General features: G+C 42.8%; 1 protein-coding gene across 1 annotated transcript; it reads right to left on the bottom strand.

Annotated features, from left to right (window-relative positions):
* Window positions 1-6,188: 6,188 nt before the first annotated feature.
* Window positions 6,189-53,776, bottom strand: CBX6 (chromobox 6). The gene is made up of 5 exons (XM_082266179.1): window positions 53,652-53,776; window positions 15,325-15,368; window positions 10,969-11,034; window positions 10,581-10,647; window positions 6,189-7,362 (listed from the first exon to the last, which is right to left on the bottom strand). Exons 1-5 carry the CDS (start codon window positions 53,718-53,720, stop codon window positions 6,517-6,519), a joined length of 1,092 nt encoding a protein of 363 aa, XP_082122305.1. The 5' UTR covers window positions 53,721-53,776; the 3' UTR covers window positions 6,189-6,516.
* Between the last annotated feature and the right edge of the window lie 18,313 nt (window positions 53,777-72,089).

The following is a 72,089-nucleotide window of genomic DNA, read 5'->3' on the forward strand; positions in this document are numbered from 1 at the left end:
TTAAATTTAGAAAGCAAGAAAACCTTTTGTATGCATGTATTCGGTGCAGTTCAGCTCAACCCTACCAAGTATATTTCACAAATATAAAACACAAAAGTAGAATAAGAACTACATGTGAACATTAAAGGCTTCAAACTTGCAGCTTAGTTAACAGACTGGACATCTCCTGATACCTACAAATAAAACAATATTCAGCGCAGACAAATCAAATAAATAGATGCGTGTAAAATTCCAGCTGAACACTAGGTCAATACCATAAACACTCAAAAGACATGTAATACAGTGAAGTGCAGCACAATGAGAATTGATGCAGCGTTATAATAAAGGGACACCTTTATAAATAATGAAGTATAAAAAAGGAATACACATTTAAAATCAGTCCACATGCAGCCAGAGAATATCAAGAGGACAGCCACTGTCTCCATATAACATGCAGGTGTTAAGCGTGAACCTCAGCCCATCCACCACAGACAAATACTGCCTCTCACCTCCTGAATTCAACCTATAAAAGGTAACACAGGGCATGAGATGGTAACTCCTGTATACAGCTCTTGGCATGGATTGGAACATCTCTGTGTAACACGGTGTATAGATATGAGCACAAAACACACAATCTAGTGCTCTCTGCATCTTCTGCAGTTTACTGAATAAAAATAAAAATCCACTTACATATAAAGCACTAACAAGTGCATGTAGTCAGTGTCTGTAATGAAACCACAAAGATGGCAGCTGGTGACGTCAGACGTTGCCCCTCTCTTATGCATTGTCAGTGGGCAGGACTTCGTCAGCGGGATCCCGCTGATGAAGTTCCACCCACAGACGTAACACGTATGGGAGGAGCAGCAACATAAGACGTCCCCCACGGGGATTTAATTGTTTTCCTTTTTTATGCTGCATTATTAAGGTGTCCCTTTATTAGAACGCTGCATCAATTCTCATTGCGCTGCACTTTGTTTTATCTGTTGATACCTGCTTGATAGATGCCAATGTCACTATAATTATTATTTATAGAAGGAAAGTGTCCAATGCACAAGTGCATATTTAATAGAGATCTTCGGCCTCAAATTTTTCTGTACACATTTTAAAACTAACTATGAAAGTGCACAAAAATGTTTCCTACTCGTTAGACTGACAAAAGCTTGAAGTCAGTAAAACTGCTACACTTTCCATCAGAGGAGGGAGGGAGGAAGGGGGGAGGGAGATGGGGAAAGGGGGAGAGAGTGGGAGGAAGGGAGAGAGGAGCAGAGTCAGACAAGAATCTCTTTTATAGTGGACGGAAAAGTGCAATAATTTATGGAGGATAATTATTTAGAACTAATTTCTTTCTAGGTCACAAACATTGAAAGCTTTCACTGAAAAACATACTGGTAAAATTATTTCAGTTATCTGACAATAAACAGAAAAGCAGCAAATGAAAGTCAAGTTGATAAAAAAGTGCAAGTTGCTTTTCTTTTGTGTTTTAGTTTATCTTGAACTAAAGAAGGGGCTTTTAGCTATCTGTAATAATGCAAATTATTTACATAGAAAATTCAGCCATCATACATTTAAAATGCCCTTGCTGAGTTTCAGACAGTAAAATATAGGACCTCAGATTTAACATCCAAGGATAAATATGCGACAGTGTAATCTGAAAATTTGCTAGTGAACTAAAAGGACCGAAAATCTATATATTTTGACCCAATCAAGTGTAAGCTTTTTACTGGCACAAAAAGGAGAAAAAATAAAAAAATAAAAATGTTTTGTTGTTGTAGCAAACTAGATTAACATTCTTATTGGGGTTGAGGAGATCTTTATAATATCCGAAGGTTTGATTGGGTCAGTTAAAAAAAAACAAAAAAACAAAAAACAAAATAAACACTATCATTCTGTGCTTAACACATCTCTACCAATGCTAGTCAGGTTTACACTCAGGGTAATTGTGTAAAAGATGTAAAACTTAACTTAGCAGAATAGAAAACAGGTCACCATGTCCCACTTATTAGCTAGCCATTTCATTCAACTCCTAAATTCTTCAAAACCTGTTGATAAAATAAAACAAAAACACACTAAAAAGGAAAAAAAAAAAAGATATACTCTCACTTTAGCACCAAAAAAGCCAAGGGTTTTCAGTGATTTCCCTTGCTAAACCATTTCATATATTTCAGACCCTTAATTAAAAACAGAAGAATAACCTTAAGCATTCAAATAAAATGTGTGCCCATTTGAAAAGAACATTAACACTACTGTATTCTTTATCACTCTCTGCATACACAACAAATGCGATGTGGAAATCAATTTTTCCTTCAATGTCTATCAATGCAAAAGTATACTGGGATATTAGCACCAGGTGTCGTTCCAACTTCCTATTGCTGAAAAATCGCAGGAAGCATTGCAGAGCAATGTCAGTTTACGGCTAGAAGCAAGCTAACCACTTTACCCATGCAGTTTACAATCACCCATTACATATATTTAAAAAAAAAAAAGGACATAAATCGGTGTTAGCACCAGTAATTCTATAACACCATAGACCTTGAATTCATTGCAGAGATCACATTGTATGAGATTCTCCATTCTCCAACGTTAAATAGTTAAAAGATGCATTCACTCAAAAGCTTGTTTTCAAGTTTTGTCTTAAAAGAGAAGAATAGGTCTCCTTAATACAATACAGAATAAATTCTGAATTTCAACAGGCGGCCATGAGCTACAGAAACATTCTAAAATGTTTCATTTTAAACACAGCACCAGTAAAGTGCTTGTGCTTGTTATTGAAACTTTGGAATTTGATGCATTCATGAACAATATATTTAGATATAAAATGTGATGGAACAAACTATCACTTGGCCAAGGCTATGCCATATTATTTGTCTTCATAGCCCGGTCTGTTAGCCTAGTACAGTGGGTCAGAGACAGGAGGCAGGCTTAATCATGAGAAGGGAGGCACATGAGATTTGGTGGGCTGAATTTGAGAGCTGAAAATGGACCGTTCTCTAACTTTACAAGTCGGTGTAAATACATTTCTGAAGTGTTGCAATACACTGCAACAATTTAACAAAATCTGTACCTAATATTTCTAAAAAGCTGTCCTTGAAGCTCCAGGCAAGTGACTTTGCCTAGGCTGAGATGTCATCAGTCTGATCCAGGAGAGAGGAAGCATTTCCTAAGTTTTCTCTCCCCCAGTGATCACACTGCAAATTTGTTGTAGGGTCACAAGCTCAGAGGCTCATCTATGTGAAATCGTTATGAACACCGCACAGAACTGCACAGGTACCAGGATTTAAAGGGATTGTGCCAATTCTGAGCCGGTATCCGTTCAGAAAATAGATGCTGACCCTAGATGACGACAGGACAAATATTGCACTGTCCTGGAAAGAAGAGCAGATGAAGGCATTGTCAGAAGGAGTGCTGTAATCTCTGCGAGATGTAACAATTACCCAAAGCATTCAATTGCACATATATTCAGTTAAAGAGTTGCGCTAAAACCAAAAAAAGGAAAGATGTAAAATACAATAAAAAAATGAAAAAAGGAAGAAAGTCCAAATGTGGTAAAACAGAGTCCTTCAGAAATGGACACGCGTGATCCTTCGTGAATGCCTCCACCTTACAAAGTGTTTGCTTACCAGCTTAAGTTGATCTCCTATTATGGAAGGTCAATATCGCTTGTGACTCAAAACCCAGCCAGGGCCTCTATCCATCCGGGGGGACTTAAGATAAAGTAAGGAAATCTGCCACTTGGGGAGACTCAGTCGTACAAAATGCAAAAAATGATAAAAAAAAAACTTGCCATAGCATAAAATCCTTTTAACATTTATGTAAATAAAAAAAGTTGCACTTACAACAGAACACTTTAAAACTCGCGTTGAAAACTATACGTCGGCCGACTACCTGTGTAGCAGCCTGTCCTGGAAGACAGTCTCCCCAAGTGACGGATTTCCTTACTTCATTTTAAGTCCTCCTGGATGGATAGAGGCCCTAGCTGGGTTTTGAGCCACAAATGATATTGACCTTCCGTAATAGGAGGTTAACTTAAGCTAGTAAGCAAGCATTTTGTAAGGTTGAGGCACTGACTAAGGATCATCATTGTGTTCACATTAGCCCGACCCTTTATCACTTTTTTGCACAGCAGATAATTATATTGTGAAAAAGGCTGGATGCATATATTATCCCTTATTTCTAAAATGCCATATATGCAACTATTTTATTATCAAAATCCAATATTGATTTAATGGAGAAACTCATCTTTCTACAACACTGTTTTGGCTTTTTGCTTCATTCTGCCTACCTGTAGTCATGGTTTGTTTACTTCCATGAACTACTGATCAGCTAATTTCTCTACTTTGGTATTGGAAAGTCACCAATGACTTCTGTATGTCTCATTTCAAGTCAAACCAAGGTTTAAACTAGGGAGTTAATGAAGTGCATCAATAGGGGCCTTTAAATAGTGCTTTGAATGCTACTCCCCCAATTAGTTCTGCAATCCTGAAGACTTTCAGCAAGTAGGCTATAATACAGGTGGAGGGTGGGTGTGTGTGTATACACACACACAGTATCTCACAAAAGTGAGTACACCCCTCACAATTCTGTAAATATTTTATTGTATCTTCATGTGGCAACACGGAGGAAATTACACTTTGCTAAAATGTAAAGTAGCGAGTATACAGCTTGTATAACCGTGTAAATTTACTGTCCCCTCAAAATAACTCAACCCACAGCCATTAATGTCTAAACCGCTGGCAACAAAAGTGAGTACAGGCGGTCCCCAGGTTACAAACAGGATAGGGACTGTAGGTTTGTTCTTAAGTTGAATTTGTTTGTAAGTCGGAACAGCTACAATTTTTAAGCGCAGCCCCAGCCAAAAGAATCATTTTTTAAGTTTTTTGGATAGTATAGGGAAGGGTTAACACCCCTGTACCATTTGTTTTGCTAACTGTACCCCTGTTCAGAAGATTTCACCTCACTTTCTGTCCCTATGACAACTGGATTTTGAAAATTTTGGGTTGTTGTGGAAACAAGGATTAGTGATAAAACTTCAGTGGAGACACCTTTTCCCATGAGAATTCTTACAGGAGTGAATTTCCCTTCCTAGGGGTAGATTTCTCCCCACTTCCTGTTGTCTCCCTTCATTTGTAAGTAGGAGTCGTTTGTAAGTTGGATGTTTGTAACCCGGGGACCGCCTGTACACCCCTAAGTTTCCCAGCACTGCCTTAACCCTCTTGGGCATGGAGTTAACCAGAGCTTCACAGGTTGCCACTGGAGTCCTCTTCCACTCCTCCATGACGACATCACGGAGCTGGTGGATATTAGAGACTTTGCGCTTCTCCACCTTCCGTTTGAGGATGCCCCACAGATGCTAAATAGGGTTTAGGTCTGGAGACATGCTTGGCCAGTCCATCACTTTTATCCTTAGAATCTTTAGCAAGGCAGTGGTCGTCTTGGAGGTGTGTTTGAGGTCATTATGTTGGAACCCTGCCCTGTGGCCCAGTCTCCGTCCGAAGGGAGGGGATTGTGCTCTGCTTCACTATGTCATAGTACACATTTGCATTCATGGTTCCCTCGAACTGTAGCTCCCCAGTGCCGGCAGTACTCGTGCAGCCACAGACCATGACACTCCCATCACCATGCTTGACTGTAGGCAGGACACACTTGTCTTTGTACTGTTCACCTGGTTGCTGCCGCATACGCTTGACACCATCTGAACCAAATAAGTTTATCTTGGTCTCATCAGACCACAGTACATGGTTCCAGTAATCCATGTCATTAGCCTGCTTGTCTTCAGCAAACTGTTTTTCTGGCTTTCTTGTGCATCATCTTTAGAAGAGGCTTCCTTCTGGGATGACAGCTATGCAGACCAATTTGATGCAGTGTATGGTCTGAGCACTGGCAGGCTGATCCCCCACCCCTTCAACCTCTGCAGCAATGCTGACAGCACTCATACGTCTATTTCCCAAAGACAACCTCTGGATAGGACGCTGGGCTAATTGGGCCTAATTTGGACATTTTGACCTAGGGGTGTAGTAACTTTTGTTGCCTGCAGTTTAGACATGGCTGTGTGCCAAATTATTTTGAGGGGACAGAAAATTTACACTGTTATTCAAGCTGTACACACAGTAATTTACATTGTAGCAAAGTCATATCTTCTCACTTTTGTGAGATACTGTATATAATATATATATTTTCTTGCAAGCTATAGCTCTTACATAGTGTACATGCACAATTCATCTCTGTGCTTAGCAGCCATGACAATATAAGCAAAAATAGCAAATACAGTAATTTAGTTTCCTTTGTGCTATGCTATGAAATGTTAAACTAAATATGGCGTTGAGGGGACATATATTCGATCCTCACACTAAGTGCCATCACATTCTACATTTAATCTTGCCACACTGGGCAATAAGTATAGGTTGTATTATTGTTTACTACATTCTTATACATGATCATAAGGATGTAGGAAGAGGATATAGAGTGGTGCATTACAAGCTTTAGAGTGAAACAATCTTTAAATTGTTGTACATTTTTCCTATTACATGCCCTTCTCCTATTCTATTTGCCTACTGCTGCTACTTTCTCGAAGTCTTGTGCATTGCAAAACTCTTTGATGGTGACTGTCAACAGGTTACTGGTAACATCAGTCACCACCACATTGGAACATGGTGACATGTCTGGACGCCAATCTCCAGCTTCCTCTTCTGGTTCAGATTCTTCAGGCTCCCCTTGCCCACGTTTGCTTGCAGAGGATTCTGGTGGTATAGAAAGATCCAATGCCTCAGATTCCCTCCAGTCAGGAACAGCGGGGCTAAGAGACTCAGGCAGCAATTTAGGGGGTCGATCATCTGATGGAGCTGGAGAAGGACACCCAGATGTAACAGAGCTTTCATCCTCCAAGCCTTGGTGAGTGCTTTCAATATGTGCTTTTTCTTCACCTGGGCCTCGAAGGGCTGGCTTGTTGTACAGTGAAAATGACCCATATTTTATGTGACGAATCTGATTGCGCAACATGCTCTCACTGTACTTTTTACTTTTACCAATCACTCTATTTCGGGAAGGAATTTTGGGGCGTCCTAGAGGAGGCTTTGCAGCTTTATCAATGACCTTTAGATTAAGAATGATTCGATTACGCTTTGGCTCTCTGGGTTTTGCCTTGCGATTGATGATCCGCACAGTTTCTGAAAATGGCGACACAGGGGGGCGTAGACCAGAACTAGTACCAGAAGGTGCAGAAGGGTCTGGACGGGGAAGAGGGCGACGGGACATGCTATGGCAGCGTCGAATGTCCTTTTTTAATCGATGCACAGCAGCACTTGAGTGCAATTTAGGGGAACCACTGGAGCCCGGTTTAACTCCAAAGTGGACTTCATTTATACGAAGGGCTTCAGCCTGGGCTCTGGCCTGTTAATGACAAAAAACATTAGTTACAAGTAACCTACTTTTTTCTCCTGAGCCAATAATATTGCTAAAAACTTTCAGATTCTTACTACGGTTTATTACAGATTCTGTAGACCTGCTTTACATTTCCCAAATGGCAAACCTTTTTTTTTTTTTTCTTAACAAAATCACAACCCATACATAAAATGTACGTTTTCTAGCTGAACATAATTGAGACTACATTTCCTTTTATACGTAATACTGGGGGGGGGGGCCCTGAAGATGTGCCTTGGAAATTAATCTACTAACTAGTATTCTGCATATATTGCTGCCAACTAAGACGACTGAAGGAGTACACAAAATAGGATTCTCAATTATTTCCTTGCACCCATTACAGTTATCTAAAATCTTAATACCCAAAACTGTATAAACTTTTTCTGCAGTTATATTGGTGTGGCCTGTCTACATAACATCTCCCTTCTTTAAGAATTATTTTGCCTAAAGGGATTGTAAAGGCAGAAGTTTTTTTTTTTTTTTAACTTAATGCATTCTATGCATTAAAGGCGTTGTAAAGTCACAAGGTTTTTTTATCTTAATGCATTCTATAAATGAAGATAAAAAGACTGTGTGCAGCAGCCCCCCCTTAGCATCCCCTAACACTTACCTGAGCTCCCTCTATGCCCAGCGATGTCCACAAGTGTCTCAGCCATCCAAAATTCTCCTTCCTGATTGGCTGAGACACAGCAGCGGTGCCATTAGCTCCCACTGCTGTAAATCAAAGTCAGCTAGCCAATCAGGGGAGAGAGGGGCGGGGTCGAGTTCAATGTCTGAATTGACACAGGGCGCTGTCACTCAGCTTGGGTGCCCCCATAGCAAGCTGCTTGCTGTGGGGCCACTGAACAGGAGGGAGGGACAAGGATCACAGAAGAGGGACCGAGAAGAGGAGGATCTGGGCTGCTCTGTGCAAATACACTGCAACAGAGCAGGTAAATATAACGTTTGTTATTTTTATAGGAAAAAAATTTGACTTTACAATCACTTGAAGATAAAAAAAAAAAAAAAACACTTGTGTGCAGCAGCCCCTCAGCCCCCCCCCCCCTAATACTTATCCGAGCCCATACCTATCCATCGATGTTGCAGGAGTGTCTCAGCTGCCCTGGACTCCCCTCCTCATGGGCTGAGGCAGCAGCGTGGCGCGATTGGCTCCTGCTGCTATCAAAGTATGTCAGTCAGCCAGCCAATCAGGAGATAATGGGGCGGGCTGGGTCGCCGCTTCGTGTCTGAATGGACCCTGGGAGCTGTGACTCAGCTCGAGTGCCCCCACAGCAAGCTGCTTGCTGTGGGAGCACTCATCAGGAGGGAGGTGCCAGGAGCACAGAAGAGGGACCCGAGAAGAGGAGGATCGGGCCAAATACGGAAAGGTTTCTTTGCCGTAAGAGCTGTGAAAATGTGGAATAGACTCCATCCAGAGGTAGATCTGGCCAGCTCACTAGATTGCTTTAAAAAAGGCCTGGATTCTTTCCTGGGTGTACATAATATAAATGGGTACTAATATTTATAGGTAAAGTTGATCCAGGGAATATCCGATTGCCTCGCTGGGTTTTTGTTTTGCCTTCCTCTGGATCAACTGCAGGTATAGGATTGTGTATATGGGATTGTATGGTTGGGTTTTCTTTACTGTTTTTTGTTAGTTGAGCCAGATGGATTTCTGTCTTTTTTCAACCTGATTTGTGCAAAACCAACTGCACAGAGTAGGCAAGTATAACTGGTTTGTTATTATAAAGAAAAAAAAAACTAAGGGTCCTTTCACACGGCCGCTCCGTGTGTCCGCAAATCATCCAATCCGTTTGCGGATGATTTGCGGACATAATGTAAGTGAATGGCACTGCGGGTGTCAGCGGAATACCATCCGCTGACACCCGATTTTCCTCCTGTCAGTTCTGTTCCGTTTTTACGAATGGAACAGAACCCCATTTTTCCTTCCGTGTAAAAAACGGAAAGGAAGGAAAATCAGATGTCAGCGGTGTCATCCGCTGACATCCGCAGTGCCATATACTTACATTAGGTCCGCATATCATCCGCAAACGGATGGGATGATATGCGGGCACACGGAGCGGATGACAGAAATGTCATCCGCTCCGTGGAAAAAAAAAAAAAAAAGTCCCGCAGCGGACCTTTCACACGGAGCAGCCGTGTGAAAGGAGCCTAAGACTTTACAATCACTTTAAATGCTGCTTCATGCAAAATTAACAAGCCTGTTCTAGTTTTAGTTGCTTATTTATGGCTACTTTACCCAGCATTCACCATACAGTCCCTATTAAAAAGTTTGCCTAAATGGTAAGGCACATCTAAAGCTGTCTTAGGTCTTCAAATCAAGATTAACTATTTTTGCTTAAAAAAACAAAAAAAACGAAAAAAAAAAAACATTTGCTGAAAAGATTCCCCTAGACATACTTCTTACCCAGAGAAAGAATCAAATTACCGTATTTTAAATTAGTAAAAGCACTGCTGATTGGCATTCATACTTGCTGCAAATTCACCCAATACCTTGATTTAGCTTCTCTCTCTGGAGCATTACCTGCCAACATTTACATAAATATCTGGGAATGTAATGCCGGCCATAGATGGAGCTATTTTCTTTCCTGCCACCACGGATTGCAGGAAAGAAAAAAAAAAAAAAAAAAAAACGGTCAATTCCATCAACACAGTCAATGTTGATTGGGAAATCCCTAGCAAGGAGCCATCCCTGCTGGGAGTACACAGTGATTACGGCTACCAGCTATAAAAGACCCTAGCAATAACCACATGTAAAAGTCTGATCGATCAACTTAGGTACATTCAGAGTGCCCATACATGGTTCGAATCTCGGCCAGTCCCTGCTGAACCCTGCGAAGATTCAAACCGACCATGGCCGACTTTAGTGAATGCTGGAGAATTCAGACAGGTAAAGGTGTCTGGATTCCCTCAATATTTGTTAATATTGCTTCATGAAATGACAAATTAGTTGCAACTTGTGAGTACATTAAAGGCCAAGGCCACCTTTTGCAAAAAATAATTTTTTTTTTTTTTTTTTTTTAAATGCACCCATATTTGCAGCAACAGCTTGAAACCATCTTACACGCCAAACATTGGTGTAACATGTAATATGGTCTAAAGGATGGAGTTAACCTATAAGTAAAAAAAACACATATAATTTTTTTTTTTTTTTTTTAATATATTTTACGAACAGCTTTTTTTTTTACCTTTAATAAGAACGTTTTTGGTTTTGGACCCCTTTTCTTCGGTCCATAGATCTCCTGTTCCCTCTCTCTGTGCAAACGGAAAACACGATTAGGCAGAGATAAAAAGGAAGTAATGGTAACGATAACCAAAAGAATCTAAATAAACAATAAAAGTTCAAATAACGCATTCCAAACTCGCAGACATGCTTTTAAACATTCAGAACAATGTGCTGCTTTCCTGATCAGTTTATAGAAATGTCTTTAAATAGACCTTGCCCATGTTAAAAATCAGGTACAAAAACAAAGTGGCCATTGTAAGTCATTCACAATGCTCAAATCATTGGTGAAGAGCCAAGGAATGTGTGTTAAGGATTTTAATTTGGTCACAGATGAGAAGTGACAAACTCACTTTTGCTCAAATGCCACAATAAGGCGAGAATCCAGAATGTTCTCTTCCGGTTCCCAAGTGCTGTACCTGCAAAATGTTACACATATCAAAATGTTATTAACAGTATTTGGTCTCTTCTGAACATATGACTTTAAAAACAGTCAGGTATTTAAGGGTATGTTCAAGCCAAAAAAATAATAAAAAACATCTCTTTAATATATGCACATTTGCCTGTATATTATCTCTGGGAAGTACAGAAAAATAACCCGTTGACTTTTTAAAAAAGCATTCAGCCTCTAATTCTCAATTATGGGCTGGCAACACAGCAATTCCATGGCCTGAGTGGTGTCAGCCCTGCCTATTATATTTTGGTAAACTACTCAGCCACTGCCATCATTTTGAATCTATAGCATAGGTAAAAAATTATTTTTTAGTCTCTGATAAGAACAGGGAAGTTTACAAAGCCTGCCAGCAATAAGGCAAGCAAAAACCACAGGACAGCTTTGAAGTTTAGACAAGTTCAGCAGGTATTTTATTTGTACTTCTAAGAGCCGGTTCACACTGAGGCGACACGACTCCTTACTACTTCGGGGACGACTAGTGCATTACCATGCACCACGACTTCGGAGCGACTTGCATAGACTTCCATTATGTGAAGTCCCTGCAAGTCGCTCCGAGGTCGCCCCGAAATAGTACAGGACCCTTTTTCTAAGTCGGAGCGACTTGTGTCGCTCCTATTAGAACGGGTCCTGTAGCGGTCAATGGACCGCGAGGGAGCGCGACTTGTCAGGCTGACAAGTCGCGTTAGTGTGAACCGGCTCTAAAACGGATTCTTTCAATGCTTTATTTACCAAACAAAAAAGGGAGTAAATAAGTTTGTGAGATCCTCCTTCAAGCTTCTTGAATCCTTGGGAATCCCGGAACCTATAAGGCAAGTGCATCTGCAGGGTACATAGGGACAGAAGAATAAAAGCCAATAGGATAAGTGGTGCTTATGTGCATGGGTATATGACAGATGCTCAATGGACCAAAAAAGCAGCTTCATGGAGCTCTGTTCTGCTTTCTTCAGAAGTGCTGTTAGACCAACTAAAATCCGCTCTACTCAAAAGTAAAAATAAAAAAAAAAAAAATCAAAAAAAAAAAAAAAAAAAATCACACACCGATTAGCTGGCCACTCGTGTATACATTTCTGTTACATAGTCTAGGCTGGACTAAAGGCAATGAACAGATTCCTCCATCCATGCTAAACAGCATGGATGAAAGTCTCCTGCTGAGGGCTGACTGGATGCACGGGCTGTTGAAAAATTAACCTATATCAATTTGAGTGTCGCAGTCAGGGTCACCCATGGACAACTCCGTAGGAATCAAGTTTAAATTCAATGCGTTTATGGCTAGATTGCACTCATATGATCCACAGAAGAAGTACAGCCAAACAAGCCAGTTTGCTCTGCACTCCTGTGACCAATTTTCAGCTGACAGCTGACGTCACAGAGCCAGTCCAGGCTGGGGCCAATGGCTGACCATCACCATTCTCTGATCAGAGTGGCAGGAAGAACTGAGAGATCAGTGGTGTTTGATCGCTCAGTTTTCTTCTCAGACTTATAGCCAGTGGGCGGACAATCCAATGCTTCATCCACCTAGATAAGCAGGATTTTAAAAAAAATTCCAATACTTTTCTTTTAAAGCACTTGCTGCTTTCTGTAGCAGACTTAAAAAAAAGTCCACCTATGGTAACATTTTCAATTTGTTGACCTTAAAAATCGTAGCCAGAACAGCAGCTGATCCAGAAATTTCCCTTGTCTGCCCACAGACACAAGTCTAAGGGGGTTTCCAAGATGGTCTCAGGCCAACATGAAGATATACTGTACCTCTTCCCAGTTGGATATAAAGTTTCAAAGAGCGCTTGCAGGAGCAACTTTGAAAGAAGTCCAAACTATCTCAACATGAAATAGTTCTCTAGAAGACATCCGTGATAGGATTTAAAAAGTACTATTGAAAAAACGTAATCTGTCAGCTAGATGCACCATCTTTATTACTTACATGCAGGTAAAACAATTTCATAGAATGTTATACCTGTAAACAGCTAGAACATTCCCTGTAAGCAGTGTCCAGCCAAGACTATCTTCAAGTTAACTAATGCTTTTGCTAAGCATCCAGCTTTTTAAGTAAAATAAATAAATAAATAAAGTGTCTGTGTGTGTGTGTCTCTGTGTCTGTGTCTGTGTGTGTCTGTGTCTGTGTCTGTGTGTGTGTGTGTCTGTGTCTGTGTCTGTCTGTGTCTGTGTGTGTGTGTGTCTGTGTGTGTGTGTGTGTCTGTGTGTGTCTGTGTGTGTCTGTGTGTGTCTGTGTGTGTCTGTGTGTGCGTTGAGCATCCAGCTTTTTAAGTAAAAAAAAATAAATAAATAAAGTGTGTGTGTGTCTGTGTGTCTGTGTGTGTGTGTCTGTGTCTGTGTGTGTGTGTCTGTGTGTGTGTGTCTGTGTGTGTGTGTCTGTGTGTGTGTGTCTGTTGCTGCTTAAAAACCAATAAAACAAACCGATTTTTCCACCAGGCTCTCCTTATGTGCTTTTCAATGTTTTTAGTGTTACAAGCTGGAATTTCCAATTAATACATTACCTGCATTAAAATAAAAAACCTTCCACTTGGTGTTCCTTCCCCCTTCCTCCCTACATACTTACCTGAGCCCTATCTCAATCTATCGTTGTGCCTGTCTGCAGCAGTGCTGGCATCTCCCTGATCTCAGGACAGATTGGTAGCAGTGGTAGCCATTGGCTCCTGCTGCTGTCAGTCAAAGCCAGTGACGAGAGGGCAGGTGTTGTGTGTGTCGATGCGTGCACACGGTCCAGCTAGGGAGAAAAGCCACTCAACTGGACACATAGCACTACGCTGGTTGGTGTGAAAGAGGACGTTAGATCGTCCATAAGCCCCATACAAAATATTTCGCCAGAATTGACATCAGGAGAACTGAAGAAACGCAGCGGATGAGGCTCATCGATCTGCCCTTATTGTGCATGCTGACTGGCATGGCGCCATCCTGTCCCCCATTGTAAGCTTCTCTTGTGAGTACATAGAAGTTTTTTTTTTTATATACCATCTGAATTTTTTGGAACATGCTAAGTAAAGCCTTTCCTTCTTCATGATACCATTAAAAATACATGATCCTGGACCAGGATGATGGGGTGGTGAGAACGGTTACCGGGATTGGCCATCAGTCTTCTACCCATTTTTGGGGAACAGCGCTTTTCAACCTCCTGTAGTTAAAGCGGTCTTAAAATTTGGTGGGAGGCGTGTTGATGGTGGTGGGAGAGAAAGACTAATATTATCAGGGCGGTCATAGTTTCAGTTGAATCACAATGTTAACCTATTCATTTTATTTTTTTACACTGGACACAATTTCAAATAGTATTAAACCCAACACCAAAAAATTTAATATTTTGCAGCTTACCAATTAAATATGGCAGCTGCATTCGTCTTTTTTTTTTTTTTTAGGCTCCCACTCCTCTGTTTACACACGAAATATAGATATATCAATTATTTTATTTAGAAAGGACATGGCAATTATTTATGACATACAGTGAACAGAGCAAATGGTATACAGTTATGCTGGCCATTCACTAGCCGAAAAATCTTTCAAACTCCTTTTCGAATAACGAACACTGGGCCGTGAGAGCAAACTATTTGCCATCATGTATTTACTGAACTTTGATCGATAAATCGTTCAATGGACATTAATGAATCAATTTTTTGTTCATTTTGTAACATATGCCTCATGCAAACAGTTTGGGTGAGAAACACATTAACCTTTCAATTTATCGTTCATTCGGCAGAAATTTTTCCAAACTATTTTTTTTAGCTCTGAAAAGTCAAAACTGATTTTTTATTTTCTGCCCATTAACTGGACGACAAAAAAAAAAAAAAACTAACGAACAGACCAAATGACAGATTTTCGAATGATTTTTCAGCTAGTGTATGGCCAGCATAAGGGTTAACACCTATTTTTAAAAAACTGACATCTCAATTTTTCAAAATTTGAACAGACATAATCTGTAGAAGTTGTGCATGACAACCAATCAGCTTCTCCCTTTCATTTTCAAAGCTTAACTGAACAAAGATAGAATCTGACTGGTTGCCCTGCACAACCGCTCCAGTTTTAATATATGTCCCCCATTGTGGTTTATGACCTTATACTTTAAGATAAATGTTAATTAGATTGTAGAAAATACTTTATTAAGTAACCTCTGAATCCTACAGAAACCGGAAAACATTTAACAGCTTTTATGCTTTAACTGCCAAATTTTCCAATCGATCATAGAAATAAAAGTACAGTTTATCCACAAAGGTGAAATATGATCAGAATAAGAAATAAAATAAGTTCTTACTTGATAGCCCAACCTTTCCACTTCACAAGGTATTCAATACGACCCTGGGAAAAAAAAACAACTCAGTAAAAATGTGGTGCGCTGATTTTCCTGAAGGCCTCATACATAAAAAAATATGCAGAATCTCATTAGCAAACTATCAAGCTTCCAAATCTGTTTGAACGATCACGATCAAAAACTTCACAAGCCTTGCAAGTTAAAGCAGGCCTTTCCAAAGTGAAATATTGGGGCTACCATTTCTAAAACTCACTCCTAGTTGCCTAGCTATTAGTTAGATCCTCTGAAAGACATTCCAACTCAGTCCTCATATCCGAAAAGTTAGTTAAGCTGGAAGCTCCTCTCTGTACATTGTTCTGGCTTAATGACTCCGAAGGATGGATGCCAGCATTTTTAGAATGAAAATTCACCAATATTTCCTTTGACACAAACCTGTACTTTGCCCAAAAGTGGTGCATAAAAAGGCACCTTAGATAGGGTGTACTTTATTTACCGATACCCCCCCCCATCAAGGCCCCAAGCCATACCCAGCACTTCCGGCTAAAGAACAGATGATTTAACCCCCCCCCCCCCCAATCATATACTTTCCAAAATGTATTCCCTGGTGTTAATTATAGTCAAACAACCAGCTTGACTACCATTACATGTACTACCCTTTAAAGCTTACACGGCACATTTTACACCAGCTGGCAGGAGATTTGGGTGAAAGGGGAGCACAGAAGGAGGAACAGCCTGCCTATTGATGCCTCCTTTTGCCTTGTAAAAGCAGTCATAGTACGTTGAATGTATAATCTCACAGTGAATGTATATATGCCACCAACCAATGCCAATTATCCATGCCACTCACTGGATGTATTCTACGGAATGGTAATGTGTTATTCTTCTGCTGTTCTGTTTGTTGCACAAATATGAATTTAAAATGTCCCAGACCAGTTCGTATTTAAAAATATGAAAATAACATTGCAAATGCTGCTCTAAGGTGCCCATTTTATTGCCAATATGCTTTTCTTTTTTTTCCCACCAAAACAGCACTTTAGAGCTGCGCGATTAATCATTAAAAAAAAAAAAATCACGTTCGATTCACCCCCCCCCCCCCCCATGATTTAAAATGAAAAAAGTCCTCGATTCCTACAGAGCTGTTTTCCGCTCACTCACAGCTGTCAGAAAAAAAAAAAAAAAGTGCCCCCAGCAAATGTTTCTCAACATTGTTAGGGCTCTTTCACACGGGCGTTCCGTATGTCCGTTTTTCATCCCATCCGTTTGCGGATGAAAAACGGACATAATGTATCTCTATGTAAATACGGATGTCATCGGATGATCATCCTCTGACATCCGTTTTTTGTCAGTTCAGTTCAGTTCAGTTTTTTTGAACGGAGGAGAACCCTATTTTTTCTTCCTTTCAAAAAACGGAACTGAAGCAAAAACGGATGTCAGTGGTGTCATCCGCAGACATCCGTATTTACATAGACATGCATTATGTCAGTTTTTCATCCGCAAACGGATGGGATGAAAAACGGACATACGGACCGGATGACACAAGTGTCATCCGTGTCCGTTACAAAAAAAAAAAAAGGACCTGATCGGGCAAAAATAAAAGAAACGCCCGTGTGAAAGAGCCCTTAAGGCTGCTAAGATAAGTATAAACAAAATGCTTTACAATGTATCTTTTCCTTCTTTTAGATCAAAGAAATTAACTTCCATCTGTAAGCGAGGGCAGTTTAACCACTTAAAAGACTAAGCCTTTTTCGGACACGTGTTGCTTACAAGGTAAAATCAGTATTTTTTGCTAGAAAATTACTTGGAGCGCCCAAACATTTTATTTATATATTTTTTTCAGCAGAGACCCTAGAGAATAAAATGGCGATCGTTGCAATCTTTTGTCACACTGTATTTGCGCAGAAGTTTTTCAAACGCATTTTTTGGGGGGGAAATACACTTTAATGAATTTTAAAAAACTAAACAGTAAAGTTATCCCAATTTTTTTGTATAATGTAAAAGATGATCTTACGCCGAGAATCGTGTTCTTTATTCTATGCAAAAAAATTGTGATTCTCATTTTAGCCAGAATCGTGCAGCTCTACAGCACATACTCATGAATAAAAACGACACTCAAGGGCTAAACATATCCCTCAGACTACTCAAAGCAGCCATTGGGGGCCAAAAAATGGCCCTTAGGGCCAGAACTGCCCTCAGAGTACTTAGGGGACAGAACAGCCCTTTGGGGCCCAAAAATGGCCCTTGAGGGCCGTGGGCTGATGGGTGCAGTGCTTGGGGCCCAAAAATGGCCCTTGAAGGCCGTGTGCTGATGGGTGCAGTGCTAGTTTTGGTGCGGCAGGGGATGAGCAGCTGCATCTGTGGCAGGCACTCGAAAGTGCAAACTATGTACACCTATTCCCACCTCATGCTCTATTCATAAAAGCCATACTATCAGTTCCCACAATAAAAAGTGTTCTATTAATGGAGGAGGTGGGCCTTTCATTAATTTCCCCGTCCTCCATTCATAAAGTGCTTTATATTGTGGTAAGCAATAATACAGCTTCTATGAATGGAGTGTGGGTGGAAAGGGAAGGCATAGTCGACACTTGATGATCACCTATCACAGCTGCATCCACTCATATTAACCTGTTCAGCACTGGAATATCACCATTGTGAGTGTATGTGGGGGCAGAAGGGCGAGGATTTTAACCTAACAGCAGCCACATGTTATGTACCATCCCACTTTTTTTCCTTTTGAGATGAAGGATTTACATGAATAACTAAAAGCTAATAATTTTAAGACCCTCATTTAGTGTTTAAATGGTTTGTCTCATCCCTGTAAACTGATACTGGAAGAGAGCTTGTTCTTTTGAAATACAGACTTATTGGCAGGATCACCAGATGAAAATAGAAGAAAGCCTAAAAAAAGAAAAAAATGTATGTAACTATCACATCTCTAAGAACTGGCAAGCCACAATTTAATAAAGGTTTGCTTTTGGGTTTAATACTGCTTTAAGCATTGGTGACTTTCATTTAGTTAGCATGCTTATGAATTTAAAGTGGAGTTCCACCCTAATTTGCATTTAAATATGAATGTCCTGCTCATCACTCCGCCATTCCCTTTTGGATAGCGTCTTTTTTTTTTTTTTATAACTACTTCCGGTCCGCGCTATAGCCGAAGTACGGCTACAGCATGGACTCGAATTTCCGGGAGGCCGCCTTTAAAAATGGCCTCCCAGTAACAGGCTCCCCGCACGCTCCCGTGAGCGCGCATCGGGGAAAATCTGTGTTGGCCGTGTCCCTTGGACGCAGCCAATCACAGATCGTGGTAAATGGCCAATCACAGCGGCCATTTACCACGTGATCGGGCCGTGCAATGAGAGATGATCTCATATGTAAACATATGAGATCATCTCTCATCGCCAGCTCTCTTCCTCACACGGAGACTGCAGTGTGAGGAAGAGGAGAGACCGATCAGCGGTAAGGGGAACACAAAGGAATGTAATCAGGGCACTGATCACCAGTGCCCTGATTACAGAAGAGGGGAAAAAATGCCACAACTGCCCACAGTGCCCGCCATCAGTGCCCCACCATCAGTGCCCACAGTGCTGCCAGTCAGTGCCCATCAGTGCCTGCTCATCTAGGCACTGATGGGCACTGACTAGCAGCACTATGGGCACTGAGTGTGGGCACTGATGGTGTTGCCCATCAGTGCTGATCAGTGCCACCCATCAGTATCCATCAGTGCCACCCATCAGTGTCACCCATCAGTGCCGCCTCTCAGTGCCCCTCAGTGCCGCCTCTCAGTGCCCATCAGTGCCGTCTCTCAGTGCCGCCTCTCAGTGCCCAGCAGTGCCACCTCTCAGTGCCAGCAGTGCCACCTCTCAGTGCCAGCAGTGCCACCTCTCAGTGCCCAGCAGTGCCACCTCTCAGTGCCCAGCAGTGCCACCTCTCAGTGCGGCATATTAGTACCTCCTCATCAGTGCCACCTCAGTGCCCATAAGTGCCACCTCATCAGTGCAGCCTATCAGTGCCCATCAGTGCCGCCTCATCAGCGCACATCAGTGAAGGAGAAAAATTTATTTATTTTCAAAATGTACTCACAGAAAATAAGAAAAACTTTTCTTTTTTTTTGTAAGAAATAAAAAAGCCAGAGGTGATTAAATACCACCAAAAGAAAGCTCTATTTGTGTGAAAAAAATGATAAAAATTTCATATGGGTAAAGTGTAGCATGACCGCGCAATTTTCATTCAAAGCGTGACAGCGCTGAAAGCTGAAAATTGGCCTGGATAGGAAGGGGGTATAAGTGCCCAGTAGGCAAGTGGTTAATATAAAGTACCTTTTTTTACCTTTTCTTCTAAAAAAGATGCACTTCCGTTCAAACCCGGCCGCGGCGCAGTACGCAATATTCTCTTCGCAATGGCTCCTGGGATACCAGTGTAAGCAATCCCAGGAGCCAATGGGCATCCTCCGCGACTAGCATTGCGTTACTTCTAAAGTAGAAATGACGCGATGCTAGGCTAGGCTACGGCTGTGAAAAAGTGCGCGAGATCGGGAGTTGCTTGCTGGGTAGCCAGCAGCACCTTATCCCGGAAGAGACTCCTAGTGGGCTTCAGATGCCCACACTCTTACTGGAACAGAAGGGTACAGTGAGTACCAATACTTTTAATAACACAGAAAACGTTGTCAGATGTGGCATATGCCATTTTCTAATACATAATTGGCGACTATCACGGGGGTGATTTAAAAAAAAAAAAAAAGCTGGAACTCCACTTTAAAGCAAAAACAGTCATCAGCAAAAACTAAAAAAGTTTAAAAAAAAAAAATTAGGGAAAAGCCAAGTAGAACAAAGCGCCGAAAAAAAAAAAATCAGTTGTCTGCACTTCTTTCTGCTTGCTGGAAAGTTTACCGATAACTTAATTACCGGTTCTGTCAAGGATTATTATTTATCTCATTCCTTGGGCTATAAAGACGTATGAGCCAAACAATTCTGGTTTTAACATAACAATAAAACGCAGAGGGAAAAAAAAAAGGTAATCTAATAATCCTAGAAGACAACCTATCTCCTATCTAACCTTTAGGTTACAAAATATGCTTGTTAATTACTGCAAGCTCATCATTTGAAACATGTCTTGAATTGCAAACATTCCTAAACTAAAATACAGTATGTTTTACCCCCCCCCCCCCCCTTTTAGAATAGAGAGATTCCAAAAACTTTGTAAATCTATCAGTTCTTCTACAAGTTTATTCTCATTCATATCAATGTATGAATATACTAACAGTGCAAATAAGCACAGGATGAAATGAGAATGTTGGACGAGGTCAGGAGAACACGGAGGAGGTTTTATTAGAAATGTAAAAGTAAACAGAAAAGTGATGGCTCTTGGGTTAATTAAGAAGAATGCAAAATGCTGAGGCTTGAGGGAAAATCTCAAGCATATTAAATGAATAAACTTGCAGAGGTAGATGTATGCGTTTGCAGGGAGATCTGTCAGTGCAAGACCAATGGACTTGGGGGAATAGGATATAAACGCATTTCAAAATGACTACATAATCCGACTCAGGGATTTATTCAGAATTTTGGGCTTGTTCATGACTCATGTGCTGTTGCTTCTGTACTTTACAGAATAAACTAGGGAATCCCCTCTGCATTCAATGCTGCATTGCCAATTTGTCCCCTTTACGAATCATTAAACCCCCAATACAAGTTATATCTAAAAAAAAATACATGACAAACGTGCAGCACGCATGATTTTGCAGAATAAATTATGATTATTATAATGATTTCTGTCTGGCAGATTACTTGTCAGCCATGTAGATCATTTATTAATTTTAAACTGTAGGCAGATGAAAAGCAACATTTACCCCCCTTTTACACCAGTGCGACTTGTCATTCGATTTAACGGGTTCAAAACGGCAATGGAACTGTTCAAAATCGGTGCGACGCTGACTTTGCGGTGTCGACCCAATTTGAAAAAGATTTGGTGAATTCAGGTGTGACTTGCATAGACATCTGTGCATAAAGTTGCACAGATATCAGCCAAGTCGCACTGACATGCAGCTTTAAATTTGTGCTATTTCAAGTAAAGTCACACAATTTCAATGTTGGATTCTGTGTGAACAGGGGCTGAGGCTAGGTTCACACCTTGTGCGACCCATGTTATTTGAATGGGCGGTCCCACCCAAAGAAGCAGGAAAAGAAGTCCTCAATCCCACCTTTTTTAACTGTGCCAAACAGAATCAAAGAGTGCTATGGCGCCAAGTGGTTTTACATGTGCAAAAATGTGTGGGATGTGGGTGTTGTTCTTAATGGCACCCCACACGACTGCTAAAGAGCAGCACAGTGTGTCTGCAAGCTGGAAACATGCACGATTTTGCAAGCGTTCCTGCCTAATGCCTCGTACACACGCAACGATTATCGGCCGACCGATCGTCCGTCTTTTGTCCAAGTTGTGTTTTGTTGGTTGGAATGTGCCTAGACTGCACACAAATTTTCTCGGCCAACAAAATTCTACTTCAGAAGTGATGTCATGTGTTGGTTTACTTTCCGTGTGTTTTTTCTTCTCTGAGCATGCCCAGTCTTGCTCATCAGATTTTTGTCTGCCGAAATCTGTACTGACTGACGGAAAATCGGCCGTTGTGTTGACGGCCAACAAAAATTGTATAGCCTGCACACAAGATTTTTTTTCGGCCGAAAAGTCGGAGTCGGTTGTCGGAAGCATCATACTAACAAGCCGAAAATCGGCCGATCGGACGTTGGCCGAAAATTCCCAGTCAATTATCAATGCGTGTGTACGGGGCTTAAGGCTGGGTTCATATATGTGTGGTGCATTTGTATGCACACATCACAGGTAAAGCAGCCCATTTATTTTAATGGGCTGCTGTACCAGCGAAAAACAAAACCCTTAACTTTTTAAAACGGGTGCCACCCCATGAGATTTGGCACGAGCAAACATGCTCCATGTTTGCCAATGTGTGAGGGTACCCCACAGATCTGCTAAAGGGGGCGCATTTTGCCTTCAGGGTGGGAACATGCGCAACTTTGTTGGCATTCCTGACCCACACAAGTGTAAACCTAGCTTAGAAGTCTAAATTCAGCCAAAGTTGTATTGTGTTCATGAATTTTCACCCTGCGAGATATAAAGCCTAAAACTAAACAGCAATTACAAAAGTTGAAATACACTCGTAACATATGCAAAAGGATCCGTCAGTCTTTCCAAGCACTTTTGTGAGTATAAATCACAAACGTGGATGATAATAATAAACCTCTGCCATAGAGAACAGGACACCACTTACAGTAATGGAATATAGTTCTCTTCTTTACCCCATTCCAAGCAGTCTGCTGATTTCATAATGAATGAGCAACACCACATTTTGTATTCTGCTCACTCTGTTCTCTCCTTCTGTCCACATATCTTCATGTGTATGCAGCTGAGCCTGATTATTTCTTTCAGGTATTATAAAGCCATTGATTTATGCAACGCTCCACAATCTATTCATTTACATTAGTTCCCGCCTTTAAATAGGTCCCTATCTTATATACACACACCTACTAAGGGCAACTTAGTTAGGGCAAATGTACACAGGGCAGTTGAAAACCTTTTTTGAACGCTGGAAACGGATAGTGAAAAATGTCCATCTTTGAGCTTTTACATACAGAGTTTATGTGAGTTTAGCAGCATTTGAGGTTAGAAGCGTTAAACTAGTTGCCCCCTTATTGATCAGGCCATTTTTTGCGATTCGGCACTGCGTTACTTTAACTGACAACTGGATGGACTGAGGTCTTTTTTCAACCTCACAAACCATGTAACTGCACGGTCGTGCGACGCTGTACCCAAATACGTTGACATCCTTTTCCACAAACAGGGCTTTCTTTTGGTGCGGTTTTTTGATTATGCGCTATAAACAAAAAAATAAGACAATTTTGAAAAAAAAAGCAGTATTTTTCAATTTAAAAAAAAATAAATAAAAATCAAATGTTTTCATCATTTTTGGCCAATTTGTATTTTGCTACATATTTTTGGTAAAAAAAAAAAATCCCAATAAGTGTATTTTGATTGGTTTGCGCAAAAGTTATCGCGTTTACAAACTAGGGGAAAGATTTAGGTCATTTTATTTATTTTTCTTACTAGTAATGGCTGCGATTTTTAGCGGGACTGCGACATTGCGGCGGCCAGATCAGACCCCTAACTGACATTATTGACACTTTTTGGGGGCACCAGTGACATTACTACAGTAATCAGTGCTAAAAATATGCACGGTTACTGTAATAATGACACTGGCAGGGAAGGGGTTAAATGTGCACCTAGGGGGTGATTCTAACTGTGTGGGGGCCAGACTTGGTGGATGAAAACAGGGCTCCTGTGTTCCCGAAATGACAGGAACACAGGAGCCCTGTTTCAATCAGTGACAGATGAGCAGCGTGCCATGTTTACAAGGGCACACCGCCTTCTGTCAGTCCCTGCAGCAATTGCCGGGTTCCCTGTGGCCAACGCACCCGTTGCTTAGCTGCAGGGCTAGACAGCGTGCGACCGAGACCCGCCGTACAGGTACGGTGGTTTGCGCAGGAGAGCCAGCCTGTCGCAGGAAAATATCTGCGGTGGCTGGTCTTTAAGTGGGAAAAGATAACCTCAGGAGACCCTCCTAAATGCCGACAATGCATGAACAACAAGTCAATTATTACCCATTTCAGCCTGTGAGAGAAGAGAGAGCAGTGCAATTGTAGGTAGCGGTCTTATTTTTTGTGTTTTCAATATGGATCCCATCATGAGAATGTGCGAGGAAATGCTCCTGATGTTGCGGAGGCTCAGAAGACGTAGAAAATTGCGTGACAGGACCAGAGTTCGTCGCTACTGGACTCATTCATGGATGCAGGCAACAGCCATGTGGTCAACTTTACGGGGTTTTTTCAACTTGTAAATGTTACATAGTTACATAGTAGGTGAGGTTGAATAAAGACAATAGTCCATCCAGTTCAACCTGTGTAGGTGTGTGAAAGTGTATCAATGTGCTTTACTGAAATATTATATTTCATAATACATTATGAGCTCGTGCCCACTCTACAATGGAATGTGGCCACTTGCAATTATATTAAACACACCTCATTCATACACCCTGGACACTTGGCAGTTGGATTTTTGCATATAGATGACAAACATTGATAGGTGTTTACATATTAAACACGTTTCATTCATTCATTTGGACACTTAACAAGTTAGGCTTCGCATAGAGATTACAGACAACACCTGAACACAATTGACAATTGCTTACATTAACACATCAGACAGCTGAACACAGACGGAACGGCCCTTTCCACAAACGAACTTTCAGACACGAGACACCCCACATTGACAGAGATGTATAGGGAAAACAGAAGCCTTTTTATGTATTGTTTTAGTGGAGATATGTTCTATTGTTAAGCTGACCCATGAATTGTAACTAGTTCAAACTGGTTTTTGCCGCTCAAAATGTCTCATAAATATGGAAGCCGAACTGAAATAAATCAGATGTATCTACGCTAAGCTTAAGTTGCTGTGTGTTGTTGCATCTCCTGGCCAGTGAGGGGGAATTCACTACACAGGGGGAGTTAGGACTGAAGGGCCGTAAATCATCTTGCAATTGCCTCCTGACGAGATTGAGCTAACAGTGTGTGTGGCTGTAATCATCTCACATAGCCCTGAATGTTCTGATCCTTGAGAAGTACATCTAAGAGTCTTTTGAAAGCCACCATACTTCCCGCAGAAACCACCTCTTGTGGTAGAGAATTCCACAATCTTGTAGCCCTAACAGTAAGTAACCCCCCCACGTTGCCTGAGGTTAAAACGTTTCTCCTCTAATCGCAATGTATGCCCTCGAGTCCTTATGCATTCCCTTCGACTGAACAGCTTTTTTTCTAATCTTAGATCCCCATTGAGATATTTATAAATTTCTATCATGTCCCCCTCAGGCGTCTCTTCTCCAGGGAGAATAAATCAAAAAGTATATAAAATGTTTTTCTTTTTAAAAAGGCTTATAAACGAAAAACGCACATAAAACAGAGTTTACTGCGGTCGCAAGCATTTGGCGTTTGAAATGCCGGTATACTACAGTCTTGAACGCTATTTTTCTATTTCAAATAAATGCCTGTAAACTCAACTGCCTTTTAAACTACAATAAACTGAGTGTACATGTACACATCAGGGGCTGCTGAAAAAACGCCCAAATCCTCCAAAATGTCAGTTTAGCAGCTGTAGTGTACATGAGGCTTTCGAGGCAATTGACCTAATAGCTTGTCTTCAGAATGCGAGTAGAAACCCACGCAAATACAGGGAGAATATTCAAATTCCATGCAGGTTGTGACGTGGCCAGGATTAGAACCAAGGGACAACAATATATCTACTGCTGCTGTTCCCTCTCCCAGTCTGAGTACTGCTGTGCAGGAGATGACAGCAGGCTGATATCAAGACAGATTCAGGTACTAATCTTCACTATCTTAAATGCACCTCATTTTTAAAGCAGTACACAACTGCAATAAATGGTGTATTTTAAATAATGCAGCTTTAAGGAAGCACTGCTCCACATGCTTTTTCACCTTGTTGGGAAAGAAGTAAAGGAAGCATCAGAAAAATATTTTTTCCCTGGCTTATTCAAAATTGCATATATTTATATCAGGGTGGAATTGATTTAAGAAAAGAAAATTGTGATGCTGAGCACCCTGCTCCTGCGCTCAGAATCAGGTCCTCAGGCTGCCTCTATCCTGGAACTCACGCTTGGCTTCCACTATGGCTAAGCTTTGCTGCCCTCTACGACCGGGGTGCTCAACAAAACACTGCAAATAAAAACAAAGAAAAGGGCGCACCAGCCTAGCGCATTATCCTCAGTGGGCTTTTAATGAAACAAGTCTTAAAATCAGCTACTCTGGCTCTGAGGAAGAGGCACGGCCTCGAAACACGTTAGCCCTTCATCTTCACGAGACATTGGACCTTTAACAAGGATGTTGCTCTATGGAATTGATATGCTGGAATATTTTGCATGTTTGGGAGTAGCTGATTCTAAAACTTGTTTCATTAAAAGCCCACTGAGGATAATGCTCTAGGCTGGTGCGCCCTTTTCTTTGTTTTTAATTGCAGTGGATTTGATTTAAATCATGAGTTAAATCACTAGTAAAAAAGCTAGTAAAAAAGGATCGGCAATTCTGAAAAAAAAAAAAAAGCAAAAAACAATAACAAACAAAACAAACAAAAAATTAACCACTTCCCGCCTGCCCTATAGCAGATTGACGGCGGGAATGTGGTCGTATTATCCTGACCGGACGTCATATGACGGCGGCAGGATAATACAGCTCTGAGCGCCCCCCGGGTGTCAGCCTGACACCCTGCATCTCTGATCTCGGTAAAGAGCCTACTGACGTAGCTCTTTACCATGTGACCAGCCGTGTCCAATCACGGCTGGTCACATAGTAAACAGGAAGAGCCGTTGATCGGCTTTCCTTAGTTCGTGCCTGACAGGCACGAGAAAAGGAGCGCCGATCGGCGGCTCCCCTGACAGGGGGGGGGGGGTCGGCACTGGTAATCAGATCATTGATTACCAGTGCAGACCCTCGTGGGGGGGGGTGCCACTAGAACCGCCAGGGATGCCCACCCATGACCCCAGGGATGCCCACTATGGCCACCAGGGATGGCAATCAGGGCTCAGGGAGCCCCCCATTGCCCTCCCCATCAGTGCCCTCCCTATCAGTGCTGCCCACCAGTGCCCATCATTGCCATCTGTCAGTGTCGCCCACCAGTGCCCATTATTGCCCACCAGTGCCGCCTATCAGTGCCCATCAGTGCCGCCCGTCAGTGCCGCCTATCAGTGCCCATCAGTGCCGCCCGTCAGTGCCCATCAGTGCCCATCAGTGCCGCCCGTCAGTGCCCATCAGTGCCGCCCATCAGTGCCCATTAGTGCCACCTATCAGTGCCCGTCAGTGCCACCTATCAGTGCCCATCAATGCTGCATATCTGTGCTACCTATCAGTGCCACATATCAGTGCCTATCAGTGCCGCCTATCAGTGCCACCCTATCAGTGCCACCCCATCAGTGCAGGAAAAAAGCTTATTTATTTACAAAACTGTATAACATAAACATTTTTTGTTCAAACTTTTCGGTCTTTTTTTATTTGTTAAGCAAAAAGGAAAAAACCCAGAGGTGATCAAATACCACCAAAAGAAAGCTCTATTTGTGGGGGGAAAATGACATAAATTTGGTTTAGGTACAGTGTTGCATGACCGCGCAATTGTCATTCAAAATGCAACAGCGCTAAAAGGGAAAAATTGGCCTGGGCAGGAAGGGGGTGAAAGTGCCCAGTATTGAAGTGGTTAAACAAAACAATTTTTTTTTTTTTACTTTCTGCTATATAACATTCCCAATAAAATAATAATATAATTATAAAAAATATAATATAATAAAAAAATGTAAAAATCTAATTATTTCATCAACTTAGGCCAATATGTATTCTGCTACATATTTTTTGAAAAAAAGAAAAATAAAAATCCCAAAAGGTGTATATTGATTGGTTTGCACAAAAGTTATCGCGTCTACAAACTAGGGGAAAGATTTATATCATTTTTATTTTTAAATTTTTTTAGTAATGGTGGCGAGCTGCGATTTTTTGTGACATTGTGGCGGACAGATCAGACACCTACCTGACATTTTTTGGGGGGACCAGTGACATTACTACAGTAATTAGTGCTAAAAATATGCACTGTGACTGTACTGACACTGGCAGGGAAGGGGTTAACACCAGGGGTGATCAAAGGGTTAAATGTGTCCCTATGGTGTGCTTTCTAACTGTGTGGGGGTAGGCTTGCTGAATGAACACAGAGACCTGTGTTCCTAAATAGGGTTCCATGGGGAGCGATTGCAGGTGCCTGGGAGACATCGCTGTACCAGACCCGCTTATTGGCTCTCCTTGTAGCCAATCAGTGCGCACGCGCCCCCACTAGCGGCCCCGCGAAGCAACATACAGGTACATCGTTTCGCAGGCCAGAGCCGATCTGCTGCAGTAAAAACTACGGCCGCTGGTCGGCAAGTCGTTAATAATGGATCTTAAAACTAAAACTAATCTTTAGATAGATTTTTACTCTAAAAGCATTTTTTTAATAAATAAAATAAAAAAAAATTTCAAAAAAAATAATTGATTTTTTAGCCACCCTGATCTTTATTTATTATGTATTTTAAGTATTAGACACTGTAGAACTAATAGTAATTGCAAGAGAAAACTACTTCATGTTTAGACCTCATGTACTAAACTCTTCTGGACACCGGTCTACTTTCAGGAGAAAATTTGTATCAAAAACGCGCCTAAAACCACGTGTTTTAAAACGCATCAAGCGTTTGGTTGGTCATTTCATTGGCTAGAGGCCAAATTAATTTACAGTGCCTTAAAGTATTCATACCCCTTGGAATTTTCCACATTACAACCAAAACCTTAAATGTATTTCATTGGGATTTTCTGTGGTTGACCAACACAAAGTGCACTCCACAAATCTGACATTTCTGGAGGAGTGACAAGAAGAAAGCAATTGTTGAAAGAAAGCCATAAGAAATCCCGTTTCCAGTTTGCGAGAAGCCATGTGGAAGAAGGTGCTCTGGTCAGATGAGACCAAAATTGAACTTTATGGCCTAAAAGCAAAATGCTACATGTGGTGGAAAACTAACACTGCTCAACACCAGCAGGGACAGGGAAGCTGGTCAGAGTTGATGGGAAGATGGATGGAGCCAAATACAGGGCAATCCTTAAAGAAAACCTTTGAGAGTCTGCAAGAGACTTGAGCTTGGGGTGGAGGTTCACCTTTTAGCAGGACAACAACCCTAAGAGCTACAATGGAATGGTTTAGACCAGTGGTCCTCAACTCCGGTCCTCAGGGCCCACTAACAGGCCAGATTTTAAGTATTACCTTGGGGAGATGCAGACTAGAGTACTGCAATCACTAAGGAGCAAATTATATCACCTGGGATGTATTTCAGTTATCTTGCAAACCTGGCCTGTTAGTGGGCCCTGAGGACCAGGGTTGAGGACCACTGGTTTAGATCACAGGTGTCAAACAAGGCCCGCAGGTCGAATGTGGCCCTCGCACCTCCTGCAGCACCCCCTTGTCTCTGCCCCCACCTTGTCTCTGTAGTGGGCAGCAGAGAGGACAGAACTCCTTTGCCAGATTCTGCACTCCTCTGTGAAGCTGCAGAAAGGCTCATCTTTGCCCCCCTTTCTCAGCAGTCTGCAGCAGAGAGGAGGGGAGAACTCCTCCTACAGATCCTGGACCTCTCTGTGCAGCCACACCACCTTGCCTCTGCCTCCCCTGGTCTCAGTATGCAGCAGACTCAGGAAGCTGACCCCAGCCCTCCTCTGGTTCTCCTCCAGACCCTGCACTTCCCAGATCCACCCACATCTTTTTCCTGGCAGCAGCACAAGGTAAGGGGGTGCATTGTGATATAATGAAGGGTGGGTGACACTTGACTTCTGATGGTGGGGGGGCTCTTGACATCTCATGTAAGGGTGTAAGGGGGCATGGGGTGCTCTAGACATCTAATCTTACAGATATAGCCAGCCCTTTGAGGGCAACCATAATAATGATGCGGGCCGCGATGAAATGGAGTTTGACACCCCTGGTTTAGATCAAAGCATATTCATGTGTAAGAATGGCCCAGTCGAAGTCCAGACCTAAATCCAATCGGGACTCTGTGGCAAGACTTGAAAATTGCTGTTCACAGACGCTCTCCATTCAATCGGACAGAGCTTGAGCTATTTTGCAAAGAGTAAAGCCCCGTACACATGTAGCGATCGTCGGCCGAACGATCGGCCGTCTTTTGTCCGGTGCTGTCCTGTCGGTTGAAAACTGCAAAAGACTGCACACAAATTTTGTCGGCCAACAACAGCCGACTGCAGAAGTGATGTCATGTGATGGTTAACTTTCCGTGTGTTTTTTCTTTTCTGAGCATGCCCAGTCTTGCAAATCTGCTGATTGTCATCCGAATTCTGTACTGACTGGCGAACAATCGGCCGTTCTGGTGACGGCCAACAAAAATTTTAAAGTCTGCACAACAGATTCTGTTCGGCCGAAAATGCGCTGTCGGCTGTCGGAAGCATCATACTAACAAGTCCGAATATTTGCGGCCGACGATTGGTACGTGTGTATGGGGCTTAATGGGCAAAAATGTCACTCTAGATGTGCAAAGCTGGTAAAGACATCCCCAAAAAGACTTGCAGTTGTAATTGCAGCGAAAGATGGATCTACAAAATACTGACTTGGGGGGGCTGAATACAAATTCACGCCACACTTTTCACATATAACTATAACTTGTCCTTCCACTTCACAATTATGTGCCACTATGTGTTGGTCTATAACATAAAATACCAATACATTTGTTTTTGGTTGTAACATGACAAAATGTGGAAAATTTCAAGGGGTATGAATACTTTTTCAAGGCACTGTATTCTGGTCACTAAAATGAACGAATGCTGTGTTTAGGAGTATTTCCAGTCATGGCAAAATGTTTTGTGAATGACATTTTCACAAAATCTGCTGCTTCAGTGTTTTTAGATCCTTTTGTCAGATGTTACTATGGCACACTGAAGTATTTCCTAAGTGTCAAAGGCTTCTATTGACAATTACATTAAGTTTATGCAAAGAGTCAATATTTGCAGTGTTGACCGTTCTTTTTCAAGACCTCTGCAATTTGCCCTGGCATGCTGTCATACAACTTCTAGGCCACATCCTGACTGATGGCAGCCCATTCTTGCATAATCAACGCTTGAGAGTTTGTCAGAATTTGTGGGGTTTTTGTTCACCTGCCTCAAGGATTGACCACGAGTTCTCAATGGGATTAAAGTCTGGGAAGCTTCCTGGCCATGGACCCAAAATTTCAATGTTTTGCTCCCCAAGCCACTTTGTTATTATTTTTGCCTTATGCCAAGGTGCTCCATCTTGCTGGACAAGGCATTGTTCCTCACCAAAATGTTCTTGGATGGTTGGGAGAAGTTGCTCTCGAAGGATTAGGTTTTTGTACCATTCTTTATTCATGTGTATTAGGCAATTCTGAGTGAGCCCACGTCCCTTGGCTTAGAAGCAAACCCATACATGAATGGTCTCAGGATGCTTTACTGTTGGCATGACACAGGACTGATAGTAGCACTCACCTTTTCTTCTCCGGATGCCCCAATCAGAAAGGGGATTCATCAGAGGAAATTACTTTACCCCAGTCCTCAGCAGTCCAATCCTTTTGCAGAATATCAGTCTGTCCCTGATGTTTTTCCTGGAGAGAAAAGTGGCTTCTTTGCTGACCTTCCTGACACCACACCAGCCTCCAAAAGTCTTTGCCTCACTGTGCCTGCCCGCTGCCATTCCTGAGCAAGTTCTGCACTGGTGCTGTCCGATCCCGCAGCCGAATTAACTGTAGGAGACGGTCCTGGCGCTTACTGGACTTTCGTGGGCACCCTGAAGCCTTCTTCAAAAATGCAGAGGAAATGTTTTTTAAGGGATTAAGTTCATTCAAATGGCAAATAGGGACTTTGCAATTAATTGCAATTCATTGGATCTTCATACCATTCTGGGGTATATGCAAATGCCATCATAAAAACGGAAGCCGCAGACTTTGTGAAAAGAATATTTGTGTCATTCCCAAAACTTGGCCATGGCTGTACACAAATTCTCCTCTTCTACGATTTTGGTGCATTCGGATTTCTGCCCCTAAATGCCTGCCAATGCCTTTGCATGGACACCGTCAGCCCGCGTGCGCACGGACACCGTCAGCCCGCGTGCGCACGGACACCGTCAGCCCGCGTGCGCACGGACACATAGGCTAACAGGAGGTATTTAGGGGCAGGGAAAAAAAAAAAAAAAAAAAACACAACATCAAACTCCTATAAAACGGGCATTTGATAGCTGAAGTGTGCACTTTTGCATCAAAAACTTGGCAAAACTTACATCAGTATTCTCTAATGTGGACTTTTTTGCTACTTTACAAACCTGCGAGAATAAAATTCCTGACATGTTATAGTATCATTTTTCAGAAAAGCTGAACATTTTATCATAAAAAGCCAATCTTGGGCACCAGTCAGTGACTTTGCTTAAAGGGCAACAAGTTTCTTTAGTCTCCTCTCCCCAGTGATCAGAAAAACTTGTAACTTTGTAGGAGGTCGCAAGGCGAGAAGCTGCTCTCTGCCAGACATTTGTGAATACTGTGAATAACTGTACAGGCACCAGTATTTACATGGCTGTGTCATCTCTGAGCCAGCATCCTCCATTATTTTGGAGGAAAAAGCAGACGGCGCCATGGTCAGGGGGGAGTACTGTGAACTTTGGAAGAGTTAAAAGAAAATGTATTGCTGGCACCTACATTAGACCACTGAAGGTAGGTAGTAGAGACTGGTTTTTCCAGCACATCCCACAGATGCGATTGAAATCTGGAGAATTTGGAGGCCAAGTCAAGCCTTCAATTCACATTTTCTTCCATTGCTATGTTTTCCAGTTTTGAAGCTCATTTTGGCTGAAGACATGGGTCAGTATCGGCACCCTGATCAGTCTATGGCTATGCAGCCCTATACACAAACTACAATAAAATAGTGAATTAACACTCGCGCCAACAAATAAATTATGTATAAAATAATTAAATATGTGACCAAAGGATTGCTGCTGCGAACAACCCACAGGGGTGTGCAATGAGAATGAATGCAATACAAGTATTACCCACAGCGCATGTCCTGAGAGAGAAATAATTAAATTCCTGTGGTGGGTGGTGTGTTAAAATCAAAGTATTTGATGCTGAAAAAAATGTGTTGTAGAGAAAACAATTGCTCTTAAAGCTGTGCTGGATAGCCTCTCAGCTACCTATCCCTATTGGCTAAATTGCATATACCATTACAGCATATACCCATAAAAAGTGCTTAAACAGTGCATGTAGTAACTGTGCAATCAATAGCAAAATTAATTATATATTAAATTAGCATCAATAGTAAATTTGAAAAAAAAAAAAAATATTGTGAAAAAAATGGACACAAAAACTTCTAAATTTTCTTAAAGTTCATAGGATAGACAAGTGAAAAAAGATTGGTGAAATAAAGTGATGAGTGTCCAAAAAATCCAAAGCAAATGGCTGCAGTGATAGTGTCCAAAAAAACGGTCAGTGCAGTGATGGTGTCACCCTCCGTGCTGCTGCAATATAGTGTAGGTAGTTCAAACTCACCAGAAGGTGTTGACCCCCAATGCCTTACGACAAGTGGGTCAGTAGAGCTTAAATATTGGATGTCCAGCGGGGTCCCATCTGTCCCTGCCCAGGTGGTCCTGGTTGCTCCTAGCAGTAGATGTAGTGGGGCAAAAAAAAACGCACTCCTCCTAGTGTAGTATGAATTAAAATTGGTGTTTATTTAAAAAAAATCATATAACAAAATATGGCAAATAGGTTAAAATAATACAAAAACGTTGGTGGTACAGCTATACAAGCTAATATGGTGGGAATCGCTCAAAAAGCACTACTGGGGAGGCCGGCTGTGGACGTCAGACAATCCGCTCGCCTATATCGCGGAGCTTCTGGGTAGTATGCGGTTTGCGTTCCAGGTACCACTAGAAGGAGGCTACGTGCGTCTCAGCTTGACGCGTTTCGTCATCAATGTGTGACGTCTTTGGAAGCTGGGCGCACGTCTCCTCAATGCAAGTATTAATAGTATAGAAATCTCCTCCCGCCTTTCCCCATTCACTGAATTACTCCAATCAGGAGTATCTACCTCCCGGCTCCCTTTTCTTATTGGTCAAAGGGGAGGGGACAGTCTAGGATATTCCTAAACCCTAAACCTGTATCCTTCTTTTAATTATTTACGGGACTGCAGGCGATTTTTGTTGATTTATTATATGGCGGCTGAAATATATAATAGGCATCTGTCAGTATGGGCCGCTGATGTTATTTATTGGTGCCGTGCTGCACAGCTATTACATATCTACAGAGGGTATTGTTTATTGCTGGATATATTATTTATAATTACATAATTAAATATTCTAATAGATATAATTTTTACAGGCTATTGCCATTCCCTATACATATTGCTTAGAATTATAATCCCAACCAACATGCAGAGGATATTATTTTAGCAGACTAGTATGCTTCACTCTTTTCATTGGGGTAGATACATTTGTGCTGGGACTTGTTCCAATTGATCTTATGATTGAGATATTATAGCTACTGTAAGGCTATGGTTGTTGAGTAGTTATAGATGAGAGAGAGAGAGAGAGAGAGAGAGACCGACCGAACAGCAGCTCCGTGCCTAAATGGACACACAGAGCTGCAGCTTGGCTTGCATGCCCCTATAGCAATCTGCTTGCTGTGGGCAGAGTTGTATAAAGTACTCGAAACCCATACTTGAGTAAAAGTGGAAGTGCTCGATCAAAAAGTGACTTGAGTAGAAGTACTAAAGTATTCAACATTTTTTGTACTTAAGTATTGCAAGTAGTTTTTTTTTTTTACATTTTGCTACTTAAGTACTGAAAGTAAAAGTACCAGTAGTTTTGAAAAAAAAATTGGTACTCAAGTACTGAAAGTAAAAGTACTGTGTTATGTAGTTATTAAAGAAAGAAGTCAAAAGGTTGAACATCATATTGTTATTTCAAATGCAGCTTTTATTTTATACAGTAGCTTTTATTTTCGTATGCGCTGATAATACACGTTTTGAGCTTCATGAAACCTGTCATCTACTGTTCTGGCAGTGGTAATTTTTATAATAGTAACGAGTAACTATGCAGCACAAAAAAAAATATTGGAGTAGAAGTATTAAAATCATCGAAAAAATGTAGTGAAGTAAAAGTAGAAGTAGGAGAAAAAAATTCTACTCTAGGAAAGTACAGATACCGCCTTACGGTACTTAAGTCCAGTAGTGAAGTAGTTCTACTTAGTTACTATACATCTCTGGCTGTGGGGGCACTCATCAGGAGGGAAGGGCCAATCCAATAGGAGGATCTGGGCTGCTCTGTGCGTTTTGCACAGAGAAGGTATATTTGACATTTTTTTTTTTTTTTTTTAATAAAAAAACACAAGAGACTTTACAAATCACTTTAACCACTTTCCGACCACCCGCTGCCTTTTTACTGCAGCAAGGTGGCTCTCCTGCGCAAACCGAAGTATACCTTCGTCGGTCACGTGCGGGAAGCCTCGGCAACAGGGAGGCCGATGCATGGGTCAGGCGGCTCTGATTGCCACCTGACACCCGCGATCGATTCCCGCTGAGAGAGAAGAACGGTCGGCTGTTGTAAACACAGCCAACCGTCCTTCTCCCTGGAATGATCGCAGAGCTTATGTGATCCTGCTATATAGGACTAGGGCTGAACGATATTCGATGTAACATCGAATATCGTGCTGCGGCCGTGGGCGATAGTCACATCGCCGGATCATGCGATATTGGGGACTCACAGTGAAGGTAGAAGAATACAGCCCGACATCCGTCCCACATGTTAAGTCCGTCCTGCAGCTCTCCTGACCCAGCGGTGAGCAGCGCGCTGTGAGCAGCCTGCACACCTGATTGGTTCACTGTGCTGCTACTCACGACGTGATTGGTTCGCTGTGCTGTGGGGCGGAAGCGTATTGTGGGGACTGGGAGTGTGATTCCGGTGCAAAGGAGCTGCCTGGTGGAGGACTACAACTCCCAGCATTACCCCCACTTCCCGCATTTCCGTCTGCCCCCAGCCAGAGAGATTCCTCCTCCCTCTGGGAGAACCGACTTCACAGCCCGATCATGAGGGACAAACAGAAGAGGCGGAGGGACCGCATGTGGGCCGAGGCTGCCAAGATGGTACCAAATACGGAGGGGAGGAGACTGTACCATGTACACCAGGAAGAGGCGGGTATAAATAAATCGCAATATATATGGTTGGGGAAAAAATATCGCAATGTGATTTTTTTCCCCAATATCGTGCAGCCCTATATAGGACCACAGGTTTCTGTGGTTATCTGAGAAGCCACGCCCCCCCCCCCCCCACCACAGTTAGAATCACTCCCCTAGGCTCACATTTAACCCATTGATCACCTATAGGGTTAACCCCTTCCCTGCCAGTGTCATTAATACAGTAACAGTGCATATTTTTAGCACTGATTACTGTAGTAATGTCACTGATACCCCCAAAAGTGTCAAAAATGTCAGTTAGGGGTCCGATCTGTCCGCCGCAATGTTGCAGTCCCGGAAAAAAACAAAAAAAACAAACAAACAATGAAAATGACAAATCTTTCCCATAGTTAGTACACGCAATAACTTTTGCGCAAACCAATCAAAATACGCTTATTGCGATTTTTTTTACCAAAAATATGTAGCAGAAAACAAATCGGCCTTAAATGTTAAAAAATTTTGATTTTAAATTTTTTTTTTTTCTTTTTGAGAATGTCATAGCAGAATGTGAAAAATATTTTTTTTTTCCAAAACTGTCGCTCTTTTTTTGTTTACAGCGCAAAAAAAAAAAAAAAAAAAAAATCGCAGAGGTGATCAAAAGAAAGCTCTATTTGTGAGAAAAAAAGGACATCAATTCTATTTACGTACAGCGTCGCACGGCCGTGCAATTGTCTGTTCAAGTAACGCAGTGCCGAATTGCAAATAGGGCCTGGTCATTAAGGGGGCAAATCCTCCGGTCTGAAAGTGGTTAAGTTTTCTACTTGCAACAAATCAACTTCAGGGACAACATGTTTACTTGCTCTCCAATCCACCTTCACATGCTACTGTAGTGAGATAATCAATGTTATTCACTTTATCAGTCAATAGTCAAAATGTTATGGCTGCCCAGTGTATATCTAATAAGTCCACTTTAAAACAATGCTCAATCATGCCACAAATCTAAACCAACCAATAAAACAAATATTTACATCGGTTACAGACAAAAATCTGACAAGCCTTGGTGTATAGAAGTGATAAATAGAAAAATGCCTAATATAAACGGATGGAAGTCATGTGGGGAATCATTTACTATTTTATACTTAGAATAAGCAGCTAGCCTAGAAGGAATAGTATAGAGAGCTCTCAGAATGGAACCATACATTTTTTTGGAGGGGGGGGGGGATGGGAAATGAGTGCTTTTAGCCGTCATACTTCTCAGCTCTGACAATGAACAGACATTACATCTCACCCACACTCACAATCTACAGATCACAATTTATGGCACGTCACCAACCTACAACTTCCATTTAGGGATGTGCACAAATCTAAACACAAACTATAGAACAGATTTATTTTCACAAATAATTGCGACATTCTAAAAGATCCAAGTAACAGCAGCTGGTGTCTGGATTGCTGTATGTCTGCCGCAAGCGCATAGTCCAACAATAAAGATCCATACGCTTAAGGCCCGTACACACGTACCGATCGTCGGCATACAAACGTCGGTGGACGAAGGATCTGCCGATTGTACGCGTGTTAGTATGGTGCCTCCGACAGATGTCTGCGCACAATCCGCGGACAAAAGTCTTTCTTGCAAACATGAAAATTTTTGTATGCCGACACCAGAACGGACGATTGTTCGCCTGTCAGTACACAATTCGGCCGACAGACCGCAGATTTGCAAGACTGGGCATGCTCAGAAAATAGAAAACACAGGGAAAGTTAACCATTACATGACATCACTTCTGCAGTCGGCGGACAAAATTCTTGTGCTGTCCTTGTGCTGTCTTTGCACTTTTCAGCAGACACCGACATCCCGGGGAGAAAAGAGGAACATTTGTATGCCGACCATCGGTACGTGTGTACGGGGCTTTACCCTATGCACTTTATACACCAAATAAGTGTCATTAAAGCCGGCCATACGTGCGTCAAATTCCCAAATCATTTTTATTTCAAAAACTGGAATTAAGAATTTTCAAACTTCGCACCATTAGTGGGCTGCACTGCCGCTGATTTTCATGCGGCTATTACATTTTAGTGATCGGGTGTGTTGGAAATTCTTTGATAAACAAATTTCTAATCAATGATGGCAGAATTGTGCTAGAAATATAAATCAAAAAAGCAGAGAGGGGAGGCAGATGATAGGATCTCTCCTTCTCCATTCACAAAGTGCGATCCCTTCACTGTCACAGCGGCTGCTCTTAAAGTGGAACAAAACTTCCGAATCCTATATATTATATTCAAGAAAACTGCCATCTTAGCACGTTTGATCTGCTGTTCATGTAATCAGTTATGACAACAGCTTTGACAAGCCTTGATGGCTTGACAGTTCAATTGGGAACACAATCAACTGACAGTTCTTACTGACAGCATGCTTGGAATGTAAATGTTTGGGAAAACGTTGCAGTGGAAAGCTGCAAAGGTCTGACGCATGCAAGGTTCCTTGCCAGCATCTTCTTCCAGATGCCAGTCTGCAGCCATGCCATTTTTGCCAGTGTGGGATGACTTCACCCCTGCACAGGAGTACAGTCATCCCATCACACAGGCACTGCACAACAATGTAACATACGCAGGAGTACAGTCATCCCAGCACAACAATGTAACATACGCAGGAGTACAGTCATCCCAGCACAACAATGTAACATACGCAGGAGTACAGTCATCCCATCACACAGGCACTGTACCACAACGTAACATGCACAGGAGTACAGTCATCCCATCACACAGGCACTGCACCACAATGTAACATGCACAGGAGTACAGTCATCCCAGCACAACAATGTAACATACGCAGGAGTACAGTCACCTCAGCACACAGGCACTGCACCACAATGTATCATGCACAGGAGTACAGTCATCCCATCACACAGGCACTGTACCACAATGTAACATGTGCAGGAGTACAGTCATCCCAGCACACAGGCACTGCACCACAATGTAACATGTGCAGGAGTACAGTCATCCCAGCACACAGGCACTGCACCACAATGTAACATGCACAGGAGTACAGTCATCCCATCACACAGGCACTGCACCACAATGTAACATGCACAGCTCAGTGCACATGCTGCAGAAGGCTAAACTGGCAGATAGGTTTATTTTACTGAAGAATAGGCATTGAATGTTTATCTGCAATGAAGTGTCTGCCGTGTACAGTTTTTAAATATTAGAATTTAGTTCCACTTTAGAGCTGTAAAATCATTGCTGTACTGATTCACTACAGAGCTGCAATATCACTACTGTACTATAACTATCACTACTGTAATATCACTACTGTACTATAACTATCACTACTGTACTATCATTACAGAGCTGTACTATCACTAATGTACTATCACTACATTGCTGTAATATCACTACTGTACTATCACTACTGTTATATCACTACAGAGCTGTACTGTCACTACTGATATTTGAGGAGGACTTAGATTTTGTGGGGATAACTGAGACTTGGTTTGACAGCTCTCATGACTGGATGGCGTCCATTCAGGGGTATTCCCTTTATCGCAGAGATAGAGAAAGTAAAAAAGGGGGAGGGGTATGTTTGTATATTAAGAACAGTATACAGGTAAATATGAGGGATGATATTAATAATGGAGCTATGGACGAGGCAGAATCCCTATGGGTAGAGCTTCAAAGGGAAGGCACGGCGGGGAAGGTAATATTGGGCGTATGCTATAGGCCCCCCAACCAGAGGGAGGAGGGTGAGGCGGACCTCATGTTACAGATAGGATTGGCAGCAAGGATGGGAAATGTCATTATAATGGGGGACTTTAATTATCCAGATATAGACTGGGCAGAAGGAACCGCACACTCAGCCAAGGCTCGGCAGTTCCTAAATGTTTTGCAGGACAATTTCATGGGTCAGATGGTGAATGCACCGACAAGAAGCAATGCGGTACTTGACCTACTGATTACCAACAATACAGACCTGATCACGGATATAGAAATACGGGACAACTTAGGGAACAGTGACCATAGGTCAATTGGTTTCAGTATTAATTACAGTAATAGGAAACACAAGGGTAATATAAGGACGCTGAATTTCACAAGAGCCAATTTCCCTAAACTGCGCTCGCTGCTAGAAAATATCAAATGGGATAGAACCCTGGGAACAAAGAACACGGAGGAAAAATGGGAGTGCTTCAAGAGCATACTTAACAAGGGAGTGGGCCAGTGCATTCCACAGGGAAATAAATTTAAAAGAGCAAAACTAAACCCTGGGTGGCTAAACTCCAACATTAAAATGTATATTAGAGCTAAAGAAAAGGCCTTCAAAAAATACAAGACTGAGGGGTCATTGGCAGCATTTAAGCACTACAAAGAGTGTAATAAGAAATGTAAAGATGAAATCAGGGCGGCTAAAATAGAACACGAGAGACATATAGCGGAGGAGAGCAAAAAGAACCCCAAGAAGTTCTTTAAGTATATAAACAGTAAGAAAGCCAGGCCAGAGCACATTGGCCCCATAAAAGATGATAAAGGAAAAATGGCCACTGAGGACAGAGAAAAGGCGGAAGTGTTAAATAATTTCTTTTCTTCAGTCTTCACAAAGGAATCGGGGGGCTACACGAAACCCGCTTGTAAGGCCGAACTAAATAATACACCTCAGGAAGTGCCGCCATGGCTAACAGAGGATAGACTTAGAGCTAAACTAGAGAAACTTAACATAAATAAATCCCCGGGACCGGATGGCTTGCACCCGAGGGTTCTTAATGAGCTCAGCCAGGTGATTGCCAGACCATTATTCTTGATCTTTAAGGATAGTTTACAGACGGGTATGGTGCCAGCTGATTGGAAAAAAGCCAACGTGGTACCAATATTTAAAAAGGGGCCGAGATATATCCCGGGTAACTATAGGCCGGTCAGCCTAACATCAGTAGTCTGCAAAATTTTGGAGGGGATGATAAGGGACCACATACAAGACTTTAGTAATGAAAATGGTATTATAAGTAGAAATCAGCATGGATTCATGAAAAATCGTTCGTGCCAAACCAATCTGTTAACCTTCTACGATGAAGTGAGCTGCCACCTAGATAAAGGTAAGCCTGTGGATGTGGTGTATCTGGACTTCGCAAAGGCCTTTGACACCGTTCCTCACAAACGCTTACTGTACAAACTAAGGAAGGTAGGTATGGATCATAAGGTGAGTACCTGGATAGAGACCTGGCTCCAGGGGAGAGTCCAGAGGGTGGTGATTAATGGGGAGTACTCGGATTGGGCGGGTGTGGAAAGTGGGGTCCCCCAGGGTTCTGTCCTGGGACCAATCCTGTTTAATTTATTCATAAATGATCTAGAGGAGTACAATCTCAGTATTTGCAGATGATACTAAATTAGGCATGCCAATATCTTCTATGCAGGATGTGGAAATCTTGCAAGCAGACCTGAACAAAATAACGGGGTGGGCAACCACATGGCAGATGAGGTTTAATGTAGAAAAATGTAAAGTAATGCACTTGGGTGCCAGAAACCAGAAAGCAAGCTATTCACTAGGGGGTGAACCTCTGGGTGAGTCTAGGATGGAAAAGGACTTGGGGGTACTGGTAGACAACAGGCTTGGCAGTGGCATGCAATGCCAAGCCGCCGCAAGCAAAGCCAACAGAATACTGGGATGTATAAAAAGGGGGATTCACTCCAGAAATAAAGAGATTATTCTCCCGCTCTACAAGACTCTGGTCCGGCCACATCTGGAGTATGCTGTCCAGTTCTGGGCACCGGTCCGCAGGAAGGATGTGCTGGAACTGGAGAAAGTCCAGAGGAGGGCAACAAAAATAATTAGGGGAATGGAGGACATCGGCTATGAGGAAAGACTACAAGCACTGAACCTATTCTCTCTGGAGAAGAGACGATTGAGGGGGGATATGATATCAATGTACAAATACTGTACTGGCGACCCTAGCATAAGGAACAAACTATTCAGAGAAAGGGAATACAATAAGACACGTGGCCACTCACTAAAACTTGAGGAAAGGCGGTTTAACCTTAAAGTGCGTAAGGGGTTCTTCACTGTAAGAGCGGTAAGGATGTGGAATTCTCTTCCACAAGCAGTCGTATCAGCGGGGAGCATAGATAGTTTCAAAAAACTATTAGATGTACACCTTAAAGACCACAACATACAGGGGTACACAATGTACGGTTAAAAGCAAACACACACGCATCATGGTTGAACTGGATGGACTTGTGTCTTTTTTCAACCTCACTAACTATGTAACTATGTAACTATGTACTGTTATATCACTACAGTGCTGTACTGTCACTACTGTTATATCACTACAGTGCTGTACTGTCACTACTGTTATATCACTACAGTGCTGTACTGTCACTACTGTTATATCACTACAGTGCTGTACTGTCACTACTGTTATATCACTACAGAGCTGTACTGTCACTATTGTTATATCACTACAGTGCTGTACTGTCACTACTGTTATATCACTACAGTGCTGTACTGTCACTACTGTTATATCACTACAGTGCTGTACTGTCACTACTGTTATATCACTACTGTTATATCACTACAGTGCTGTAATGTCACTACTGTTATATCACTACAGTGCTGTACTGTCACTACTGTTATATCACTACAGTGCTGTACTATCACTACTGTTATATCACTACAGTGCTGTAATGTCACTACTGTAGACCCAGCTTCAGGCTACATTCACACTTAAAATTTTGAGCTTTTTTGGACCAGAATTGCAAGTTTTTGCAGATTTTGTCGGGTGCTTTTTTTTTCAGGCGTTTTCAAACTAAAAGGTGTGGAGTGCTGCTGAAAAAGGGACAAAGAGCTGTTGTTTGATCAGAAAACGTGCGACAAAATGCTTAAAACGATGAAAAAAAAAGCTCAAAGTAGCTAGTGTACTTTCTAGTTACCCGTGTTTTACTACAAGAGAGCGGACGCTCCGATGTGAACAGGGGTTATTGTAAACAATGGGGTTTTGCATTTTGAGTGTTTCTGAGCTTTAAGCTACAAAATGCCGAAGTGTGAACAGGGCCTGAAGGAAGAGGAGTTTACAGAAATTAGAAGCAGGCAGACCTAGGATATACTTGATTAATGATATGTTGACTGCTGCAGTATAACAATTTCTTTTTTCTTTAACTATTTGGCTTGAAATCTTTTCCATACTAGCCAAGGTACTGTATCCATACCTTCCGAAGACAAAACTAAACTAAAATCAGCAGCATAGCTAAAGTCATATTTTTAAACCAAAGGCTTCCTTTGTATCAGAAAAACAAATATACTTTGTGATTCTCAATGTCTAGAAAATGTCTCCCAACAGAGGAAATAGAAAACACAATTAAGCCCGAGATGTAGAAGTTTCCAGGTGCAAAACATATGTGTGACATTATCAATATCAAACCTTTCCACATCGGCAGACCAAATGTCAGCGTCTAGAAGGAGAAACAAAGCACAGCTTTCAATAAAAACTCACTATGAATCCGATACCCCAAACAAGGGCTATTAAATGGCACATGGGCACCTTCTGTACAACATCATCGCCATTAACGTCTGATCATCGGTCATCCTGGAAATGGGTAGGGGGATAGACGGTAAATTCCTTTGTAAAGATCAGACAACAGGTATGTGAAAAAGTGTAACATACACAGAAGATGTTGGGGATTTGAATCCCTATAATGCACGTATCTCCTTCCAAGCTTTGATCAACTCACCTGAAATCCCTAAAGACCAATAGATGTATAGTTTGAGGCTCTCCTCAGCTGGGCCAGCCTTTTTCAACCAGGGTGCCCGGGTACCCTGGGGTGCCTTGGCAAAATGCCTACAAATTGATCAAAAATTGTATACAAGCCAGCAGATGGATGAAACCTGACTTTTAGTTACACAAAGCCATGGATTTTCATTATGCACCATTACAACTTTCTAGACAATGGCATCCTAACAACTAATGACATCATCAGTTGGTAAGGAGAATGTCTGTTGCCTACACGGTATTCTTGTTTGCCCCTCTTCCCCAGCGCTGGGGTGACATTAGCTGACTGAAGGAGAGAAATTGAGGGGAGAAGAGAAACACTGGTATACTAGTCAGTACCAGTGTGCAAATGTGTATTTGCTTTAGAAGAATAAATCACTTCTAACGTTGGGTGTCCTACGTGTGGATGTTGCTGCATTATGTAAATATGTAAAGCTATTAGAATAGTTTTTAACATTTTAGAATGGGATACCTTGAGATTGTCTAGACTCTATAATTTTAAAGGGCGCCTTGACTGAAAAAAAGGTTGAGAAACACTGGTCTAGGCAATAGGTAAATGGCTTGTAAATAATAGCAGAATCTGACAAAATACAAACATACTTGTCATTTCAAAATAGTTTGGTAAGCACATGACTGCTGACTAAAAGGTGGCCATCATCTATGTACTACAAAGGCCTGACTGATTGGATACAAAATGAATAGATTGTGTAGGCGCGTTCTCCAATACATCGTTTTGGTGCATCTAAGAGCCGGTTCACACTGAGGCGACACGACTCCTTACTACTTCGGGGGCGACTTGTGCAGTGCCGTGCACCACGACTTCGGAGCGACTTGCAGGGACTTCACATAATGGAAGTCTATGCAAGTCGCTCCGAGGTCGCCCCGAAGTAGTACAGGACCCTTTTTCTAAGTCGGAGCGACTTGTGTCGCCCCTATTAGAACGGGTCCTGTAGCAGTCAATGGGCCGCGAGGGAGCGCGACTTGTCAGGCTGACAAGTCGCCTGACAAGTCGCGCTAATGTGAACCGGCTCTAAGGGCCCGTTCACATCTGTTCAGTGCATTTTTTGTTTCATTGTATGTTATGTGTATTTTACATGCGTTTTAAGTGCATTACCATTGAACGCTATAGAATGTGTGTTTGATTAAAGCGCATCAAAGATGCAGCATGCCGAGCTTTTTCACATTGCACTTAAAATGCACAGGTGTGAACAGGGCCTATAAGGAAATTGTACAATCAAAAATGTATAGTGTATGGCCAGATTAAACTTTAGTTGCTACTGAATTTGGCAAACAATACTAAAGAACAGTCAGCAACACCTCACTCATAAGGTGCGTGCTGTTATAGGTGCAGGAATATTAGATAGGAAGCTGATTTTTATATTTTCCAACAGATAAGATACAGTATGCATCACAGCCAAGAATAAAGCTGGATACACACTTTTTTTTTCCTTTAGATTTACCAAAACCATATAATATGAGGTCAAATCTAAACGCTTTCAATTTGTATGCAATCAGACAGGCCCCTGCACTACATAGAAAAGGTAAATCTGAAGGAAATCTAACCACAAAAGCTGTATAGTGTGTATCCAGCTTAAGGCTCCATTCACACATGAGCGTATTGTTTTCAGGCGTTTTTTTTGGGCTATTTCAGGCGTTTTTTGCAGGTGTTTGGAGACCGGCATTGACATCTAACAAAAACATTTGTAATCTGCCAAAAAAGAAACTCATGTAGTTTGAGCTTCAATCGACAAAACGCTCATTTGTGAACAGGGTCCATTAAAATGAATAATAGCTTGTTGGGCCTTTTGAGACTTTAAAGATGAGCGTTTTACAAGCTGAAAAACGCTCAGGTGTGAACAGGGCCTAAGAAGCAGCACACAATTTGGCTACAAAAAAAAACAGGAGAATATTAAGGCCCTGTTCACACCTGAGCATTTTTCAGCTTGTAAAACGCTCATCTCTAAAGTCTCAAAAGGCCCAACAAGCAAAATCCTATTCATTTTAATGGATCCTGTTCACAAATGAGCGTTTTGTCGACTGAAGCTCAAAAAAACAGGGCCTAAGAAGCAGCACACAATTTGGCTAAAAAAAAAACAGGAGAATATTAAGGCCCTGTTCACACCTGAGCATTTTTTCAGCTCATAAAACGCTCATCTCTAAAGTCTAAAAAACGCCCAACAAGCAAAATCCCATTCAATGGCCCCTGTTCATGTCTGAGCAATTTGTCACCTGAAGCAAAATGCCTGAAGCTAAAAAAGGACATGAGCTTCTTTTTTGGTAGATTACAAGCGTCTTTGTTAGATGTCAATGCCGGTCTCCAAACACCTGCAAAAAAACGCCCAAAAAAGCCTTAGATTTCACTGGGATAAAAGGTGTATGGTAAAATCAGTTGTCTATTAGTGTGCATCTAAACCCCCCCCCCTAAAAAAAAACAAAGTGTATATTACTGCAGCTTACCAATCCCTAGATTTGGCGGTTCGTCTTTTTTCATGCGGTGATCTGGCCTGTAACACTTCCTGTCTTAGGCCTCATTCCCCGGAGAGTAGCAATGTTTACAGCCATGGAATGGGGCCACCTTCACCCACACAGGATATACAGACACTCCACACAGACCTGCTCAGACAGCCTGGAAGAGGGTCAGCTGCCTGGACTTGTAGGGATTTGGATGTACATCCTTGTGGGTCCCATGCATGGATCAGAACGCAGCCGGTCTATGCAGGTCCATGCAGCCGACCATCTTTCATTGATTTAAACCGGTTGCCTGCACTGGTTTGCACAGGTGTACAGATCAGTCAACAGTGCAAATGAGGCCATAGGCTCCTTTCACACACTCCGGAGTCCGTTTTTCTCAGCGGGGGATCGATCCGCCGATCCCCCGCTGAGCAGCAGGAGGACAGCTGTGTCTCCGTGCTGTGTGCAGAGACACAGCTGACAGTTCCCCATGCATCTCTATGGGGGAAATCGGATGTCAACGGACCGTCAGTCCGTTCTCACCCGATCCCATCCGATCCGCTGGACGGATGGAAAATAGGGTTTCCATCCGTCCAGATTTGACGGATCGGATGTCAGCGGACATGTCTCCACTGACATCCGATGCCCCATAGGAATGCATGGGGGGACCGTTCAGATCCGCCAAAAAAACGGACAGGCGGATCTGAATGGTCCGCCTGTGTGAAAGGGGCCTAAGGCCCCTTTCACACTTGTGTGTGCTGCGACTCGGGACTGCAAAGTCGCATGACACGTTTTACCCCATGATATCCAATGAGTACCATTCATATCTGTGCGACTTCCAGTCCCAGCGACTTCAAAGTAGTCCCTGCACTACTTTGGTCTGACTTGAGGTCCATAGACCATAACATTACACAGGCATTGTTCAAAGTTGCATCAAAGTCACACAACTTTCAGGTCGTACAATTTGAAAGGGGCCTAACAGTGGCTACACTTTGGTTGTTTCACACGGGCAGACTTCGGAAGCGGATCTGCCTCGTCAGTGGGGGATCTGTCCACTGAGCAGGTGGATGACAGGCACATAAGCGGAGCAGACAGACACAGCCTGCTTTCCTCTATGGGTGGTCGGATGTAAACAGACTGCTTGTCCATTTACATCTGACTGTCATCCGATCTGCTAGACGGATGAGGGAACAGATCCCTATCCATTGGTTTTTAGCGGATAGGATCGGATACAGGCTGATCAGATGCAGACATGTGTCCGTTTACATCTGCTGCTCTGTAGAAGGCAATGGATGGTGCGATTGGTCTGCCCGTGTGAGCAACAGAACCTCCATCGGGACCGAAGCATTGTCACGCTGTGTAGAGGGAAGGGCCCAGGAGTTGCTATGAAAAAGCTGCTGCTCTATATAAACAAAAGCCACTGACATCCAAAACAGAGATACAAAGTAACAGAGATACAAAGTAACAGAGAGATACAAAGTAACAGAGAGATACAAAGTAACAGAGATACAAAGTAACAGAGATACAAAGTGACAGAGATACAAAGTGACAGAGATACAAAGTGACAGAGATACAAAGTGACAGAGATTCAAAGTAACATTGCTACTTTTGTATCTATTTTGTTTCATTTTTCTGCAGATCAAAGGGATGACCTTCCATCTGCAGATTAGGCCAATTACAGCAAATGGAAGTTTAAGATAATGTGCTGCTGTATAGGATATGTGCAGGAATACCATCAACCACCTATCCTCCAGAAGGTTTACCCCCCCCCCCCTTCAAGACCAGGCATTTTTTTACGATACTGCATTACTTTAACTGACAATTGTGCGGTCGTGCGACACTTAACCTAAGTAAAATGGATGCCCCCCCCCCCAATAAAGCTTTCTTTTTGTGGTATTTGATCACCTCTGCATTTTTTTTGTTGCGCTATAAAACAAAAAAACGACTGACAATTCTGAAAAAAAAAAAAAAAAAGAAGAAAAGAATATTTGTACTTTCTGCTTTAAAACACACCCAATAAAAGAAAAAGTTAAAAAAAAAATGTACATTTTTTTCAAACATGTAGGTCATTCTGTATTCTGCTACATGTTTTGGGTTCCAAAAAAATCCCAATAAGCATATATTGATTGGTTTGTGCAATGGGATATTTTCGTTAATTTTTTTCTTTTTTTCACTAATAATGGTGGCAATCAGCGACTTCTAGTGGGACTGCGATATTACGGCGGTAGTTTTACTACGTTTTTGAGCAGCTTCTGTATCATGTGACCATTGTGATCGGCTCTCACAGCGGTCACATGTTCAGGAGTCTGTCCCAGGTGCTCCGGATCAGAAGCCTTGACCAAGTACTGTCGGTGACAGCTCAGTGTACCGGGAGCTCTCAGCCACATTAAAGTGGTTGTAAAGGCACAAGGTTTGAATGCATAAACGTAAAAATCCTTCTGTGTGCGGAACTGCAGATCAGGAGGTGCACCTGCTTGGGTGCCCCCACAGCAAACTGCTTGCTGTGGGGGCACCCAACAAGAGGGAGGAGCCAGGAGCACCAGCAAGTGACCCGAGAAGATGAGGATCAGGGCTGCTCTGTGCAAAACCATTGCACAGAGCAGCTAAGTATGACCTGTTTATGAAAAAAAACAAAAAACAAAACAAAAAGCAAGGCTTTAGTGCCGGTTCATACTTCTGCGATGCGGGAAGGCTGCGAATATGCAGCGTGTTCCCGCATCACATCTGCACATCTGGCAGTTCACACTGCCATATGCGATACGCAGGGGGTGTCAATTAAAAGTTAACGACACCCCCAGTTGCAATCGCATATCGCAGTGCGAACTGCAAGTTCGCACAGAATCAGATCGCACTATTGTGAACCACTATGCGATCCGATTCTACTGCGGCTCAAAAAAAGCCTCATGTGCGTGTTTGGTGCGGATGCGGTGCGAATTCAGCCATACAAAATGTATGGCTAAACTCACACCGCACATCAGATCGCATGTAATTTAGGAGCAGTGCGCTCCGAATTACATGCGATCTCCACAAGCGCCGAAGTGTGAACCGGCACTAAGTATTGCTTTAAAGCCCACCTTTCTTGCATTCTGTGGTCAGCAAGAGGTTAATGTACTGAGAATGCTGCAATGCTTGGGGATGTTTTTGGGAAAAGTCCGTAAGAAAGGCTCGGTTCACACTGGGGTAGTCGCGCTCCATTCAGCACAATAGAACCGTTCTAATCAGAGCAACTCAAGTCGCTCCCACTTGGAAAAAGGTTCCTGCACCACCACTTGGGGGCAACGTCAGAGCGGCTTGCATTGACTTCTATTACAGAAGTCCTTTGCAAGCTGTGCTGAAGTCACTCTGAGAGGTGGCTTTAAAGTTGGGTGAATTTGAAGCAGCCCCAGTGTGAACTGAGCCTAAGGGTGAACTAATCCTTTAAATCAAAGCACTTTTTTGAGAAACAAATAAAACTGTTCCTAAGGATGTCAACACAAAGAGCCATAATATAGAACACTAGAAATAGAGGCAAAAGCAAACAAACAAAAGCAATGAATGGACTCGGCATGAACCTTCGCATCAAATAAACTCCACTAATGCTGCATTTTTTATGAAGATCCCATGTATTGGAATTCACAGCATGATCCGCACACAGCACGGAGCTACTGCTGACGCACAAACTAGTGCTGACATGGATGCTAGGATCTCAGTCACAGCCAACAATGATACTCTATTAGTTTTGGCATGTTACCAGAAAGGATGTACATGGTTTACTCCTGTACACTGTATAACATGAGCAGGAATCTCGCCTTGTCCTCAGTTTAACTTTGTCAGAGGTAATAAGCACCAGCAGATGTTACAAGGAGAGTTTTCTCTATATATTCATCACAGGATACCTCTAGATTGATCAGTATGACTCTTATATAATCATCATATGACCCATATATCATCATAAGACCCCTATATAATCATCAGTATGACCCCCTATATAATCATCAGTATGACCCCCTATATAATCATCACAGGATACCTCTAGATTGATCAGTATGACTCTTATATAATCATCATATGACCCATATATCATCATAAGACCCCTATATAATCATCAGTATGACCCCCTATATAATCATCAGTATGACCCCCTATATAATCATCACAGGATACCTCTAGATTGATCAGTAGGACTCTTATATAATCAGCATATGACCCCTATATAATGATCAATATGACCCCTATATAATCATCAGTATGACTCCCCTATATAATCATAAGACCCCTATATAATGATCATACTGTATGACTCCTATATAATGATCAGTATGCCCAGCTCCAAGGATAATGGTGACCATACACACTTCCATAAATGGTCACTTTCTCTTCCGATAGAGAAAAAGATAAAATAATGACGATCTCAATCTATAGTCAACAATCCATTTGATCAATTTTTAATTTACTATACATGAAGAAGTTGATTTTGATAGTTAAAATGCTATTGGAAATGATTGATCTGATCTCGGTTTCCATCTTGGAATCTCCAAATCTGAAATATGACCGTATTTATGAAAAAAAGTGGAAATTTTCCACTTTGGCCAATCAAATTCGATCAAAGCCGGGTCTCAGTTGATTTGAAGGGAAGTTATGGCTGTGTGATTTGATGGAAAGGCACATGGATCTGATAATATAATATAAATGAGGAGGCTGTGTGGGCAGCATTAGATGGGCACAGTATGGTAAATGAGGCAGGGGTGTGGGCACCATTAGATGGGCACAGTATGGTAAATGAGGAGGGTGTGTGGGCAGCATTAGATGGGCACAGTATGGTAAATGAGGAGGGTGTGTGGGCAGCATTAGATGGGCACAGTATGGTAAGTGAGGAGGGTGTGTGGGCAGCATTAGATGGGCACAGTATGGTAAATGAGGAGGGTGTGTGGGCACCATTAGATGGGCACAGTATGGTAAATGAGGAAGGTGTGTGGGCACCATTAGATGGGCACAGTATGGTAAGTGAGGAGGGTGTGTGGGTAGCATTAGATGGGCACAGTGTGGTAGAGGAGGGTGTGTGGGCAGCATTAGATGGGCACAGTATGGTAAATGAGGAGGGTGTGTGGGCAGCATTAGATGGGCACAGTATGGTAAATGAGGAGGGTGTGTGGGCAGCATTAGATGGGCACAGTATGGTAAATGAGGAGGGTGTGTGGGCAGCATTAGATGGGCACAGTATGGTACATGAGGGTTTGTGGGCACCATTAGATGGGCACAGTATGGTAAATGAGGGTTTGTGGGCACCATTAGATGGGCACAGTATGGTAAATGAGGCTGTGTGGACAGCATTAGATGGGCACAGTATGGTAAATGAGGAGGGTGTGTGGGCAGCATTAGATGGGCACAGTATGGTAAATGAGGAAGGTGTGTGGGCACCATTAGATGGGCACATTATGGTAAGTGAGGAGGGTGTGTGGGCAGCATTAGATGGGCACAGTATGGTAAATGAGGAGGGTGTGTGGGCACCATAAGATGGGCACAGTATGGTAAATGAGGAGGGTGTGTGGGCAGCATTAGATGGGCACAGTATGGTAAATGAGGAGGGTGTGTGGGCAGCATTAGATGGGCACAGTATGGTAAATGAGGAGGCTGTGTGGGCAGCATTAGATGGGCACAGTATGGTAAATGAGGAGGCTGTGTGGGCAGCATTAGATGGGCACAGTATGGTAAATGAGGAGGGTGTGTGCGCACCATTAGATGGGCACAGTATGGTAAATGAGAAAGGTGTGTGGGCAGCATTAGATGGGCACAGTATGGTAAATGAGGAGGCTGTGTGGGCAGCATTAGATGGGCACAGTATGGTAAATGAGGAGGCTGTGTGGGCAGCATTAGATGGGCACAGTATGGTAAATGAGGAGGGTGTGTGCGCACCATTAGATGGGCACAGTATGGTAAATGAGGAAGGCGTGTGGGCAGCATTAGATGGGCACAGTATGGTAAATGAGGAGGCTGTGTGGGCAGCATTAGATGGGCACAGTATGGTAAATGAGGAGGGTGTGTGGGCAGCATTAGATGGGCACAATATGGTAAATGAGGAGGGTGTGTGGGCAGCATTAGATGGGCACAGTATGGTAAATGAGGAGGGTGTGTGGGCAGCATTAGATGGGCACAGTATGGTAAATGAGGGTTTGTGGGCACCATTAGATGGGCACAGTATGGTAAATGAGGGTTTGTGGGCACCATTAGATGGGCACAGTATGGTAAATGAGGCTGTGTGGACAGCATTAGATGGGCACAGTATGGTAAATGAGGAGGGTGTGTGGGCAGCATTAGATGGGCACAGTATGGTAAATGAGGAAGGTGTGTGGGCACCATTAGATGGGCACAGTATGGTAAGTGAGGAGGGTGTGTGGGCAGCATTAGATGGCCACAGTATGGTAAAGGAGGAGGGTGTGTGGGCACCATTAGATGGGCACAGTATAGTAAATGAGGAGGGTGTGTGGGCAGCATTAGATGGGCACAGTATGGTAAATGAGGAGGCTGTGTGGGCAGCATTAGATGGGCACAGTATGGTAAATGAGGAGGCTGTGTGGGCAGCATTAAATGGGCACAGTATGGTAAATGAAGAGGGTGTGTGGGCAGCATTAGATGGGCACAGTATGGTAAATGAGGAAGGTGTGTGGGCAGCATTAGATGGGCACAGTATGGGCTCCCAGGAACAATGAGAAGGAATCGGGGCAGCACACAGTCATCCTGGGTAGATGTGATGGAAGGTGAGGATGGGACATGCTATGAATGGTAAGAAGTCCTGGAGATTGGGGGGGGGGGGGGGAGGGGGTGATCTGGTCTGGCAGTGCTGGGGGCATATGAGGCCAGTCATCTCAGATGAGGATCTGACATATGTGCGTACTAACAATTCTCATCTCACCGACCAATCTATTCCTCCCATCACCCACCCAGAGAGGAAATCACTAAACAAGTCAGCTTTGTGACGTCACTAACTTAGGATGACGTGATCACCACATTCTATAGAACTGTGGACGTATACAGCCGGATTCAGGGAGGCGAGGATCTCACGGGAACACAATCAGAGAACGACACTGATTGTCTGATGATCGGATCGATGCTGTCAGCAATCAGAGCGGTGTGGGGGAGGGGGATCGGTGCTGGTATTCGGCCACATTAACATTCGCCGCTATTTCTATTTGGAGGCTGAGAGGTGACAGAGGAGATGCAGAGCCGCCATGGCGATGCTGCAGGGGCCTGTCCTCTGACTGCGCACTTCGGGGCTAAACAAGGAGCCGGCGGAGAGAAGATGGAGGACACGGCGGTGACAATGCGCCAGGCCGGCGGCGGTGCTGGAATGAGATCTCACCTTCCTTATGCGCCGTTTAATGATGGATTCGGCGGCGAATACCCGCTCCCCGACTGCAGACAGCTCCATGTTCAGCGCGGCCCCGGCGAAGACTAACAGACAGCTCCTCCCTCTCCGAGCTCCGCTGTCACCTCGCCCGGGGCCACGCCTCTTTCCGCTGTCAACTCTTTAATCCCTCCCCTCTCCTTGTCAGTGTCTTACAGCACCGCCCACTAGCGCGCGGCTGGGTCTGTGCTCGGCAGTGGGGGGCGGCGCGTGCACGAGGCAGATGAGGGGTACGCGGAGTGTCTGTGCCCCTTGGCGGGAAGACAATGTGTGTGACTAGAAAATTCCCTCTCAGATACAGATAGAAACAATGTATCAAATAAAGACTTTATCACCTTATGCTGGCTTCTCGTTTCTTTTGTTGGGGGATTTTTCAACGTGTGTCCCTATTGTGGAATAATGTCCCTGTTTTTGTTTATAGACCTACTAAGATGTGTGTAAAACATAGTTCACCTTTCCTGAAAACTACCTATACAGACAGGGCCGGATTTATAAGGGGGCAAAAGGGGCGATTGCTGCGGCCCCCTCTATACATAAATTATATAAAACAATTATAAATCAAAGGTATATAAAAAAAAATTGTTTATTAAATTTATCTTGGGAAGTAGTTATTTTGCCGACCATTATCTGTTAAATTTTGGATTGCTATATTATATTATTTTTCAAAAATGAATTTTGGCGGCTCGAGCAAATCGCACATCGAGCGCTATGACTGCCTGTGTGACCTCAGAACAACATTGTGTCATGCATTTTAAAAATGTGTGACTGTCATTGATAATGTAAAGCAGTGCTCTTCAAACTGTGGCCCTGGGGCCAGATGTGGCCCTTTGTTTGCCTTTATCTGGCCCTTGAGGCATTTTTCCTACCACTAACACCAACAATAGGGCATAATTCCTGCCACTGACACCAACGATGGGGCATAATTCCTGCCACTGACACCAACGATGGGGCATAATTCCTGCCACTGACACCAACGATGGGGCATAATTCCTGCCACTGACACCAACGATGGGGCATAATTCCTGCCACTGACACCAACGATGGGGCATAATTCCTGCCACTGACACCAACGATGGGGCATAACACCTTCCATGGACACCAACGCTGGGGCATAATAACAAACATATATAGACAGCGCTAACAGGTAAAAAAAAAAAAAAATATATATATATATATATATATATATATAAGTGCTATAAAAAATTGGTAAGTGCTGTAAAAAATTAATATAATATAGCAAAAAGTGCATTTATAATCACTGGATATATATTAATAAAGTGCAATAATTAAGTGTCCATAGTATGACCATATAAAGTGCAAAATAATTTGTTAAGGTGCAGTCCAAGAGAAGGTTTCTTCCAAAGAAACTAAAGTGCCAGAAAGGTGCTCAAATCCATAAAAGTGCCCAAGTGCTCTTCAGGAAAAAGACCCCCAATGGGGATGCACTCACCAGATTTGGAATATAAATGAGCCTTAAAGCGGAGTTCCACCCTCGTTATACATTTTTTTATAAAAATACCCCCGGGACAGTCAGGGCTAGCACATTCCACAATGGCTAGCCTCTGATCTGTTCCGGGTTGCACTTACCTTTCAGGAGAAATACTTACCTTGAAATTGTCTTGTCCAGCGCTGCCATCTCAGGTGTGGGCAGCTTGAAGCCAGCGCGATCCTCTTCCGCGTCCTCTTCGGTCCTCTTCCTTCTTCTTTGGTCCCACGATGCACTGCACCGGCCCCGACGTCACTTCCGGGTCTCGCGCGTCATCCCTCCACAGCTTCTGGGCATGCCCAGAAGCTGTTTAGAAGGGAATGACGCGCGCGCCCCGGAACTGACGTCGGGGCCGGTGCAGGCGCAATGATTCCTGGGAGCGATGACGTTCAGCTCCCAGGAATCATTGCAAAAGCCAGGAAGTGACGAATCGCCGTGGCCGCCGAGGGGAGGAAGAAGGAAGTAAGGTGAGTATATTTTCTCTAAAAGGTAAGTGAAAAAAAAAAAAAATTGCGATTATCCATTTGTTTTTCAGGTGACCGGGAGCGAGAAGATGGAGGTAAGTATAAATTTCGGGTGGAACTCCGCTTTAAGCATATATGGTGTTCCTTAGTCGGATAACAGGATAAATGCAGCCACCCAAGCATATGAGATATCCATTGAACGGATGGATAGATGACATGCACCTCTTAGAATGGCTCCTTAATGATTCATCTCCTCTCTCTCTCTCCAATATGTATTTCAAATGCAAGGGATGTAGCCATACATAGTGAAGCCCGTAGGATTTATTAAGATCAAAACAGTAAAGAATAATACTCACAAGGTGTCATTAAAAATCAGCATTGAACAGTATTGAACAGCATTGCACAGCTAATTCCTTTATTTCCGTGTCGCTGCCGGCGTGCGTTTCACGGTGGTTAACAGGAAATGACGCTGCAAAGCTCCGCTGCCCGGAGTGGGGCATAATACCTTCCATGGACACCAACGATGGGGCATAATACCTTCCATGGACACCAATGATGGGGCATAATTCCTGCCACTGATACCAACGATGGGGCATAATACCTTCCATGGACACCAACGATGGGGCATAATACCTTCCATGGACACCAACGATGGGGCATAATTCCTGCCACTGATACCAACGATGGGGCATAACACCTTCCATGGACACCAACGATAGGGCATAATACCTTCCATGGACACCAAACAATGGGGCATAATACCTTCTATGGACACCAATGATGGGGCATAATACCTTCCATGGACACCAACGATGGGGCATAATACCTTCCATGGACACCAATGATGGGGCATAATTCCTGCCACTGATACCAACGATGGGGCATAATACCTTCCATGGACACCAACGATGGGGCATAATACCTTCCATGGACACCAACGATGGGGCATAATTCCTGCCACTGATACCAACGATGGGGCATAACACCTTCCATGGACACCAACGATAGGGCATAATACCTTCCATGGACACCAAACAATGGGGCATAATACCTTCTATGGACACCAATGATGGGGAATAATACCTTCCATGGACACCAACGATGGGGCATAATTCCTGCCACTGACACAAACGATGGGGCATATCACCTTCCATGGACACCAACGATGGGGCATAATACCTTTCATGGACACCAACGATGGGGCATAATTCCTGCCACTGACACCAACGATGGGGCATAATACCTTCCATGGACACCAACGATGGGGCATAATTCCTGCCACTGACACCAACGATGGGGCATAACACCCTCCATGGACACCAACGATAGGGCATAATACCTTCCATGGACACCAAACGATGGGGCATAATACCTTCCATGGACACCAAACGAGGGACACCATTCCTCCCAACTACACAAACTATTTCATCTCCTTTTACCAAAGATCTGACAATAAATCCCACTGGGCACAATTTGGCTCCCCTAAAGTCTGAAGGACAATAAACTGGCCCTTTCTTTAGAAAGTTTGGAGACTCCTGATGTAAAGCAATTCTGTGGAAAAAGGGCCTCCCGAACCTAAAATGCCCCAGGTCCCTAAGGTCTAATTCTAGCTCTGTATACAGATAAGGGTGACTGTAGATAAAAAACTAATTTGCAGCTTTGATCAAAGTTGGATAATGCCCTTGCTATAAGTATAGGCCATTTACATACCTCATGAAGCCTGACTGGAAAGCTCATAGGATGTTGTTAAGAGAAGCCCAGCAGTTAGTGCCGGTTCACACTATTGCGATGCGGGAACACTGTGTATCTACTGCGTGTTCCCGCATTGAATCCGCAGCACAGGCAGTTCACACTGCCATATGTGATATGCTGGGGCTGTCAATTCAAAGTTAACGACACCCCCAGATCAGATTGCATATCGCAGTGCGATCTGACAGTTCGCACATCAATCGGATCGCACTGGTGGGACCTGTGTGAGTTCACTGCGATTGCGGTGCGAATTCAGCCATACAAACTGTATGGCTGAATTCGCACCGCACAGACATCGCATGTGATTTTAGGAGCTGTGCGCTCCAAATCACATGCGATGTCTGTCATCGCAATAGTGTGAACCTGCACTTACAGTTCACCATGACGGGAGCGTGTTTTTTCTTTTATTCATACCCCCTCACATGCGTTTTCTCTCCCCTAAGGGCTCTTTCACACAGGCGTTCCGATCAGATCCGCCTGTCAGTTTTTTAGGCCGATCTGATCGGATGCCCATTCAGCCCTATGGAGCAGCGGATGTCAGCGGAGACACCTCCGCTGACACCCGCTGCCATCCGCATCCAATCCTGTGAAATCTGGACGGATGGAAACCCTATTTTTCCATCAGTCCAGGGGATCGGATCGGATGAGAGCAGAAAGGCGGTCCGCTCTCATCCGATCCCCCATAGAGAGCAGCGGGAGCTGTGACACCTCCCTCTCCGCACTGCAAGCGGAGACGGAGCTGTCATCCGCCGGCTCAGCGGGGATCGGCGGATTGATCCCCGCTGAGCAGCACGGATCCGCCTACGGAGGCGGACCGTGTGAAAGGGCCCTTACTCAGTAGGTCTGAGCTCTTTGCTTGAGAGCTCACTCCACTTAGCAATGTCCCTAGCGACAACCTAGGAGTTTTCCCAGCCAGCCTTCATGAGGTACATAAATGGTCAACTTGAGTCAGAACTGCAGTTTGCTTTATCTAGACACCCATTATCTGCATAGGCAGTTTGGTAAAGGTGAACTAGCCCTTTAACCCCTTCCTGCCACCACCTTCTGACCCTGTTCTAAATGCCAGGTGGCGAAAGCCAGGCATTCCGATCACATGAGCGCTGTGATTGGCTGTCACATGATCGTAAGCTCCCAAATGCAAGTATGCATCAGGAGCTTTCAGGTATCCACCGGTCTCTGTGCAGGGGGCAGGGTGCACGCTCTGAACACAGAAAGATGTATACATATATGTGGCCTCTTGGCGTTAAAGCCCACCCACTGAGAAGCCACATAATCAGTATCTCACAGAAGTGAGTACACCCCTCACATTTTTGTAAATATTTTATTATATCTTCTCAAGTGACAACACTGAAGAAATTACACTTAGCTACAAAGTAAAGTAGTGAGTGTACAGCTTGTATAACAGTGTAAGTTTGCTGTCCCCTCAAAATACCTCAGCACACCGCCATTAATGTCTAAACCGCTGGCAACAAAAGTGAGTACACCACTAAGTTAAAATGTCCAAATTGAGCCCAAAGTATCAATATTTTGTGTAGACACCATTAATTTTCAGCACTGCCTTAACCCTCTTGGGCATGGAGTTCACCAGAGCTTCACAGGTTGCCACTGGAGTCCTTTTAAACTCCTCCATGAAGACATCACAGAGCTGGTGGATGTTAGAGACCTTGCGCTCCTCCACCTTCTATTTGAGGATGCCCCACAGATGCTCAATGGGGTTTAGGTCTGGAGACATGCTTGGCCAGTCCATCACCTTTACCCTCAGCTTCTTTAGCAAGGCAGTGGTCATCTTGGAGGTGTGTTTGGGGTCGTTATCATGTTGGAATACTGCCCTGCGGCCCAGTCCCTGAAGGGAGGGGATCATGCTCTGCTTCAGTATGTCACAGTATATGTTGGTATTCATGGTTCTCTCAATGAACTGTAGCTCCCTAGTGCCGGCAGCACTCATGTAGACCCAGATCATGACACTCCCACCACCATACTTGACTGCAGGCAAGACACACTTGTCTTTGTACTCCTCATCTGGTTACTGCCATACATGTTTGACCCCATCTGAACCAAATAAGTTTATCTTGGTCTCATCAGGCAACAGGACGTTTGCCATGAGGTGCCATGTTGAACTTCCAGTGACCAGTATGAAAGAGTGAGAGCGATAACACCATAGTTAACACACCAGCTCCTCATTCACACCTGAGACCTTGTAACACTAACAAGTCACATGACAATGGGAAGGGAAAATGGCTAATTGGGCCCAGTTTGGACATTTAAATTTAGGGGTGTACTCAATTTTGTTGCCAGTGGTTTAGACCTCAATGGCTGTGTGTTGAGTTATTTTGAGGGGACAGTAAATTTACACTGTTATACAAGCTGTACACTCACTACTTTACATTGTAGCAAAGTGTCATTTCTTCAGTGTTGTCACATGAAAAGATATAATAAAACATTTACAAAAATGTGAGGGGTGTACTCACTTTTGTGAGATACTGTATATGTACACTATTAGCTAGCTAAATTGTCTGTGTCATCTCTCATCAGGGGGGGGGGGGGGGGGGATTGCAGCCATCCAATATATACAAATACAAAAAATAAAGAAGGCAGAGGAGGGCAGGAAACAAATGAGATCCCATTCACATGGGTTAATCTGGAGTACACAGCTCTACAATGGTCCCACCGACAGTTGGATCACATACACAGATAGATCTTCAAAACTATTGTGATCTCGACACTTCCATACTACTGAAGTATCGCATATCCAACAAATTATTTATGAGATAGGAAGAAGTCAAACTTGATATCCTTTCTGGGAATGGCTGAGCAGATCCACCTGCCTATCCCTTGTGGGTATATAAACACATGGGGTATTGCAGTATGAACCAATGAAGTTTACGCTTACCTGACCATGCTGGGAGCTGCGTGGCTGTTTGGGAGATATAAAGGATGTCCAAATGGGAACAAAGCTACCTACTCCTTAGTTCTCCCACATTACTGCCATACCTGACCACCTGGATGCTAATATTGCTTCCTCAGACACAAATACTGGGCAGTATTATTGCCCATTGATACCAGTGCTTGAGGTTATTATTGCAGCTATTGACACCAATCCGGGGAGTTAGTATTATGGCCTGCCTAACCAAACACAATGTGCCTCTTTGCATGAAAACATGCTATAGTGTGTCCCTCTTGGAGTTTCAGGAGGCACACTTAACCTCCCTGGCGGTATGATTATGTCAGGAATTATGTACCAGAAGCGGTACAATTTTTTGCATGGAAATTTGGCGTTATGTATTATAGGCCTACAATTCTTAGTAATTACTGACTTAACCACTTTACCACTAGAGCATTTTGCTGTCTTACGTCTGGGCCACTTTTTGCGATTCGGCGCTGTGCGACTTTAACTGACAATTGCGCGGTCATGCAACGCCGTACCCAAACTAAATTTACGTCCTTTTTTTCCCACAAACAGAGCTTTCTTTTGGTGGTATTTGATCACCTATGCGATTTTTACTTTTTGCGCTATAAACAAAAAAAGAGCATTTATTTTGAAAAAATAACAATATTTTAAAAATTTATTTATATGAAATTCCCCCCAAAAAAGATGTAAAAACCAATTTTTTTTTAAATTTTTGGCCAATTTGTTTTCTGCTACCCATGTTTGGTAAAAAAAAATCGCAATAAGCGTATTTTGATTGGTTTGCGCAAAAGTTATTGCGTTTACTAACTAAGGGAAAGATTTGTCATTTTTGGTGTTTTTTTTTTAACGCGTAATGTCGGCGATTTGCAATTTTTTTTGCGGGACTGCGACATTGCAGCGGACAGATCGGACCCTTGACTGACATTTTTGACACTTTTGGGGGTACCAGTGACATTACTACAGTAATCAGTGCTAAAAATATGCACTGTTACTGTAAAAATGACACTGGCAGGGAAGGGGTTAATTTTATTGGAGAGGGAGGGGTTAATATATGCCTGGTGCTTACTAACGTGTGGGGGGGGGGGTGACTGAGTGAGCCAGGGACAGATCGGATGTTCAGCTATCACTCCCTGTCACTTAGGAGATCTGCCCGCTCTGTTTACACAGGAGGGCGGATCTCCAAACTGGATTCCCCGACGATCGGGGCAGAGCAGCGGCGATCGCCGCTGCTCCTCCCCTGGCCCGACTCCCGCTTTGAATGAAAACAGCGGGAGCGCGCCTCCGGCGGCGCGCGAGCGCCACCTACAGGGGGAAGAGTCTGGCGACGTAGGTCTACGTCGTCAGACGATAACGAGCCACTATGCCGCAGTAGTACTACGGTACTCAGTGGTAAAGTGGTTAAACCTGACCAAAACAAGACTCTAGTAGACATCCCAGATGTGATAAATTTGAAACACAAATGCATGAATTATAATCTAATCAATAATATAATTGCATTATATAATATATAATTTAATATATATATATTATATAATAAAATTATATTATTGATTAGATTATAATTCATGTGTTATATATATATATATATATATATATATATGTGTGTGTGTGTGTGTGTATATATATATATATATATATATGTGTGTGTGTGTGTGTGTATATATATATATATATATATATATATGTGTGTATAATATAAATGTTATGTGTTTGTGTTTTGTGCAACGTTTGAATTTCCCTCCCTAGTTCCGCTCCCATGCACCATTGCTGCTGCAGGGAACGGAACCAGGAAGTCCTCATACCGAGGGACGAGCGGCGGGGATCTCGGCTGGCGATCACAACAATGGGAGATCATCGCTGGATCGCCAGGAGAAGGTAAGTGATACCGCTGCACGCTCTGCACATCTTCCCCGAGCGTGACTCGGGGATACCGATAATAGCATGGAAAATCCACCCCGAGTCACGCTCGGGGATACCGCTAAGCTAGTTAAGGCCCTCTATAAGTTTTATGTTGACCATGCTGCTCCAGATGTTTAATGTTCTTTCCTTTGTTGAATCTTTGGTGTGCTGCGTTCTCCATCATTCTGCATTCCATCCATGTGTTTCCCCTCGAACGGCTGCTCCCTCTAACACTGACTCATGCCTAATAAACCAGGGGGGGGGGGGGCAGTTTGGCATTTTCTCCCTGGGCACTGGATGACCTTGTCCAGGCACAGAGTAAAAGGAATAATGCTCTGATGTCAGAAAGAGAAGAATTCTCTTTTTTATTAAAATCCAAGCCTCTTGATTTATCCATTTAGTCTCTTACTTATTTTTAGGCAGCAAGGATTATAAACTTGATTTACACATCTTTTTCTACCCTAAACCTCCTACCTTGTGCTGACCCTCCCACAAGAATCCCCCCTCCCCCCAATACACACAGAGCCATTTAAAATGAACAAGACAAAATAATCACAAGGTAAATTAAACATTAGGTAACTACATTCAGAAGTGTATCGGGTGGCTGGAGGCAACCATATTTGCCACCCTTTCTGCTCACCCACCCTACCCCCCAGACAGACCCTAAATGACAGTAATGCTGGCTGTGAGTGTGCAGGGTTACACACACACATAGTGAGTCTGTACTGAGGAGCATCGGTCGCTGCGCCTGCTTGTGTGACAGGCGCAGTGACTATGAAATGGGTTCAGTAATGCTCTGCATGTGATTTTAACAAGCTCAGCCTTAATGTACAGCCTTGAGACTGGAAGGTTTCCATGGGATGACCCTGACTGCATTAAAAAATAGATTGCCTATGGCTCTCAGATTCTCTGTACCATCTTTTACTCTAAATGAATTATGGATTATTTTTGTGCTTCATCATTGTTACCATAATGTAAATGTATTCTTCTTGTTGCTTTGTCAATGGAGCTTTATGACTTTGTCAAGCTTTTTGTACCCAGGTAGAAACATTGCTTTACTGACACAGCCAGAAACACATCTACAGAGACACAATCAGTTTCATACTGAAACCTTAGAAACACGTCCACAGAGACACAATGAATTTTATAATGACACCCCAGAAACATGTCCACAGAGACAGAATCAATATCAAAATGACACCCCAGAAACATGTCCGCAGAGACAGAATCAATATCATAATGACACCCCAGAAACATGTCAACAGAGACACAATCAATGTCATGACACCCCAGAAACATGTTCACAGAGACACACTCAAAGTCTTGACACCCAAAAAACATGTTCACAGAGACACAATCAAGGTCATAATGACACCCCAGAAACATAATCCCAGAGACACAATCAATGTCATAATGACACCCCAGAATCATGTTCACATGGACACAATCAATGTCATAATGACACCCCAGAAACATGTTCACAGGGACACAATCAATATCATAATGACACCTCAGAAACATGTCCACAGAGACACAATCAATGTCATAATGACACCCCAGAAACTTGTTCACAGGGAGACAATCAATGTCATAATGACACCCCAGAAACATGTTCACAGAGACACAATCAATGTCATAATGTCACCCCAGAAACATGTCCACAGGGACACACTCAATGTCATGACACCCCAAAAACATGTCCACAGAGACACAATCAGTGTCATAATGACACCCCAGAAACATAATCATAGAGACACAATCAATGTCATAATGACACCCCAGAAACCTAATCACAGAGACAAAATCAATGTCATAATAACATTATGTTATATGTGAAAAAAATATCAGAAAGTCCAAATAAATCTGTAGCAAATTGAAGAAGATGTAGATATCTTGCCCTCCGTTATGGTGGTAGATAAGTGCGCTTACCAGAACAAGTGGACTTACGCTACACTACGGTACGCAAGTCAATTGGGCCAAAAAGTTGATGTAGGATGACGCTGAAGAAGGTGTCGTCAGGCCTTATTTCCTGGATATACAATCTTCAAGAGGTTAAAGAGAAGGAGTCCCTCATCCAGACCGGGTTGTTATAAGCAGCTAAAAAAAGAAAAATATATATAGTGTGATACCGCTAACAACAATGTATCACATACGTGTATGCATATATCACCCAAACACCAGGCAGAAGTGTGGGGTGATGTGAATAATGGAATAAAGACCATTCACAAAAAACAATTAACCGAAGTGAAGTGCAGTTATTAGATCAACCCGTCACCTGTCCCACCTCTACTAACAAACTTAAAGCAATGAATTTTTGGGAACACAAACTACACATTTTTTGCCTCGCAACAACGTGGTATTGTGCCCTCCTGCTGCCACTTACTATATCCAGAAACGTCTCGCATTGGGAAACACTTATGAAAATATACCATAAATGGTGCTACACCCCAGACAGACTCGCTACTATTTCGCCCTATTGCTCCCTGAAGTGTTGGAGAAATTGTACTGCAACTGGAGACATCTTCCACATATGGTGGGAATATCCAATAATCCGCCCTTACTGGAACAGGGTTTCGTCCCTCATCTCTATTGTGACTAACATTGTTAAATGCCTCACTCCACAAATGGCCCTCTTTGGTCTCAGCCCCCTTCCATTGACCGCAAAAATGCCCCCCAATTACTCACCATATTCTGATCTCAGCACACCTAGTGTTAGCTCAGGCTTGGAAAAACCCCTCCTCGCCAACCTTTGAGGCGTTAATTAATTCCATCAATGACCATTGCATCATGGAATACCTCTTCTCCAAAACACACCTCACAGAAGATAGCATTTGTCCTAGCACAGGACAAAGCATTAAAATCTGATTACCATTTTACTAACGCACTCTGACTCTCCGGATTTACCCACCATTGCGATTTAACTTTAGATCAGAGAGGACCACAGTGGCATCCATATACATATTAATATCACACCTTCTTACCTTTCTACGCATGTTCACCTGATACCGGATATAGGCACAATCTCTCTTTGATCCCTCCTATTATCTTTTACTATTACCTGCTCTTATTACTATCAGTTGTGTTAAAGCTCTTATTCTGCATATTGATTACTTCATGGTGTGTGTTTTTTATAGGGCAGGGCAGCTGTAACCAACACCTCCAATCTCATCTCATTGATTGGACTCCAGTTGGCTGACATCTCACTCCAATTAGCTCTTGGAGATGTCATTAGTCTAGGGGTTCACATACTTTTTCCACCTGCACTGTGAATGTTTACATGGTGTGTTCAATAAAAACATGGCAACATTTCATTCTTTGTGTGTTATTAGTTTAAGCAGACTGTGATCGTCTGTTGTTGTGACTTAGATGATGATCAGATCACATTTTATGACCGATTTGTGCAGAAATCCATATCATTCCAAAGGGTTCACATACTTTTTTTTGCAGCTGTATATATATATATATATATATATATATATATATATACATATATATAGCGCATTTTATTGTTAGGGTAATCAGTACCTATCGTCGTTTCAGTATAGACCATTTATCGATATCTATATATATATATAGGGCATTTGTGTAGATATTAGGCCATTCAGTATCTATCGGTCAGTTCAGTATAGACCATACATCGATATCTATATGTGGGGCTCTTGCGTAGATATTAGGCCATTCATTATCTATTGGCCAGGTAAGTATAGACAATACATTGATATCTATATAGATATCGGGCACTTGAGTAGATATTGGCCATTCAGAATCTATCAGTCAGTTAAATATAAACCATACATTGATCTCTCTCTATATATATAGGGCACTTGCGTAGATATTAGGCCATTCACTATCTATCAGTCTGTTCAGTATAGACCATACATTGATATCTATATAGATATCGGGCACTTGCGTAGATATTAGGCCATTCAGTATCTAACGGTCAGTTTAGTATAGACCATGCATTGATCTCTCTCTATATATAGGGCACTTGTGTAGATATTAGGCCATTCAGTATCTACCGGTCAGTTCAGTATAGACCATACATTGATCTCTCTCTATATATAGGGCACTTGCATAGATATTAGGCCATTCAGTATCTATCGGTCAGCTCAGTATAGACCATACATTGGTATCTATATATAGGACACTTGCATAGATATTAAGCCATTCAGTATCTATCGATCAGTTCAGTATAGACCATGCATTGATATCTATATAGGGCACTTGCGTAGATATTAGGCCATTCAGTATCTATCAGTCAGTTAAGTATAGACCATACATTGATATCTACAGTATATATATATACATATATCTATACATATATAGATATATTTATATATCTATATCTATCTATATATATATATATATATATAGAGAGAGAGAGAGAGAGAGAGAGAGAGAGAGAGAGAGAGAGAGATAGGGCACTTGGATAGATATTAGGCCATTCAGTATCTATCGGTCAGTTCAGTAAAGACCATATATTAATACATATATATATATATATATATATATATGGCACTTGCGTAGATATTAGGCCATTCAGTATCTATCAGTCAGGTTAGTATAGACCATATACATATATATATAGCGCATTTTATTATTAGGCCAATCAGTACCTATCGGTCGTTTCAGTATAGACCATATATTGATATCTATGTATATATGTATATATATATATTTATATAGATGCCACTTGAGTATATATCAGGCCATTCAGTATCTATAGGTCGGTTCGGTATAGACCATATATTGATAGCTACGGTGCCTTGCGAAAGTATTCGGCCCCCTTGAACTTTGCGACCTTTTGCCACATTTCAGGCTTCAAACATAAAGATATAAAACTGTAATTTTTTGTGAAGAATCAACAAGTGGGACACAATCATGAAGTGGAACGAAATTTATTGGATATTTCAAACTTTTTTAACAAATAAAAAACTGAAAAATTGGGCATGCAAAATTATTTAGCCCTCTTAAGTTAATACTTTGTAACACCATCTTTTTCTGCGATTACAGCTGTAAGTCGCTTGGGGTATGTCTCTATCAGTTTTGCACATCGAGAGACTGAAAATTTTGCCCATTCCTCCTTGCAAAACAACTCGAGCTCAGTGAGGTTGGATGGAGAGCGTTTGTGAACAGCAGTTTTCAGTTCTTTCCACAGATTCTCGATTGGATTCAGGTCTGGACTTTGACTTGGCCATTCTAACACCTGGATATGTTCATTTGTGAACTATTCCATTGTAGATTTTGCTTTATGTTTTGGATCATTGTCTTGTTGGAAGACAAATCTCCGTCCCAGTCTCAGGTCTTTTGCAGACTCCATCAGGTTTTCTTCCTGTATTTGGCTCCATCCATCTTCCCATCAATTTTAACCATCTTCCCTGTCCCTGCTGAAGAAAAGCAGGCCCAAACCATGATGCTGCCACCACCATGTTTGACAGTGGGGATGGTGTGTTCAGGGTGATGAGCTGTGTTGCTTTTATGCCGAACATAACGTTTTGCATTGTTGCCAAAAAGTTTGATTTTGGTTTAATCTGACCAGAGCACCTTCTTCCACATGTTTGGTGTGTCTCCCAGGTGGCTTGTGGCAAACTTTAAACAACACTCTCTGATCAGTCTTCTCCTTGTATGAGCTGAAAGTTTAGAGGGACGGCCAGGTCTTCGTAGATTTGCAGTGGTCCGATACTCCTTCCATTTCAATATTATCGCTTGCACAGTGCTCCTTGGGATGTTTAAAGCTTGGGAAATCTTTTTGTATCCAAATCCAACTTTAAACTTCTCCACAACAGTATCTCGGACCTGCCTGGTGTATTCCTTGTTCTTCATGATGCTCCCTGTGCTTTAAACGGACCTCTGAGACTATCACAGTGCAGGTGCATTTATACGGAGACTTGATTACACACAGGTGGATTCTATTTATCATCATTAGTCATTTAGGTCAACATTGGATCATTCAGAGATCTGAACTTCTGGAGAGAGTTTGCTGCTCTGAAAGTAAAGGGGCTGAATAATTTTGCACCCCAATTTTTCAGTTTTTTATTTGTTAACAAAGTTTGAAATATTCAATAAATTTCGTTCCACTTCATGATTGTGTCCCACTTGTTGTTGATTCTTCACAAAAAATTACAGTTTTATATCTTTATGTTTGAAGCCTGAAATGTGGCAAAAGGTTGCAAAGTTCAAGGGGGCCGAATACTTTCGCAAGGCACTGTATATAGCTTGCCTTCAACATCGGGAGGGTGTTTTGGGGTGCCCCCCAAAGCACCTTGTCCCCATGTTGATGGGGACAAGAGCCTCTTCAGGACAACCCTAGGCTGTGGTTGTTGGGGTCTGTGGGTGGGGGGCTTATCGAAATCTGGAAGCCCCCTTTAACAAGGGGGCCCCCAGATCCCGGCCCCCCCTATGTGAATGGATATCGTACATCGTACCCCTACCCATTCATCAAAAATGTGTACAACAAAATAAAGACAAAAGCCAGTTTTTGACAAGTCCTTTATTAAAAAATATAAAAAGTCGTGTCCCCTGATGTAAATCCATCATCAATCACGTTGCCCGCAGCATCCGAAAAATAGAAACACCGCCTCTTCTGACATGATGTCAGTAATTTATTCACTACACCTGAGCAGTGCATTATGGGGCGCTTGTGACATCAGATTCCTATAAAAGAGCTGTCAAACTCAAACAGCTCTTTACGTGGGAGGCGTCTGAAGAGGCAGGAACTTCTTCTTTTTTTTTCTATTTTATAACAAGGGCCCCCTTGTTAAAGGAGGCTTCCAGATTCCGATAAGCCCCCCACCCGCAGACCCTGACAACCACAGCACAGGGTTGTCCAGGAAGAGGCCCTTGTCTCCATCAAGAGCACCCTCCCCATGTTGAGGGCAAGTGACCTGGTTTGGTCCAGGGGGGCGCTCGCTTGTCCTCCCCCTTATCCTGTCCAGCCAGGCTGCTTGCTCGGATAAGGGTCTAGTATGGATATTGGGCGGGATCACACAATATTTTTTTTTCTCAATTTTGGTGTGGAGTTACCCTTAAAATCCATACCAGACACAATGGCTGGTATTAACTAGGAGGGGGGGGGGGGGGGGATTGCACGCCATTTTTTTCATGTTTTCTTTTTTCTGTTTTGCCGGAAAACGACAATACATTACAGCCGCAAGCAAGTTTAAATTAAAAATTTTCCTTTGGAAATGTCAGTATTGCTGCAGCAGTCTATATACATGGTACAAATGTGCCACTTTACAGGCACATTATAGGGACCCCCAGGCATGATATTTAAAGGAATTTTTCATTTTTATTGTTTCACTTTAAGCATCATTAAAATCACTGCTCCTGTAAAAACAATAATTTTTAAACATTTTTTGCATTGGTACATGTCCCCCCAGGGCAGTACCCAAACCCCCATACACTTTTTTTAAGCAATAACTTGCGTTTAAGCCTTTAAAATTAGGACTTTTGATTGTTCAGTGTTCTGGTGTGAACCAAACTGGGGGTTGTTCGGCTCATCCCTACTTATGAGTACTCAAAGAGGAGCTCCAGTCGTTTAGTGTAACAAAAAGTGTAACTGCTGACTTTTAATAAACACACACTCAACTGTCCCAGGATCCAGTGATGTGATCACCAGATCCATCGCTGCTCTCCCTCTCCTTGGGGCCGGCATTTCAACTGTGGGCATGTGGCTGTGACAGCCCTGTGCACACTGCGCATGCTTGAGTCACTTTGTGCCTGCTAAATGGTTAGGCAGTCTTCTGGGACCTGTGACATGTCCCAGATGACTGCAGGGAGGGAGAGGAGAGCTTCAAAACTAGATACCCGCTCCCCCCTGAAAAGAAATTACATGCCAAATGTGGCAGGGGAGGGGGAGAGGATTGCTTAAAGCTGAACTTCTCCTTTTGGGTGGATCAAATTCTGGTCAAGTAAAGCCAGAATGTGAGGCAGAGAGCAATCTCTATGACTGTATTCCCTGTGTTGAAACCAGGCAAAGAAAAATATTCAGGTACGATAATACATTTTTCTGGAATTCGCTTTTCTGGCTTTCAGCAATGTGGGGATGACAAAATTAGAGACACGCCTGTCCCTTTAAGGTCTGGGTTTCCACAGCAATGCCATTTAAACCAGTGAATGAGAAGCAGGATGGAACAGGGAGCCCTGATACAAAAGGCCTGACCTGTTTGCAAGAAGCCAGGGATCGTCTACTAAAAGTTTAAGTATAGGCAAAGAGAAACAAAGAAAGGGCGCACCGACCTAGCGCATTATCCTCATTAACAGGCTTTATTCATGTAACATATAAAAATGACTACTCACAAACATAGGTGAAAAAAGATCATATCAAGCTCAGTTGCTCAAATGTCAGGAGTAGTCCATAAATTAGTCCATATCCGATAAGATGACGGCTGTCTCTGAGGAAGAGGCTGAGCTCGAAGCGCATCAGCCGTCATCTTATCAGATATGGACTAATTTATGGACTACTCCTGACATTTGAGCAACTGAGCTTGATATGATCTATTTTCACCTATGTTTGTGAGTAGCCATTTTTACATGTTACATGAATAAAGCCTGTTAATGAGGATAATGCGCTAGATCGGTGCGCCCTTTCTTTGTTTCTCTTTGCCTCTAGTACCGTTGGACTACCCCAGTCCGTTTTGGGCAGCAAGACCTTAGCCATCTGAGACGCCAGTTGTGAGTCCCGTGGGGATTGTGGTTGGGAGGCTTGGATTCCAAGCGCAGGAGAAGGGTGGTATCACCTTATTGTTTTGGAAAAGTTTAAGTATGTCTGTACGCCATTCTGGTGCAATGAGAATCTCAGGTTTCTTCTCTTGCTCTATTTTGTGGACCAGTTGAGGCAGAATTGACAGTGGAGAAAAGGCATATATAAAATGAAAAAGGGTCCAGGGAATTATGAGAGCATCGGATGCCAGTGCTAGAGGATCCTTGGCCCTGGGGGCAAAATGGGTAACTTGCCTTGGTCTAGGTAGTGAGGGCTTAGGCAATCCTCCTTCCTATGACCACTCCTGGGATGTGAAAAGCAAAGGGGGCTGGACAGTGTTTCTCCACTGATGAGATGGTCAGATTTACTGCCATTAAGGCTGCCTGACTTCTGGCGCCCCCTTAGTGGTTGACATTAATATGTTAAAATGTTACTAAACCCAGAACCCTGCATTTACTTTATCTGGTCTCCCACAGTACAAATAACATGGAAATGTAATCATTTTAGTAAATATAAACTGCTATATACCTTTTCTCATCAGCAATATATAGAAGTCTTGTGACTTCTATCAGTGCCTGGTTAAAGCTTGTAGAAGGAGTTTTCATACTGCACTGCCTGTTCTATCAGTATGCAGGACCCCTGACCCTCTGTCTGGACAGTGCTGATTGGCCCTGTGCTGATCACATGCACTCTCCTAAGAAAAAAAAACTCTCTAGCAATATACACCAAACTGAGCATGTGCAGCCTGACTCCATTTGCTCTGTCTTATCCGGATATGTTTTTAGGGCAATGCAAGAAGGGGAGGATCTCTGCATACAGGATCAAACAGCCTTTTTACACAATGCAGAGGATTAACCCCTTAGGTTCCACCATGAATATAACAAGCATGCTTTACTGCATATACATGTAGCACTACTCCCTTGGGAGCTGCTGGTTATGGGCTCCCCTGGGTTACCATTAGCAACAGCACATTCAAAATTTTCCAAGTGATTTTGGCTCAGTCAGAAAATAGTCTAAGAGCTTTGGTTTTAAGTCTCTATTGAGAACTTGGATGGGAGAAGGGAATGAGTGGGATACTCCAACTTATATAACTATGCACAATTAGCTGGGACGACTGAATAATGCTGAGTGCGGCTAGGCTGCTGCTTCACCTTGTCACTAGCAGTGAAGTAGTAAGAAATGAACT

Source organism: Pelophylax lessonae (genome assembly GCF_965119305.1).
Source record: "Pelophylax lessonae genome assembly, chromosome: 8".
Lineage (NCBI taxonomy): Eukaryota > Metazoa > Chordata > Amphibia > Anura > Ranidae > Pelophylax > Pelophylax lessonae.

What these genes read in the sequence shown, in the direction of transcription:
- CBX6 (XM_082266179.1), bottom strand. Translation starts at nt 53,720, where the DNA reads ATGGAGCTGTCTGCAGTCGGGGAGCGGGTATTCGCCGCCGAATCCATC. An exon ending in TTAAACGGCGCATAAGGAAG is followed by an intron (nt 15,369 to 53,651) that starts GTGAGATCTCAT and finishes TTTTTTTCCCAG; the next exon opens with GGTCGTATTGAATACCTTGT. An exon ending in TGGAAAGGTTGGGCTATCAA is followed by an intron (nt 11,035 to 15,324) that starts GTAAGAACTTAT and finishes AACATTTTGCAG; the next exon opens with GTACAGCACTTGGGAACCGG.